Below are 72089 nucleotides of genomic sequence, written 5' to 3'. Positions count from 1 at the left end.
CCAGATCAGTGGACTTTCTTCCGTATGTATTCCAACTTTTCCCTGTGAGTATCAGCTCTGCGTGTTTCATTTGCTTTGTTCAGGAATCTAACAGGAAGTAAATAGTCTGAGGTCAGAGGTCACTGTGTCTACGCAACAGATTAAAAAAATATTCTCGAGTCCCTGTAATGGCGATGCTGTTGGCTATTCACTTATTTACTCATTCTGTAGAGTAAATGGAAGTTTTGTGTGTCTCAGGAACAAGACTACTGCATCATCACTGTACCAACACTGGCCCCTGAGTTTCCACTGCTGAAGAGTTTCTCCAGGGTCCCACCCCGTCCTACCTGCACCCTCCCCCGTGAACTCTACATCTTCCACCGCGCTGGACTCCTCAGGTGACTCCTAAGGGACCTGATTGGCCTGCATCATACCTTCAGCAGCCTCACACTCTGAAATGAAAACATGTCCTTATTCTGGTGGTGCGGCTGTAAACTGAAATGTTGAAGTGTTTTCAAGTCTTTATAGTAACTATCTGAATTTTGTAAAACTTACTGTGAGCATAACTAGTCGCAGATTTAACTTCTTGACTAAGCCGTGAGCCTGGAGCCTCTGTGTTGCCGCTCTAATCCTGTTGTTGTATGTGCAGGAGCGTGGAGGTGAGGTCATCGGCGTCTGCAGACCGACCCGCTATCTGTGAACTGGTGCAGGATCGGAGTCTGCACAAGTCGCTGCTACACGACCTGGATTATTTCTATGATCACTGCAAAGACACGGTCAGTTACACTGTGATCAGCTATTAAACTCTTTTGTTTTCACTCTACTGAGACTAACCTGGCCTTAAAGTTCTGATTTTCTGTTATCCATATTTTTCCAATTTGCCACTGTGTGAATTCAAACTCACACTAATAAAAATTTAAACAAACATAAATTAACTGCCACAGATAAACATCCAGAGTTAACTTTTTTATTGAAAAGATTTTGAGAGTTTTTTTATGAAGATGAAAATTCAATTGTATTAGAAAATTCAATTTGAGATTATTCTCGATTCAATCAAGACTATGGACATTTTTTCTTGATGAAGTGAAAATGCTTGAAAATTCCTCCACACCTAGTTGTTGTGTGTTCCCTCACACTCAAATTGTGTTTCCCCGTTTTCATGGCCTTGTTTTTCTTTGAAGTGTTACTATTGTCATAGTAACACTGATTTTTCCGATGCTGAAATGTGACTTCCTGTCTTTACAATGCAGCTTTTTATGTGGCAAATGAAAAATCCAGTTTAAAGTAAATTTGTAACATTTACTCTTCAGAGGATTAAGTTAAAGCAGCTTACCATTTACATGCGTTCAAGTATTAAAACTCGTCTCTTTCATTTATCAAAATTAACGATCACAGCATATTCATTCTCAATATCTGGAAATGAAAGTGTGACCTGATCTGGTCTGATCAGGATCGTCTTGGAATAAGGAGAAATAATGGCACGTATGCCAAGGAACAGATTGGAGGGAATTCAGTTGAACTGGTTTTTCCTTTCTGACTGACACCCCAGCTGTCACTGCTGCAGCTCCAAAACTGATAATTACTTCTCAAATGAGAATGCAAACCACTTCATGTGTATTCATGGCACCGGCCTCGTCTCGTCTCGTCTTACATCCAACAATCACATTTCATTTTTCATGCTTCTTTTTTTTGTCTTGTCTTGTTTTGTAGGATGGGATACCGCTGCAGGCTTTTGTGTTGGAAGTCCAGAGTCAGGTGGTGGGAATAGTGATCATTCGAGATGAGCAGGTATGTTCACTTTTATGTACTTCCCTTGCCTATATGAACAAAGATATTATGTTTACATTTCTCTTTCTCAAAAATAACATTTGGTCTGTTGCTACAAGGGTTGATTCTGAGTCTTATTTCAATTTCTCTTCCTTTGCTTTCACTGGCCTGGGCTATTTAACCCCATATTATCATTTCTTCTTTCAATACTGAGGCCATGTATCGACTCATCTTATACAAAAATATACAGTATGTTGTGTATCTAGTTGCTTCAGGGTTGACTGAGCTTTATCATCATAGATCATACATTTTCCAGAACACTAGAACACTCAAGAACAGCCACAAGTAGCCAAAATCAAAACAACAATTTTGGACCACAGTTTATTTTGCAATATACAAAAGAGAATTAACACTTGAACTCTCAATGCTGAATGGAACTGTTCATGGATATTAGTTCATTGAAATGATGGAAGTTCAGAAAAACTGACTGCATGCCACTGACTGTGTCTTCCTCAGGACATCGAGTACATCCGTGCCCGCTACAACATTGAAAATTTCATCTACTTCAGCCATCACCGCTATGAGGAGCATGCTCAGATGTGCCACTTTGTCATTGACCAACCCGTCCAATGCTATACCAGACACTTCCTCAAAGAGACGCTACGGCAATCTGATAAATCCTGCATCTACTACCGTATCTACCCACCGTACAACAACCAGAAGGTGGGTGCAGAGGGACCTACAGGCCCTTAGTCTGTGCACTTGTCTTACACATTTTCATTAGTTGGAGAAGATGAATCAGTCAAAAGGACAAGCAGCAAATATGCAGTGCAATCAGAGTGATAGAAGACTGACCAAAATGAAGGATTTCTCTGTAAATATCTTGAAGGTGGACACTTTTTATAGAGTGCAGCCCCCCCCCCAGTAAGCTGCCTGTCTCTGGGGTCAGGGCAGCAGGTGCTGACAGTGCCGACAGCTCCACCTCTCCACACCATTACAAGACATCTCGTCCCTGTGTAGAGGCCTCTGCTTCCTCTGCTAATTACCTCCAACAAACAAGGAGCAGATTGGGAGATGATGATGTACAAATAGAATAATGGGAGAAGCTCAGCAGAGGAGAGACTTGGCTGTATTTGTTCATATTGAAGTGGATGAAGTAATGAATCTGGAGATGTCACAACCAGTTTATGTGACGCATCAGCCAAACCCTTTCCATCCCTGACACACTCACACTTTACGACCTATCCAGGCTCTCTAACACCCTGCCTACTCTCCTCTTCTCCTCTAAGAATTCCTGCGTCCACCTTCTGGCTGATGTCCTCGACTGCATGGTCCCTGTTCGCCCACGACGCCAGATCATCTACCCGCTGGAGGAGCTTGGCATCAACGCCCCATCCAGACAGATCACCAAGGAGCAGGTGGGCTCAGTGGCAGCTGGCTGACAGGGTGCAGCCTGCCAGAGAATGCAGATGAGCTGAAAGCTGCTGGCTGCTCAGAGAGGGTGGGAGGGAACCAAGCAGGAGCATGAATTTGACCACTAGAGGGTGCTGCTTCAAAAGAGAAAGGGTTTGAGTTTCAGGAAAATCCAGCAGAGGAAGCTGTGGAACACAGGCACAGTACTAAATGTTTTTCTGCCATCATATATCTGAAAGGAAATAATATAGATTTAACTACAGCTCTTTCTAGACATTTTAGTTCCTAGGTAGTTGTCATCAAAAACAAAATTGCAGTAGCTCTTTACATAACTGCAATAGTTTAGACGACTCACATGTGTTGTTCATTGCTTGGGCTTCTTCTTCTTGCTTTAGTGCTTCACTCTTTAACAGGAACTCAGAGCGACAGAGGCTGTTGCACAGTGTTGATTACATTCTTCTGTTGCCATTTTGAGGGTCAAGCTACTTTGTCTACAAGAAAGGAAACTTGTTTTAGTAATTTTCGACTCAAGTACTAATGTTGCCCTACCGAACGTTAAGGGACGGCTCTAAACTATATATCATAAAACAGAACTATGAAAACTATATTTCAATTTAGAACAATAAAGGTTAAGTTGGCTTTACTTTGGATACTTGAGTACATTTTACTGATAGCGCTTTAGCCTGGATGACTTGTGTAATGCGGTATATGCTTATTTTCATCGTGCTCGTAGTTATTTTTATGCCAGGTACGTCAAATATTTACCACATGCAAGCAGTGCTCTTTTGACCCGAGGCGTCACCGTGTACACTCGCATGTCCATTTCACTCCATCACATTTAGCCCCGCCCTTTACTCTTTGGTAACACAGCAACCGTGATTTCCCGAGCAGCATGGAGATAAGAGCGCTCCTCTGAGCTTTGTGTCAGCCTTCTGATGGAGGCCTGAGCCTGAGCGCTGGCACATTAATCAAATTTAAAGCACCTGTTCCCTCTCTGTCAATACAGGATCATATTACACCGGGCCATGGCCATTGTGTTTAGGAAAGGTGAGGCATCACCAGGATGATAAGGACCGCCGCACCTGCTCCACACCACACACACACACACACACACACACACTCATCTGTTTAAATTACATATTATTCAGATGCAGGCAAGCTGGCATTTAATGTAGGTTTGATACATTTAAAACAATAACCAGGCTTGTTTTCTTAGAGATAAATGTCAAAATGACAAATAAAGGTTAAAAAACAACATTCAGAAACAACAATTGTTAATGAGTTGATTTGATTATTTTGGAAATATTGTTTAGAAGTGTTTTAATGGATGAGTTTTCTAACGTCATAATCAAACACATTCTATGTAAATACATCTGTTTGCTGCTGTAACCTAGCAGCAGCGGCACATACATTATGTGGTCGAACTGTTCCTAGCAAAATAGCACAAAAATAGATTTCATGTTGATTACTTTAAGCAATTTAAGTTGCAGGGGGAAATCCTTTGGCTAATATAGTTTCTGTTGTTGTTGTTAAAAGTGTGTCAGGTGGTGATCACATACAAAACATTTCTGTAATTAAGAATTTCTGGAATTTCCTTTTCGAGATTTGAGAATTTGATAATATTTCAATGTTTGATTCTTCACTTCATTTATTATTTATTTATCAATTCTAGAATTCAGAATGATGTCCAATCAGCAAAGAAGAAGGAGTAAAAGTAGTAATAATCGTGTGAAAGAATTTTCCAGAATCAAATGAGATTTATTATCTGTGGCTTCAAAAGATAAACACGGAATCAACAACAAGTATAACAAATAAAAAATATGCATTATTTTGTAAATAATTACGGATTGTAGCGGAAGAAAGAGGTAAAAGGTTTGTTGGTTTGTTGCCATGTGAGTGTCTGAGTTATAATGTGTCGGCTCCTTTTCTAATATAATGGAAAACCCTGAGTGGAACGTGGTTGTAGTGTGTGACAGATGTCGGGTATGTAGGCCCTCATGGAAATCATTCGAATATTACACAAAGGTTAATTCCACCCTCGGGTTTCCCCCTTTTTGTGTGATGCAGTTTTCCATCCAACAAGATGCATTGTGGGCCCAATCTACCTAATTATGGATGATGAAGGAGCAATTAGCCGAATGAGATCTCAGAGTGGACCAGAGATGGTAGGCGGTGGAGGGAAATTAGACCGTTGTGCTCTCTTAATTCCTATGGGAATTTCTTTTAATTGTTTTGAAAAGCTGTCCGTTAACTGTCAGGTCACAGGTTCGATTCCCGCCACGGTGGCTGTTACTTCTGCCAATAACGAACAGACAATTTTAACCTCTCTTTGAATCGGTTTTGAGGGAAAGAAATCAAGTAAACACGGTTGTGGTCAGTGTCTTGATCGATGAGCGCCTACTCAGTTGAACAGCCACAGTCTGCATCATCACCATCTGTTCACCAACCATGCACTTACAACTAGAGCCCATACCTCCACCAAGGCCTGTCGGTCCAAATGGTTTTGTAAGTCCAGGCATTTACAAATCTCATGCAAACAAAAGAAAGCAGCAGTTGACCTGATGGCGGTGCTATGACAGCAACACGTCAATAACCTCTGATCTTGCCACAATAAAATAAAAAAGCGGATCTTAGCATCTCTCTGAGCACATTTCCTGTTTCTTCTTCAACTTTGACCTCTTACATTTCCATTATTCCGTCTCTTTCCGTATGTAAAGAGCTGTGTAACTTTGCACTTTTCCCATGCAGCACTAGACAGTGTAACGTTATTATAAGAGCTTCATTCGGTAGTAAGATAAGATTCCAAAAAAAGGCGCTTTCACAATTATTTTTGGCTGAAAGGTTTTTAGTCTGAAAGCTGAGCCGTCTTTTTAGGCCGAGTAAGTGCCTGATTAATGCAGAATCCAAATGTGGACTACATTTAAACTCAAATATATTGCTTTTAGAGGTTTAATGATGAGGGCAATACGCACTTGAGTCAACATGAGGATAAAATTGCAACAGGAAATTGAAGAAAAATGTAAACTTTGAGAGATTTTGCCTTGGTTATAGGAAATACAACACAATAAGTTTGAATTTTTATGTAAGTAAATTAGTGAATGAATCTCTTGCTCTCTCTCTCCCTCCCTCTCTCTCTCTCTCCCTCACAGCCGCCGTTTGCCCTCAGCCTCCTCAGTAGAAAGTTGACCCTGGAGCCAAAGGTCACCGTTAATGCCATGATTGTGGTGGTAGGAGCATCAGACACAGGTTTATCGTTCCTGGAGGTTCTTGCTTTCTGGTGAGTCTGCCTCACATTGTGGTTCTCCAACGTCTTGTGCCTTTTGAATTAAGATACAGTACGATTGTTGGTTGCTGCGTCTCTTTTATTTCTTTATCTTGATTTATTCCAACAATCCAGTCGGTGGAGGCGTCCCTTGACTCCTGTTCGGACATGCTGCGTGTTTGCCTTCATGCTCGCTTTGTGAGATTACAGTAACTACTCCGGCAAATAATAATCAGAAGCGCACGGCTGCTGATCCTGAGCGAACTGATAGCTGCCAGGCAACCAGGGTCATTGTTCACAATTTAAGCAAATACAGAAAAAAAACACATTTCCCATTGACATTTGTAAACAGGACTGACATGATAACAAAGTTCCACTTATCTAAATCAGAGCTGGAGCACAGAAAACTGATTTCAAGACAATAAATCTGGACGACCAAGGAAAATTAACTCGGTCTCTTCTGTGAACCGTTCTGTCAAACCATTAACAGTGAGTGTTAGAAATGTTGCAAGATGTCAGCCGAGCTTTATATGTCGTTTTTTTGTGCAAGTGAATGCACCACAGCTCGCGGGGGCTGGCACATCAGCACTGTGACGGGCACACACAGCTGTCAGAGACCTGGCATTCAGTAGGGCCAGCGCTGGCCCTCTTTAATTAGCCACTCCACTGTTTCCCTCGTCAGGGATCTGCTGCAGCGATCTGTGTTTGCTGTCACTAATGAGTTGACTAATGAGGCAGTTAGTGTCCGCTCAACTAATGGTGAGGCGGCGACGCATTGAGAGGGTGAGTGATGGGTCAGCTTCGGCCTGCTGGGGCCCCCTTATCAGCCCTGCCCAAACGGCCACCCCGTCCCTTCCCACCCCCGACTCAGCCTCCCATGTGCTCACTGACTCCAGCCTAACACCACCACCCCCCCTCCCCCATCCCCCACTCTATTACCGACTGGGATGGGGTCAGCCAGATAAAGAGCTCTGCGGTGGCTCGGCCCTCTCCTTGCCTCGGTCAGGCTGCAGGGTCAGTGTTGGACCGTCTGTCACCGGCTGATAACAGCTTCAAATCCAGGGCCTGGTAATTTAGTCATGTCCAGACACCGATAATGGGCCTTAATGCCTCAGCGCTGTGGCATAAATCCACCTTCTGCTGCGGATTAACAAGGAAAGTTTGACTGAAATGATTGTCTGATGGTTTTTATTGTTGCTGTTTACATGTTCTCTTTAAAGGAAAGGATCAAGTCACTGGCGGCACAAAGCTTACATGCAATCCACATCTAAGAGCCAAACTAGACTTACTGTATTCTCCCTCTCTCCAAAATCTGACACACAGTGGAACCATTCTCAACACAACATCTACTCAAATCTCACATATCGGTTCCATTCTCACCAACTTCACGTCTGCACATTCAGAACCAGAGCTGTGATCAACATTCCCTTCCCCTGATGTGTGATGTCACAAATAGGCCATTTGTGTTGCGTACATTGTGATACTGGCTCTACTGGGGTAAATGATTTGCACGCAATCATGTTGACTACTTGTGTTGCAGTGGGATTCCATAACCATAAAAACGGCGACAGCAGGTCATATTATTGATTTGGTGAATTGCCCTTTCCAAAGGGGGATGAGGATGAGTCCACTTCTCCAATTCATTTAATTCAATAGTGTCTTCTATACTCCTTCTACCGGGATTTAGACAGCTACAGGGAACGTTATACAATGGGAGAGAGGCCAGAATGACTAGAACGAGACATCACATGACTTGGGGACATCACATATTACAAATTCTGTAAAGACATCGATCTGTACAGTTAAAGTCAAACCTCCATTTGAATTGATTCATCTGTGAACTCTTATCTTAGTAAATTTTAATGGATAACAATCTACAGTATCATTTTTGTGAAAAACCTGCTGCCATTGTCTACAATTAACCCTGCGGTGTCTGCGGTCATTGTAATTTAGCTTCACATACAAGAACAAAACTCCTTTATTTAATATCTTTAAAGCCATTAAGATTTTCATTTTCAACATAAGTGTGAAATGTAATGGATTGCACAGATTTATTGGGTTGAAATGAATATATTTGATCCCAAACAGACCAAAGTCAAGCACTAAATGTTGTTCCTACTCCTGTCCATTAATTATTAAAGGTTTAAATAATTTAAGGTTTATTTAGGCAGCCTGTCTGGCAGTCTGCAAATTCATTAGATTCAGAGATTTAAGGGCACACGGGCTGATATTAAAAGGTGTGTGTGTAAGGTTTGCCATTTGTTTACCACCTACAAAATCTTTCCAAACAGAATTCTGGCTGAAGTCAAAATGACGGTTTACAGTTTTCCTTTATTTTGTCAACAATAAAACCTTTATTTCACTCAAATTGGAGACTAAATAGCAGTGGTTGTGGGTAAAGAGTGACATACTTTAAAACGTCAGAATCTGCATGTGTAGCAGGTTTTCTCCTCTTATTTCTCGTCTGAGTGATGAGTCAATCCTAAAAATAAGCTGTCACCGAAAGCAGAGGATCATTTCCCAGCATCTGGTGGTGCAGAATGTGTTTGTATTAGCTGATCTGAGCCGACGGGCGTTCATTCAGTAAGAAGATGAGATAGGAACGGAGCTCTGTGTGATAAGATGCATCCTCCCACTATTCACCAAATATACGAGCTGTGGCTGCCGTTATCACTAATGTAATGTCCTTTAGCGCACAACAAAAGAGGCCATTTGCATCACAAGAGACGTTTTATACTGCTGACAGTAAAACACACACACACAGGGGTGGGAGGGGGGGACCAACAATTACATCAGCATCCACTGCAGGAGATTTCACACCGCTCAGAGGACTGGGTGTTTAGTCTGTGTACTGTTTGGCCTCACACACACGTTTTGTAAGTTGCCTCCCTCACAATTTCTAACTTAGTGGCATGGGAAATTGCAGTAAACCTATTTAATGTGAAAATTGCAATCAAAGTCGTATTTTCAAGTCGTAAACCCAGGATTCTTGAAGCTACACAGGAATCACGATATTCAGTAGCTCCTTGTCTATATTTCTTCATGTATAAACAGTTAACTAGTCAAATATCTTTCAGTTGTGAATGTTGTTTATTCCTTGTTTCACTTTTGGACCATTGTAATTTGTTATAGTTACAAATAAATAAATGAATATATCTTTTGAAATTGTCCAAAAATCCAGAAAGCACTTGAACACACTTAAGTCAAATGTACCACTTCATCATTAGGTACAGTCTATACCAGCTTCAGATGAGCACTTGAATGCAGCATTGTGTTCCAAATTTAAACGTTGCCCCACCACAAACGTAAGCCAAATGTAAGATTCTAACCTGGCCTCACTCTCAAATTGATTGAATGTTTTTCTTTGTTAGCTGTTACCTCAAGAGGTTTCACAGCGTCTAGAATCTATAACAGCAGGCCACGTCCAATTCTGCCCAGATTGTCTTCCACTTTAATGGTCCGGTTACTAAACTATCAGCAATTATTATTAAGGGGCCAAAGGTCAATGTTCAGATATGTTACAAACATTCCTGGTATTAGATTAAGACCCAGGCTGCAAAAAGGAGAGATTTCTGTTCATTCTTTACTTCTTAATAATCTCTTTTGACAGCACCTAGAGCAGCCCGGCTTTCAAATTCTGCTACACAACCTCTGAATGGAGACCATAATTATTGGAGCCATTAAATTTCTTCATCCCTTGAAAAATGTTCCTCTCTTCACCGGGTTTACTCTGTGTTCTGTCGATAAGTATTTGTGCTTTTTCAGCCTTGTTTGTTCTCTCGCAGCCCTCACCTGAGATTCAACAACCTGACCCTCATCTCAACCCATGGTTTCCCAGGCAACTACGATCATGATAACATTGGATTTCTGTCCTCAAAGTGAGCGAATTTAACAAAATGAGACATGAAGGAAGAATAATGTGTTTTGGCATCTTAAAAGGCTTGATTGGTAAGTTCTGAGCCTGGCCAAGGATCTGTTTTCAATTCAACACACTTTATCCCGGCTTCAAAAAGTTCTCTGCATGCTGCTAAGATGTCTTCACCCGAGGCCAAAATGTTCCATTTAAAGTATTGTTGGGAAGTCAGAGAGGCCAAATCAGGTGAGTAAGGGTGCTGAACTAGTTCAAAGCTCACAAATGTCTGCACGTACCTAATAATATTGGTCTGGTTTGTCCATCTTGTACAACTAATCCAGCCTTGAATACCTCTGGAACTGAGCTGAACTTAGAAGTACAGAGCTCAATACAGGGAAAACAATATCATAATTCCACAGACATATTACAGCGCTACCCTCTTCCTGGCAGATCATAACTTATCAATCAAACACTGTAGGTAAAAGTCCTGAGTAAAATACTAGTAAACACTTCCAGCATCTGTTCAGTTTCTACATCTTCGTGTCAAACTGCTCTTTCTTCCTGCAGCTACACGTACAGCAGCAGAGAGCTGGCTCACATCCCTCTGCACTGCTGTGTCAACATGGTCACTGGAAAGATGGTGGCCATCAACAGGGAGGCCAAATACGTGCTGGTGTCTGATGGTAGAAAGGTTTCCTACGATCACCTCATCCTGTGTACAGGCCAGCAGTACCAGGTGAGACAAAGTGCTGATGACTTTGACCCTTTGTGCTTTTTATCAACCACACCACATAGTTTCATATTACAGCTAGAATCCAGAAAGAGAATTGAGACTAAATATTTAACCACTGAATATTTATTGTTTGGTATATTAAATCAAATAATGAGAAATTGCCATTTTAATTTTCCCAGAGCATAAAACAATGAATTAAAGCTACAATTTGTTCAAAAAAAGTGAATTTCCAGTCGTATGTATGACATCATAGATGACTTCAGCAATTGATCTTTGGTCAAAATGCCATCGATTACTTTTTATTGAATGAATGAATATTTCTGAGCAAGTAGAGGTTGAATACATCAGATACAGAGACTAAATGAGGAATTTTAAGAAAAGAAGAAGGATACAATGTTATTAATTTCACTACAATGTTTCTCACTTATATTACTTTGGTGGAATTGGTTTCAATTGAAAACAAACTATTTTTCAGTACATAATGACTTATTAGTGAGGAAATATTTGAGCTGGTTTTGTTTACAGTATTAAATGTTAAGCTTTATTTATCTCTGCTTTTGTTTGTAATCTTTGGTCTCATGCTTATTCTATGTCTTTCTGTAGGTTCCTTGTCCCTCGGGTGTGGATTTGAGCCAGCCTATCACAAACAGCACCCTGCAGCCTGAATCCCAGTCTGGCATATATGATGGCGTTGTACCGTCTAACCTCCTCACCCTCAACGACCCGTATGACTGTGTGGCTGCTCGCCGCTGGCTGAGTGCCAACTTTGTGGAGCTGGAGGGTACGACAACACCTTCCTCATGGACACACATCGCCCCCCAAAATTAATCCATAATCGTATGTCATTATTCAGACTGTCTGCACCGTAGTGCTCCGGTATAATTAGCACCTCATTAGCCACAGAAAAATCTTTCATCTCTGTGAATCGGGTCGGCCCTCTTCCATCCATTTTCTAGGATCGTATCAGTTTCTGAGAGCCGGGCTCTTCAGAACAGAGAAAAAACATACACAGTGTCATTACGCAAAATTAATCTGCTCTCTGAAGGAATTGTGCAGTGATCTAAAGTGAGGCTATTATAAATACTAATTAGCAGATCCCAGTCATAAAAAGAAACCATTAATTCATGCAAATTGCAATGACAGATTAAAGTGGATACCGTGTTTATTCCATATTTCAATAACAACAGAATGGGCCAATGGAAATAGAACGTGAAAGACATTTTTTAACATTACAATCAAGCAGAGCGGTTTAATTCACTGCTATAGGTCTCGTGCTGCATCATTAGAGAGATTCAAAACAAATGAAACGCAAAATACGGTAGTAAATATTTTTTGTACATAGTTCTATGACTAATTAAAAGTGTAAGCCTGAAGAAGTGAGCAGAGGAGGTCATAATTACAGATGACAGCGACGCTTTTTTGTGCTCGTGGCCTTGAAAGACTCACAAACAGCAGCAGCGTTCTCCTCTTTCAGCACCATGGACAGAGACATGCAGCGAGTCCCAGCAAATAGCAGGAAAACTGAATAGCTGTGGGTAGAGAGAGGAGAGAAGGAAAATATACAGTGCAAATCATGCATTTGTGAGCGACATGTCGGGATTTGGTTGATTGTACATGGTGGAGTAAATGTTGGGTCTGGACTTTCCAACCTGTAATCAAATGGCTCTTCACCACTTTTGTCGTGGAGAGTGTGAATGACTCACAGAAGAATTTTCTGAAATCAAGTACATCATTTTCTTTATCTTTTTTTAAATTATCCAAAATTTCCAAATCCAAGCAATCTTTGTTTTTTCTTGTTTTATTTTATATTTTACTTCTATTTCAACCTCTTATAGACATTTCCTGCTTAGCTGTTGAGAGATGTCATTTTTAGAGTTTACTATTTATCAGTATGAGAAGAAGTCATAGTTGGTTTGGGACAACAAAAGCAACATTTCTCTATGTGTTGAAGCTCATTGTCATCACAAAGACCTTTCCTGGCCCTTTGGCAAAGGACAGAATCTCTCAGGAAATCACTCTTTTTGAATTTTGGCCAGTTTCCATCCATATATTGTTTCATTTCCATCCATATGTGGACTGCATAGTTCACGGTTCAGGAATTTGAGGGCTCTTTTGTACAAACAAACACAGGGAGCTTTATCCCATCAATTCCCAAGGCCATTTGGTAAGCTGAGCAGACCGGAATAGCGATGTTCATGTGGAGATGCTTCCATTGAATAGAGAACAGAATTCACAGTAAACCTCTCTTAGGCAATAAAAGAGCTGCCATTTAAAACGATGTAGCATTTTATTTATCATGTAATACTTCAGGGTCTCTATTACTGGAAGCTATACAGCCCTTTGCATTTACACTTTAATTAGATGACCCACTCAAAACTACAGTTATATGAACAGTGATCATGAGGAAACCAATCCTCTCAGCAAAATACTCCCACCAATATTGAAATGTTATCTCAATGCTTTTCAATGCAGAAATGAGAGTGGTCACATAGCTCATACCTCCACCTACCTCCGTACCTGACACCTTTTTTTGCCAATACAACGCAGGACTTGGACTATTAATTCATGGAAATCATTATACTAAACATGTAACTCAGAGAGACACACAGCTTAAGCACACTCCCCTTCCACACCTACTGGCAATTTGTATTTTCTATCTGGGTCTTTATCTTAACTCAAATGTCAACTGTGCAGGTTTAGCTGACCGTGGTGTTTACCGCTTCTTTGTGTGTCTAGATAACGCCGTCATTTATGGGAACAGCATCGATGTGTACACCACCGTGGAGACTTTGCTCGGCCTCGGCATCCGGGGACCTCGTCTCCATCTGGCCCTCCCTCCTTGCGAGCCGGCCTTCTCCTGTTTCAGCGACCCCGCCGTGGAGAAGGCTGTGGTGGAGGCCTTGACCAAAGCCGAAGTCCAGGTTCATCGCAGCTGCTTGCTGGCTCGAATGAACAATGGAGAAGATCCAGATCCACTCACGTCGGTGTCTTTCACGACTGATGGCGAGCCCCTCCATCTGCAGTGTGGTGTAAGTCTGACCTCAAACTCTGCTGCTAGGTTCTGTTGACTTTATGAGTCACTACAGGCTTGGTTATGTGCTTTTACTTTCATTTGAGTGTAAAACAGAGGCATGTTATATTATCCTGTCCCTGCTTAGTGGAGTCCAGTTGTTGGCTCATTTCCTGTTCCTGGGGTTGTACATCTTCACTATTGATAAACACCAAATTCCACATATAAAGTGATCAAGAAATTACAAAAATACTTTGATTTGACTTTCTCTTTCTTTAAGGTATTCATCAACCTCTCCAATAAAGGAATCGACTACGATGCCTTCAGGAGCATTAACACCTCCTTTCTGGTGTTCAGTGGTAATCTAGTGATAGAAAACTTTTTCCAAACCACCGATCCTGCCATTTATGGTGCCGGGCCTCTCACCAAATTCTCTGCTCGCTACCACACTGATGAGTGGACCCACTCTAACTTCAACTCCAGGGAGGTGGGCCAAGGCCTCGCGGCCAGGTTGCTGCCCCTCTTTGACCCCACGCTAGAACTCTGCGTCGAGCCTCCGTCCGACATGGATTGTGTCATCCCAATTTACAAACAAGCCAAGATTCAAGGTTTGATTCCTATTCTTGATTGATAAAAGTAGAAGTCTGGCTAAGGTCAGGTTAAAACGAATTGTCTCCCTCGTGGTTGATGAGGACACAAGAACAATACATTTGTTGTTCCGCTGTTTGTTTTTCAGTCCATCTGCATTTTTTGTTTGTTTCTATCCACGAGAATTTACAGTGCAGACATTTTTTCATGATGCTTTCATGGAATATTTTCCAATCTTTCACTATGCAGCCCCTGCCCATGTTGTTGTGGCTGACACTCATCCCGGCTGTAACAAAGCTGTATTGTGTTCCTGAGTATTCACAGCGTAACCAAGCCCACTCCACGGGTCACATAAACAAAATAACCACTCTCTGCTCCGCTCCTCTCGCACAGGAAATACAACTGAACTTTTCAGAGGGATTTGAATGTTCAGCCTTGTATCTGAGGCCATTGATCAAGCTTTCCTTTGGAACAATGTAAAGCTTATTAGTCTAGAGGCGATTTTGTCCCGCGTTTATTTTCCACTGCACATTTCTGTTGGTATTATTTTGTTTGGAGAGCGGCGTCTTTTGAATTTTAGATTGTCCATGGCAGTGTTAAAGGTGTGTTCACATCAGTAATGCTTGTAAACACAATATGAAAACAGTGTGTTATATATCTGCTATGAGCATCAACACACGAAGGGCAGATTGTCCATCAATAGAAATTCTTCAATCATTTCACAATCATACCTTGTTGCTCACGGATTTCTGTGTGTTATAAAGTGAATCTCTGTACTTGCTGAAGGTCTGTAAGAAGAGTTTGTCATATCCAATCTGACCTTCATGTTGTTTTCCTTCCCTCCTCAGGCGGGAAGCTGCCTGGAGGTTATCAATACCTGCACGTTGCAAAGCCGTCTGCAACGGACCAATCGGCCTCTTCAGTTCAACATGTAAGCTTCACTGTCCAATGTCTTTGTGTCATCGTTTGCTTTGTGCTTCAAGTTTCCAAACGGCACAGAGTTTACCTTCTTGTCTCGTGTCTTTACAATCAGGGCAAAGAGATTGTGACGGGACAAGTGGAGACGGGGAATTACTTCTGGTTACGTCTTGACTGCTACGAGACGGTGGAGACTTTCACCTGCCTCTCACTGAAGCCCATCCCCGTCTCCAATTACCTAAGTCTGTATGGCAAACACCAACAGCTGCTAGGCCAGCTGTCCTGCCAGCACGACCAGGGCCTCATACACAACCTGTACAGGTGGGACACCGTGTCACAGCAACACAAAAGAAATCCACATTCAACAGATTGTGTGTTTTAAGGAGCAATTTGGTTTAAACTCATTTCTGTATAGATTTTGTTTTCAGAAATTTACACTAAACAACGGAAGAGAAAACTTCCTAAGAGCTAACAAAACACAATGAAGATGCACCTCCTATTTTTGCACCCAATTTCCACCAGAATTTTCCCACTATATTACTCAAATTCACAATCTTTTATTTGTCTTTTAAAAAAGAAGAGCAGTGAAGCATCCAGGGTTTTATTTAGTCAACAACAGATGTCATTTTAAGGTATTTTGTTTCGACCTGAGTCATATTTGTGTCGTTTTCACCAAATTTGGAACAAACCATATTTGAATGCCAGAACAGAGGCTTTACAGATGGATGTTCTTTGTAATTTGTCAACATTTTCTCATTCTAATCTTGGCTTCTTAATGACTTGAGTTAATCATACATAATTTGGGAAGATGGATTAAATAACCCTAGTTTTTGCTGACTCATTCTAAACATTCCACTGTAATATTCCCAGACAGGATTCACATTTCCTCCAAATATCACATTTGCAGATTCCCACACGGATTGATCACCACGTGTATCAAAATAACACAGACAGCAGGACTAAACAGGCGAGAAGCATTTAGGCGTGCAAAGTAGCTTTTGTCCACACACTGTCTTGTGTGTTCGCTGGTGTGACTTTGGGGCGTGTGTTTTTTGAAATAGCGGGTGACCTGCTTCTGAGGTTTCAACACAAATGACCCCAGACATGGACGGCTATTGTCCCCCGGCTCCTAATCTGTTTATGCAGCTCCCCAATCTGTCTTTCTGCTCGGGGAGGAGCAGACAAAGGGCGAGCCACCCTGCAGTGGTCACCGGGGTCTGAACAGCACTTATTGAATGTGGATACCTCACCGAGCCCTGTCATGCTGCTGAATGAGCTGACTCTTAAAGTCATTGTTAGAGCTGACTGAGCATCATCAACCGTTAAAATAATTGATTGACCGGGGCTGCGGTTGGGGTTATTCAACGACCACAATTAGTGGAGCTTGTGTGTGTGTGTGTGTGTGTGTGTGTGTGTGTGTGTGTGTGTGTGTTTAGTCTTTCTTGTGTTTGGTTACAGAATTCCTGGGAGGGTTTTCCAATACTGGTCCTTTATTAGTCAATAAGACAGTCCCCTCCATAGACCTCTATAAGGAAATTAATATATGCTTAGAACATGCTTTGACTTTTCTGCTCTGGTATACTTTCTACTTTCCGGTTTGAAAACATTAAAATGGTTAGTGTCAGTCTCTATGTTTACCTGCAAACAATGTAAACACGGATAGCATTAATATGATGTGTTGTAATAAAGAGTATGAGAGTCTGTCAGGTGAGGAAATGCATGCAGTGATTTGCTTACTTTGATTAAAATGCCTCAGTAAAACCATTTACATCCATATAATCGAGATCTGTCGCTAAGATTTATGCTGATTTCAGTCTAATTATGGCTGCAGTCCTGGACCCAGAGGACATCGGCTTAAAGAACCATAATTTCAGAAGCAAATTGGTCCCGTTTCCTTAAACGGCCCTGTGGAGATGATGAAGGACTTTGTGTCTTGCAGCTTCTTCAGACAGAGATGGCTCATGGCCGTTTATCACGACCGCTTCCCTGACTTCCAACAGGAGCTTCAGCAGATCTTCACAGCAACTCAACTACAGGTTTGTTTATTTTCTGAACGTTCATCATTAAACACATCAATCATCCATGTCTTTATTTCTCTTTCCTCCTGCTTTCGTTGAGTCTTGTCTCTTGGTGTCCCTGCAGGATGGTGAGTCCATACAGCAGGTGATCCTTCAGCTCGTGGAGGGGAAGCTGAATGTGAACGATCCAGCCGCCTTCCTGCAGGAGATGTTTGAGCAGAACGGTGGACAGGGGGTGCTGACGAGCAGCACAGTGAACTATCTGACCTACAACAAGAACCTGCTGCCCATGTTCGCCCGTTCGGGGCAGCTGTGATCGACACACCCCCAGGCTCTTTGGTTCTGTCTGTGCAGGTGGGTTGTTTCAATCTAAACTGTGTGAATCAGAAGTGGGCATTTAGAGCAGAAATGTTAATAGAGCCTTTTGGATAAACAGCAGTTTGATTAATTATCATATTTAAATAATTTGAGATGTTTCTAGTTTAAGAAAGTCCCAAAAAAATTTTAAAAAGTTTGTAATAAATTCTTATTTTCTGAATTCTTTAAACCCTCACAGAATAAAAGATTAATAACAGAATGCAGATTTATATTTTACATTAATCTTTGCTGTTCATATAAGCAAGACTTTCAACACATTGCTCTATAGCACCTCTAGCGGCCAGAAACACCACAGGGACCTTAACTAGTGTTTGATGCAAAAACTTTCACATAGCAGAAATCAATTTATTACAATATGTCCCAACCTTTACTTTAAGTGCGTGTTGAGAACTTTTTAATGAGAAATTGCTGCTTCAGCCGATTAACAGGCTGTTCCTGTGTTTATGCTTTAAATACAAACATGTTTTATGATACTTAATGTCAACATCTTAGAGTGCTCCATGTTTTATCTGATTCTATATTTTGTGAACGTTTTTAATGTAGTTGTTAAAGCAAAGTATTACATTACAAAAGCATCATGCATCCTTGAGTTCAGTGTTCTTCTGTTTTCTTCTTCATGACAATGCAACAGTCTGTCTGCTCAACAGTTTTATAAGCACTGCTCCTCAGCTAATGAGCGTCTTGATAACCGTGCTTATAAGTACATATCACAGAAGCAAGGATTTGAAAAATAATGTAATTATAAAAGTTACTTATGTATTACAAAAAAGCACTCAACTGAAAGAGCAAAAAGACAAACATGAACCCTCTGGAGTCTTAAGTATATTTCAAATGTTACTTGTATTTGCTGGAACTAACTGTAAAAAAACAACCTTTACTCGACATAACGGCATGTGTTTGTCATGCAAAGTAAAATTCCCCAAATGACTTCAGAGGGTTAAACTCCAACACACATGTAACAGTTTTACTATCTCCTCCATGTCAGTACAAAATGTGTTGTTTTTTTCTTCTTCTTCTTCTTCTTCACAGCCAACTGTAACCCTGCTGTCTGAGCACAGATACTCACAATAGTGACCAGGCAGCGTGACCAATAGCACGGGCCCATATAGCTGCTTTAGATGAAAGTGGATTTGTGAGCCTTTAGGAGGTGGAGGAGGCAGGGGAGGGGGGGGATGGTGGGTGCAGGCTTATGGTACAGCTGTATGATAATGAAGGCTCAGCACACGCCTCTCAGCCAAATAACCGCACACACACACGCACGCTCACACACACACACACACACACACACACACATATGTCCCAAACCTACAACAACCCAAAGGCATCTGACACAGGCTGCTCTGACACTGGGGGAACATAATAAAGTCAGATTTGTAGATATTAAATATGGTTAAGAAAATATGTCTGTTATCATCAAATTGTGGGTAATTTAAAGTACAATTTCCAGGATGTTTTCCTACATACACCTCCCCATGCAAGACAACCTCATAACAGTCCTGTGCACATGGACAAATGTCTGAGAAATCATGACTGAACCCACCAATAAATCCCTTAAAAGTCCCTTTATAGGCGAGGGCGTTTCCCTTAAATACGTGGCATCTTTCCCTATTTCTCAAACCCTAATGTTAATGTAGCAAAACAGGAATGTGTATCCTCTGATGGGCTATCAACAGGTTCATCAGGTATTGATTAGAATCCGGCGAATTAGATAATTGTACTTGGTAAGGCGTTGTATTCATGGAATTGTTTTATAATTACAAATAAAGCAGAAACATGCAGTTCCCACCAGTGCAGCAGTCATAACGCTGAGCTCAGCAGTATGGATGCAGTTCTTACCTTTGTTCAACAGTGACAGTTATAGATTTACTATATGTAAACTGTAGATGCAGGAGATGTCCGTAGCAATAACAAACACATTTTTACATCTGCCTTTATTTTAGCATTCAATTTGAAATGAGAGGACAGTTGGGCCTTGGCAGAGGTATGAGCTGTACCCGCTCTCTATCCCCAATCTCAGACTTGTGAATTCACTTGAGCTTGAATGCTTCATCTTGCAGCAACTTGATATTTTTCCCAAACCAAAGATTAGAAACAATACAATTAAAAAGTGAGCAGTGGAATCATGGCTTAATTTCCCAGATTCCTACTTTAAGGAATCAGAGTCAGTCGTGTCACAAGCGACAGGAACTCGGAAGACACAGTTGCCTAGCAGAGCCAGTTTGACGAAGGTGTGTGAATGAATTATATGTTCTATCAATATAAAGCATAACTGGAAAGAAGAAATTTGACAAAAGCCCCCATGATTTCAGTAAATTGCCTGTAACATTACGCTGACATTGCATTTTCAGCATAGACCTATCGTGCTTAGAACTCAAACTTGTGGCTTCCCTGACTTAACTTGTTTGTGTTTCTGCTGTTGTTCCTCTGTTGCTTAGACTTAAAAGGCATTTTAGGAACTTGATGGCACTGCCTTTGTTTGTGGTGATTTAATTATCACACTAAATGGTATTTTGTGATCTTCTATTGTGCATATTTGAACTTCTTTGTATTTCATTTAGTATTCCTGAGTTGCTGTTGCAATCTTCAGGCAATAAACATCACTATAAGTCCTTTAAAATTGGTGTTTCAGCTTAATACTTCCACTGAGTTTGAATAAAAACACTGTATTTGTTGAAAAGATGACGCAAGCACAAGCAAACAGCCCTAAAGAGGAATTATAAAGTAATATCTCTCATCTAAAGTCTTTATCAGATGATCTCTTGGCTGAGTTTTGAAAAAGGGAGGAGTTGAAATGAGAGCAAATCAATCAAACTCATCCTTAAGTCAACAGCGAGACGCACAGACCTGCTGCGAAAAACCTGCTGCTTTATTCTTATTAATTCCACAGGCTGACACACACACACGCACACGCACACGCACACGCACGCACACGCACACGCACACGCACACACACTTAAAGCCTTTATTTGACCCACACTGTACCCACACAGCACCGACACAATTAAACGTGGAGACATTTGACAGCTCGTCATCCCCTCGCCGAGGAAGACAACAGACTCATATCCGTGATCCGATCTGACCTGCAGGAATTGGGTTTGATGTGTTTGAACGGAGAGATAATCTTGCTTTGGCCCATTTGGAGATGACTGGTTGGCAAAAAAAAAAAAGAAAAGAAAAAAGAGGCGCGCTGATTACTCACAGCACGCGCCGACGGTATCTGGGGCCCAGATTGCGTTTGGGGGCCCTCGTTTTTTTTCCTACCGTGCAATTTCCTTTTCAATCACAGCCGGGCCTACAGCTTGCACAAGCGCGGCCATTGTGATGCAAAACAGTCAGTCCCTCATCTATTAATTATGTATGCGTAAAAATGAGTGATTCATGTGTCCGGAGTTAACTGTCACGGCGGCGCACATGCCACAGTGCAGCTCTGAAATGTTGCGGTTTGTTTTGCTCTAAATTGGCGATGACGTTAAAGAATGCGTGAATCCCGCGGGTGCCAAATATGGAGTTCCAACCCCCCTTAAAGTCCGCAAATGTCTCTAATTACGCACCAATTCTGCGTTAATTTATACTTTGATTTCATTCTGGTCTTTATCATTTTACTTGTAATTAAAACATTAAACATTTAACTTGTAGAAAACGACATCTGATTGAATGTTACTTCGCAAATGATTTTTGATAATTTTGATGATTCGTTTCTACATAACGCGTCCAGTTTATTTTTTATTCGCTTCTTGGTTCGTTCGTTCTATGATTTGGACTGATGTCTCCTTCTTGGACAAGACAAATCAGAGCCCCTCACCCCACCCAAAGGAGACACATAAAGCTGAGGCACGTGTAGATTTCTATACAAACTCATCAGACCGTAAAAGCAGGAGGCTGCTGGCGTGTGCCCGGGTCGAGACAGGAGGAGGAGAGAGAGAAAGGGTGTGTGAGTGTGTGTGTGTGTGTGTGTAGGGAGGGGAGGGAGAGGAGGGAGAGGAGGGGAGGAGGGAGGGAGGGGGGGTGACAATAAAACCCCCAGGTACATCTGCTTTGCAATCTGCAAAACCTCTCTCTCGCATTATTCCTCCCCTCCATCCTCAGCAGCCTCTCCAGTCCTCCCACTCCCCCAAATCCACAGGGGACATCGGCTTGCGCTGATTGGTCGGATATAAAGCAATAAGGGGGGGACGTGAACAATGTCATCATGCCGCCTTAAAAAGAGTGCAGCTATGTTGTGGTGAAAGCACCTCGGGAGGAGAAGAGAGGATCAATAGGAGGAGAGAGAAAACAACCCAAAAGCGCATCAGATGTGTTTAGCCTGCGCGCCTGTGAAAGTGGATTTCTGTTCGGTCCAAGTGCCTTCTGCTCTCTTCTCCAACCAGCGCCAACATGCCGAGGGGATTCTTAGTGAAACGGAACAAGAAGCCCAACCCTGTATCTTACCGGGTCCGGTGTGATGAAGAGGAGACGGACCATACACCGGCTGATGTGCCCCGGCCGCTACCGCCGCCACCGCCACCCTCCTTCGCCCCGGTGCGCGTAATGACGCCTGTTCCTACCTGCGGGGCGGTGGCCTCGGCACCGGAGCAGGACACAAAGCCGCTCCAGTTTGGGAATCCGGAGGCGGTGTACCAGGCGCTCTACAGCCCCACCCGGCCGGTCAGCCAGGACCACGATCGCTCTTATATGGAGAGACGCTTCAACCTCGGTTCTCCGATATCCGCCGAGTCTTTCCCCACACCAGCAGTTCTCACCGCTTTGGATCATCTCTTCGTCCCGGTGGATCTGAAAATAGGCACCAGCAAAAGCAACGGCAACGGCAACAGCAACACCAGCCGAACCGACACCAGCAACAACAATGGCAACAGTACCAGCAGCAACGGGACGCACATCAGCGCCAGAGCCAAGCGGCCATCCAGCGACACTGAGCGTAAAAGCAAACCACCGTCCAAAAAAACCAAAGCTATCCGGAAACTGCACTTTGAGGATGACGTCACCACATCTCCGGTTCTGGGATTGAAAATTAAAGAAGCCCCGGTGGACCTGAAACGACCGGGAGGTGAACACCCGCTCGGAGAGTTTGTGTGCCAGCTGTGCAGAGAGGCGTACGCAGACCCGTTCGCCTTGGCCCAGCACAAGTGCTCCAGAATAGTTCGGGTCGAGTACCGGTGTCCCGAGTGTGACAAGGTGTTCAGCTGCCCGGCGAACCTCGCCTCGCACAGGCGGTGGCACAAACCGAAGGCGCAGACGGGAGCTTCCGGTGCGCCCAACGCCAGTATGGAGACCGACAACAAGACGGATGAAGCGAAGGATTGTAGTGACAGGGACACCCCCAGTCCGGGACCCTCCGAGTCCGGATCAGAGGAAGGGTTGTATGATTGTAACCACTGTGGGAAAAAGTTTAAGCGTCAGGCGTATTTGCGGAAACACGTCGCGTCCCAGCACGGCGCGCCGAAAACGGCCGAGGAAGCGGAAGCACCGCCCCCGCAGGAGCCCCCGCAGCAGTGCAGCGAGCAAAACCAAAGCGCGGCACCGCTGAACCTGAGCGCCTCCACCTGCCACCTGTGCCCGGTGTGCGGGGAGAACTTCTCCAACCGGGGCAGCCAGGAGAGACACATCCGTCTGCTGCACTCGTCGCACGTCTACCCGTGCAAGTACTGCCCCGCCATCTTCTACAGCTCCCCGGGACTCACCAGGCACATCAACAAATGCCACCCGTCCGAGAACAGGCAGGTCATCCTGCTGCAGATGCCGCTCCGCCCCGCCTGCTGATCCGCAGAGACACCCCACTCACCCTAACCCTGACCTCCGGCCAGGCTCCCAAACAAGCGCCGCGCCCCTTCAATTTTAAAAGCCACAATTTGAGCTCTTTTCATGGTTTCCGCCTCAATTCCCACAAAAAATTGCTGCAAGTGAGCAAAAGTATCTTATTTGCCTATGTTTGAAGAAATCAAAGCCTAGGTGTAATTTCACAGGTGTCATTTTGTCTTATTTTAAGGTTTTTATTCGGGAAAACGACTTGAGAATTCTATCACAAACTTTGAACTTCACAAAGTCTTATTATTGTTTGAATGGAATAATGTGCTGTTAATGCCTTAAATCGGGATTTTTATTTATTTAATGTATTTGATTATAATATTTTCTTAACGTTAACTTAATTCTATTTATTCAAGAAACTACTGACGCAAATGTTAGTTAAAAAAAGATATGGATTGAAATCATAAATGACTTATGAAGGTGTATATTTTTGCAGCGTGATCCCTTTACAGACACTAGGAAATGTCTATAACGTAATAACGATGATGTCACACTCAAAATGAGTTTAAATATGCCCGACCCCCTCCTCCATAGGGAGCACAGAGGTCATACATCACCCTCAGCTGGCTCAGTGCCTTGCTCAAGGGCACTTCAGCAGGTGTTGGGTGTCAGTTTTTTGAAGAGGAAATCCTGCTAAAGGGTTGGAGGACGACCTGAAGAAGGTCACCGTTTGATCCCTTCACACTTATTAAAGCGTTTTAGACTGTTAAATTATTTTTCTAGCATCTCTGCACAAGTGCTTTTAGCTTCTAGACCTAAGAGAGTTTGGGACGTCCCGTAGCTGAAAACAAGACTCGCCTTGACTTCACAGGCCGGAAACCTTTTCTCATCACTCTGATTAGCTTTAAAATAGCTTGTGGATCTGTGGACAGTATGTTTAGCTGTTGCCTGAGGATGAAAAAAAAATAAAAAAGAGTAAAAACTAGCGTAGCCGGTAATGCCTTTTCGGATTTTAGAACCTCCTGCTGTAAAACTGCCTTAAACTGAACTCTCACATTTTACACTGATTGTTTTTTTTCTCGATCACTTATTTATCACTTGCTGGGTATCATATTCTTATTTTTTACAAAGTGTGTATTGCCACTATATGGACGCTTTTCTATTTATTTATGTATTTATTAAATTATTTGTGTAAATTATTGCTCTGTGTGATGAAGCTCGTGCTGTGTTTTTCATGCTGTAGGCAAACTGGATAATTCTGTTTATTTCTGTAACTTATATCAAACAGACGTGACATAGCAATCAACCACCTGGAGTTTTATAATAATGAAAAAAAAAAAGAAGAAAACGCTCTCCAATAATAACGGAATGCAATCATAACTTTATGTTTTGTTTTTGGGTTTCTTTGTAACTTTTAGCTCTTAATGCTTTTGGATGTTTCTGCAGTATTTTTTGCTAAATGTCCAAAAATAATAAAAACCAAACTGAGAAATTGAGTTTTTGTGTCTGTGTAATTTTGATTTAAGACTTTTTTCTACAAACTGGAACAATGATAAGGTCAGTTGGAGGTTTGGTGGCCGTGATCCATGTGTGTTTGGCCTCAGACTGGAGGAGTCTGTGGAGGAATTGAAATACATTCATTCTCATAGTGAAAGACTCATTTGGTGTTTTTTTGGGTGTGGTGTTTTCACTCAGTTGACCTCCTGTTAGTGTATTCATCTTTATGCACTGTAGCCACACACTCTCCACCAAGGCCCATTTCTTTTGATCTCTTTTTACACCAATATTTTTCGATTTTTCTTTCATTTCCAGCATAGTTTCCTATTTAATGTAGTCGTAGTTTCATCTTTAAAAATAAATGAAGAAACCCCCCAAAAAGGTGAATAGAGGAAAATCATTGAAAATCTTCCGTCCTTCTTTTCTGTGTAATCAAATCTAATCGACAATCAAATCAAACCTTAGCCCAAAGTGATAAATAAAGACGTTCATCTAGCGGAGGGACCTGATTGGCTGACTCATATGTCAATCAACACGTTCCTGACCTGCACAGGAGCAGCAGCTGTCTAATGACATCATACGCACCTTTTTCAACTGAGATGCTTCAGGTTTCAAACATGAATCTATGGGATCTTGATTTGAAAGTCAGGATCAAGTATTTTGAACCCGGAAGTGAAAATTCAGTGAAGTCTCTTATTTTGATTTTGGTTCGTTTCTGTGCTTCGTGACGTTTCATCTTATTTCCTCTCATCTGTCCCGTCCCTTGTTCCTTCTGAAATCTACTATGTACAGGCGGCGTTACACTGATGAAGTGTGACAGAGGTGAACCGGAGTGAGTGAGAGCTGCTCGCCTTGATTTAAGGTCATGGGTCAAAGGTCGCCAACCCCTCAGGTCACCCGCAGGCCAACAACCACAAAAGATTTCCGCATTTGAAAGAGATTACTCCAGATCCACTCCTCCTCCAAACACACACTCTCTGTTTCCCTTCACCCTCTCCTTGTCTTGCTCTCTCCATCTTAACAAGTTCTTTCTCTCCCTCTCTCCTTCTTTCTCTTTTCTCCTATTGACATCTTTCTGACTTTGCTGTTTTCCTCTCTGGTCTCTCTCTCTCTCTCTCTCTCGCTCTCTCTCTCTCTCTTTCTCTCCAGCTCCTTCTCTGTCGTTTTTATTCTCACATCTTGCTCTCTCTCTCTCTCTCTCTCTCTCTCTCTCTCTCTCTCTCTCTCTCTCTCTCTCTCTCTCTCTCTCTCTCTCTCTCTCTCTCTCTACTCTCCTACTTTCTATTTTTTTGCCATTACCAATAACTCACCTTACTCTCTCCCCCCCTCTCTCTCTTTCTCTCGCAAAGTAAAGTACTTTCTTTCCACCTCTGCATCACGGACACACACACACGCACTCCCACCCACCCTCAGACACACGTGCATGCACACACACGCACACACGCACACACAGACACACACAGACACACAGTCAGGCCATCAGTCTGCGTCTCCCTTGTTGTGTGTGGCTGACAGGTGTAAGCCAGCTGGGGAGCAGGCTGCCGATAAGAGCAGCAGATAACACACAAGCACACACACACACACATGCACACACACGCGCACACACACACTTCTGCTTCGGTACTAAGCAGAAGAAGGAGCAGAGCGGCTGGACAGAAAGCAGCTCTGTGTTGTCACATCTCTGGATTCTTGCTCTGCGTCTGAAATTTAACAGAATGTTTCACAGCTGGAGAACGTCGACATCATTTACAGTGACAGTACAGCTTCTTCTTCTTCTTCTTCCATGTTTTTTCACGTAGCCTTTATGTTCTATATAATTCCTCTTAAAGCTCAGTCATTTAAAATGTAGGTATATTATGATATAAACTGGAAAATAATAGCTTCTTGTCTCTGCAGCGCCTCCTGCTGATGGAATCTGATATGTGACACAGCAGGTTTCGTGAACAAACCCTGAACTAACAAGGTGTTGCAAACCCTGCAGGCACACACTTCAAATGGAAATTATTGCAAAAGATCAACTACACACTCCACTCATATTGGAACATGGAATCACAAGTTACTTCTCCACATCGATCGTTTAAGTTCCTAATCTAGTTTTTTCTGTCCAAAATTCTATATAAATATAAGAGGAGAGCGGCTCCATGTGTATGTAACACGACCCCAGAAGTGTGTGCGTGTTCCTTTAAGCCCCCGGTGCTTCTGTCCGTGTGTGATGCTGTACGTGTGTAATGTGCTGCTCCTGTGTGTAAGACATGAAAGCAACATGGTGTGATGCAATTGTCAGCTTTAATCAGACATTCACTGCTTCTGTAATGCTGTTAGCCAGGCCAGGGTAGTAATGTTATACCGTGTGTGTGTGTGTGTGTGTGTGTGTGTGTGTGTGTGTGTGTGTGTGTGTGTGTGTGTGTGCGTGTGCGTGTGCGTGTGTGTGTGCGTGTGTAGAACAACTTCACTTTACCTTATTCTGACACAAAAGATGTAATAGTTCAAAAGATATCCCGTGACACTGAAATACTTTATTTCTTTCTCATCTTTTTGCGATTATGGACGTAAAGTTGTAAGTTCAGGCTTCATAACTCAAACTCAAACCCAAACCAGAACCTAGGATTACTTAATTTCAAGTTTACGACTAAAAAGTAATTCACTCTTCTGCCTGCAGAGGGTGCCGATGTTAATGCGTGATGAGTTGAATGATAAAATGGTAATAGGTTATGAAGATTTGTCTGTAAATTTACACGACAACAGCGGTGAGTCATGCGTTAAATAATTCTTATTTAATTCGGACTGCAGACCTGATTTCCTGACGTGCTGCTAAATCAAAGCCTGAGGATGTGAATGAGATCGAAGGCGGATGATAGCTGAGTCTTGCAATGCCACATATTGACAGCCGGGGGGCAGTAATGTGCACCAACAGACAATTTTGACTTCCGTCGCATTGTTACGTTACAATTCCGCAATAGTAGGCAGCTCCCCATATTCAGTCAATAGTTGGTTACCACTTGTTACCAGTCCAGAGATCCTTATTCTCTGGAAAGTTCCGTTAGATGTTAAGAAGGCAAACTAAGTGTAGCGATAAATGTTGAACTGAACTTAACCGTGTTTGGAGTTTTGACTGAATTTTACTTTTGCAGTTAAGGTAATGACTGAAGTTCTGCTTTAGCTGTGGGGTATGTGTGTGTGTGTGTGTGTGTGTGTGTGTGTGTGTGTGTGTGTGTGTGTGTGTGTGTGTGTGTGTGTGTGTGTGTGTGTGTGTTACGTCACATCGTCTCCCTCACATTTTCCACCCGTCTCTTCCACCAGCTTGCATCTTTCCACCTCCTCCGCGCTCCCTTGATCCTCCATGATGGCGGCCGTCCCTCAGCTGCCGCCCAGCACGCGCCTCCTCTTATCTCCACCACTCTCAAACAAAAGGAGAAAGAAGCAGGAGCAGACAGAGTAAACACTGTGGCTGCCTCCCAGCGTGGGCTGAGGGAAGTCAAACAAACCTCGGGGGCTTTTCTTTTTTTTTTCCAGGCCGGCAGGTGTTGGTGTCAGAGGCAGGCGAGCGTGGCTCAGAGAGTCAACACATAGTGTGCAAACACAAGAACACTCTGTTTTAAGTGCAGCTTAAGCTTCTGTTTTGGAACCTCAAGTGCTTCTCACACTGCAGGAACCTTTAAAAGAACTTTTCTCCGTTCCTCAACAAGGATCCGGACACATTTTGGTGCAGCAGCTACACCATGTTTGTGTAGGAAACTCTGCAATGATGCTGAGTGGAGCTCTCGAGACTGAACATTGCTTTGTTTGTATGTTTCTTATTCACGCTCTGTACTTTTAAGTTAATAATAATAATCTTACCATTCTCGTGCCTGCTGGTCTGGACTTTGCCAATCAGTCCAAACATCAAACAAAACCTTTACGTCTCTTTCTATCATTTTGTTTCACTTGAAAATTTAGTTTGAATCTTTTTCTCCAATATTAGAATATCCACAAAACCACAAAACAGAAGAAAGAAATCAATATGCATCACAATGTGCATTATTCCACACAAAGGTCAGAGGTCAATCATTCCAATAGAGGGCGAACAGAAGCGGGCATGTGCCCCAGTTGGAGTCCAGCCCTATACAAATTGTGGTTACATATGCGATTAAAATGTAGTCTCACTTATGTTGCTTACAAACCATTACAAACATATGTTCACATCCCATGATCCAGACCAGGAGGACCATACAGAGGTGAGCATACATTAATCATGTGACTTTACTCCAGCCCTAACAAAGTGCTCTGACTTGAAGCAGGCTTTACTTGCTGTCTGGTATATAATATGTTCAATGTGACTGTTTTGTCTCATATTTTGTCACATATTCCAGATTAGTTTACAATTTCCAAGTGGAATTAGGTCTAAAGCTCATCCTGTGTATTTTTACTTGTTGTTTACTTGTTTTACTTACAGTTTTTACACAGAATGAAGGACTTCTACTTCTCCAATGTGACATTTGTACAAACTAGAACACATTCACCATCATACAGGATATTCCACACGTTTCCGTGGGTTTCTGAGTGTGTGTGTCTGACCGCTGATCGGCTTTACGGGCCAGGATACAGGTGGCTGTGATACTCATCTACCCACACATAAAGCAGGGCTCAAGTAAAAGCGTAATCACTTTGTTGATGTGAGCGGCCTTTAAAGTGGAAAAGCTAATTAATTGTACCGAGCAGACCTGAGACCTGAGGTTCTTTTAAAGCCATATTCTTCTTCCTCTTCTTCAATTAAGTGTTGAATTTGTTTGAACTTTGAGTACAGCAGCAGATTGTTATATTTAAAAGTTCCCCAGAAGAAGAAATAATCCACTAAATAGAGAATTTCAGACAGAAAACACCTCTTTTGTGGGTTTGCCCCGCCCACTTCCAGACCCGAAACGTAAATTCCGACACCAATAAAAGCTGTACTTTATAATTCTTTAATATATTTCCTGTAGATGAAAACGTCTGTTCTGTAATTCCTTAAAATCCTGCAAAACATCAGAGCGTTTCAGCGAGCAGACAGCTTTTGTTCAGAGGGTTGAGGCGAGGGTTGGGTCGGGAGGAGTGTGTGTGCATGTGTGAGTGTGCGTTTGTGTGTTGATGGGGTGGGGGGTGTGTGTGTGTGGGGGGGTAGCTGCAGCTGATTTCGGGGCCCCGGCCAACACAAAGGGGCCAGGACCTCCTCCACACATGCCCCACACAATGCCCTGGCCCTAATGCTTGTAAATCTATTCACACATCCAGAGGCCAAGATAATAACAAGCTGTTCAGAATGAATTTCTAATGAGCAACACTGAAGCCTCTCGCCATTGGAAACCCCGATTATTGTGAGCAGAAATCCAGCTTTACAGTCAGACGTGAAACAAATGCCCCTGTTTAGCATCAAAGCAAGAGATGTGTACGTTCTCCCCTGGCTAACCAATAGGAGTTTGGGGTTAAAATAATAGGGGAGAATGGATGTCGTCATGACAACCCTGCATACAAAGGAATCTGAACAGAAACAAAAATCCTTTAAAGTCCCGGCAGCTTTAGAAAATCACATTGTATTTATTTGGTTTGCGTATTTTGCAGTTCTTTGTCCAAAAACTTGAGCCGAGGATTGAAAATTAATAAATCGTAACCACGGCAAAGACTAATAATACAAATCCCCTGATTGGTAGATAGATGGATAGAGGATTCAGAGAGTTTGAATCAATGGTTCTGGCCAAAACTGAAAGGCCGAGAGTGTCTGAAATGATGGACCTTGAAGCAAAAAGACCGCAATTTTAATTTAGATTTTAATCAGATCAACTGTCCATCACTAATAGATGACAGGAGAGATGTTTGGCGGTAAAATGTTCTTTTTTTTGTTGCCTCACAGCAGCTTGGAGCTCCAGCTGATGAAAGGTCATCAGAGGTCACAGCAGCTCCTCTCCTCTCCGCTGCAGGAAGCGAGAGCATAATTATGGAAATGAGGCTGGAACCCTCTGCTGCTCCACAGTCTGCCGGGCCTGGACGCACAGCAGCTTCCCTTCCACTTCTCACTTCTGCTGCAGGACGGCGCATCTTCGTCATCGTCGCACGTCGCTCACGCATCTAGATACAGTAAGTGCACGTTCTGATGTTTTGAAAGGTATAAAGTTGAGCACTAGGGGGCAAAAACACAAAACACAACCTCCCCCAAAGGCACACACACACACACACACACACACACACACACACACTCAGCAACATGTGCACCATTATTCTTCGTCTCTATTTTGCTACATGTTTGACTTTCTTCACCATTCATTGTGTACGCTTTATTTCTTTAATTACGAGGAACATCCACAGTTTTCAGTTTGAAAATATCACAGAATGCAGATATATATTCAACCGTTTGTCCGTGTCACAATCCAGCTGAATCTAAACAAGAAACAGCTTGTGTGGGTAAAGATGATACAAGAAATACAACAAACGTGACTCACTGGACACCTCAGTACTCTGTGTGTGTGTGTGTGTGTGTGTGTGTGTGTGTACTTGTCTCATTCAGTAACCTTCTGATGAGTGCAGCTAATGAAAAGCCTGCACAGTGACACGACAGGGAGAGGGGGGAGGGGAAGGGTCCTCGCTGCCTATTCTTGTCCCTGATCAAGGCGGGGCTGCTGACCGGGGCCAAAAGTGACTGTGCGGGCCCCTGGGTGGCAGGCTGTGGGGCCGAACAGCCGTCTGGCAGGACGGGCCCCCGACTCGCTAAGCTGGCAGCACGTGCCGGAGCAGCAGCCGGGCCGAGGCATGACGAATTTTTGAAAGGAACCTCGGCGAGACCCGACAGAGTTGCACCTGAGCCGCCGAGCGAGGGGGAGGAGGGAGGGGAGGGAGGGGTCAGGGACGGAGGGGGACACGGGGGGACACAGGGGGACAGACTTTATAGGAGGGGATACATCCCAGAACATCATGTCAGTGTAAAATGGAACACTGTACAAACTTATTTGTACTCATATCAATGCAGGATCAATACAAGTACTTATCAATACAAGTTAAATTTGATTGCCCAATAACACAAATTATGTCCCAAACTGCCTAAATATCTCTAAGAAGACAAGAAAAAAGAAAAATTGCAAAGCCTAAAAATGTTTTGCAGCATAATCTGTCATTTTGGGTTGCATCGGATTGAATTTGAGCCCTAAAACAATACGTTTAGTTGGCATGACAACAATGCCCATGAGCCCTCCATGATGTACAGTATCACAACATTTGTTCATAATTACATAAAAAGCCTAAACGAGGCCTTTACACTCTGTGACGGCGCCATTTCAGGAAATTGCCGCCCACTCCTGACAAAGGAACGATGTGATGGATTATGTGATGAGTCACGCTAAGAGCTTTTAGCCTCAAAAACACGCCAAACATTGGTGTTTTTAAGGGAATACACAGTGGAAATGTAGATTATTATCCCAAAGCGAGACTTTATCGCTGCAGTTATTAATTAAAAAAATATGATGTCGCCACAGGAACTAAACTCTGCACATCCACAGAGCTGAGAGCAAAGCGCCGGTGCTGGTGGGAATTCGGAGGCACTGTACTGTTAGTTTGTGTACAAATATTGTCCTTTGTACTGCGCTACAGTTATGTGATTGCTTTACCCGTATGAGAGCAGATTCAAGGTTGGTGCTGGGAAACCAAGACAAAACCTCATCAGGTTTCATCCGTTTCTGAGACCATGAACTGATGATACACTGGAGTATCTTCTTTCTCTGGATAAATATGGAGCCTTGAGTTTTCCCTGCAGTCTTCCCTCTGTAAAAGGAAAAAGAAATGATCCCAAACACAGTGAAGCTTCTTCCAGGGGCGCATTGAAAGTGTTTGTGAAGGGTCAAGTGTGTTTAAGGAGACTGTCTCAGCGTGGAGAAGCAAATGTCCTTGAATTGACAGAAAGGAGAGATTCCTCTGATGGGTGAAGTAGTGGGTGACTCATGCTGCCTCTTGAGCGTCTCTTACTTAATTCGCCCCAGCAGCGGCTTTGACCTTCCTGGCACTTTGGAGAGGCCGGCGGTCACACCAAACTTCGACTCACAGAAGAGATGACTGGTCTGCGATCGTACTCGTTTACAATGGACAAAAGTATGTGGACACAGAATGAATCTTACACCCATAATAGATTGTTGAAAGTCCCAGAAAAGGAGTGAGATCAGCCACAGATGTTCGTTCGTTGGATGGGTTGAGGTTCTTGAGGTTGAAACAGGAACAGGAACTTTCCCAAACTGTCGCCACAGAGATAGAAGCGCATTATTGTCTCAAATTTCACTGCACACTATTCACCACAACAACAAGTCCAATTATTCCTCCTTTATAAATTATGAACGACAAGTCATGACAGATATCCGGAGCTGCATATCTGTCCCATATCTGATTACTGTAGTTACATCTCCAGGTTATAACATTTTAGAATATTGCAAAATTAAGAAAAGCTTAGACAAATTGGACAAATCGGTTTGTGTTTGTTTGCCACAGGTGTTGGTTGAAGTACATTTCCGGCCTGCGCTCTGCACAGAAATGTCTGATCTGATGTATGAAGGAATGTTGGCAGTTCATGCTGCAAGAGAACATAGATGGAATTCTACTGACGTCTCAATTTTGTTAGAGATTTGCAGCATTTCATAGAGGAGTGTCACAGTTTATGATGTTACAGTGATCATGATGAGACAGTAGAAAGGCAAAGGTAATTAGATTGTGTGTTGGCAAATATCTGATACATGTCGTTGTTGTTTCCATAGATTAAAGTGGCTTAAAGGAATCAGAGTAACTTAAATGGTTATATGTAAACAATTCATATCTGATTTGTGTGTTTTATGTTTTGTTAGAGAGTGTGAACTGAATTTTAAGATGAAATTTTGTTGAACTCTGTTGTGGATATGTCAGATGTGCAGTTAACATTTGACTGATTACATTTATAAAATCAGTGTTAAATAGTAAACCTGGCTTCACAAAGATGAAAGTTTATAGTTGATGATAACATAACATTTCCTCCTCACTAAATATTTGTATTCATTGGTAAAGATTCAGATTCACATTGATGCTCACTAAGCCGCTCAGTCTTCGAAGCTTCTATGGCGAAAAAACACTGAAGTGCTGAAAGTTACACGCAGCTTTCATCAGTTTGAGTCCCAGATGGCTCCGGGGCGAAGATATGGAATAATCGAATTTCCATCTCCATTAACCAAATACGTGAGCAGATTAAATTTTCATCTGCATCTTGGGTTTAGCAAATTAAGGAGGCGCCGTAACAGAGATGAGGCCTGATTGCTGCTAAATGTGATTGTCAGTGCTGCGTTTCTCATGGATGATATTATTCACTCACAATGAAAAATCAGGATTTGGATTCAGCCACAAAGGACTTCATTATCCATATTCACCCACTGAGATGAAACCAGCATTGGTGGCTGCGAATGAGAAACTAAGACCTGAAGCAGGGGCAATGATGGATGTTTGTTTTGTTACATCTCGCCCCTTCATCCTCTTCCTCCTTTTCCCCTCTTGTCAACATTTTACCTATTTCAAAACGGAACAAGCGCTGTATTAAACGTCATGTAGCGTGAAGTTTCTTCAGGATGATACAGTACAAGTTCATTTTTACACCGTACCCCAAAATGACTTTGTGTGCGCTGACAAGTTGCAACAACCAATTCAAAATAACTTCCTCGTGTCATGTGATGGATCTGATTGCGTTTTACATTTACATCGAGTGTAAATGTGGCCCGTAATATCAGGTGCTGATTCAATTAACGGGCCTAGTCAGTAATGGACACATCCACAGGGGTTGATTGACAAGTTGTGAGCCCGAGCTGGTGGCAGTAATGTCATTGTGGAGATGTTTGCTTATTGATTCTGACTTGCATGTTGTTAAGATGCTTTTATGGCTCTGTGAGTTCTACAAGAGAGACAAACCGGAAATGTGAGCTGTAAAATTGATTGATTATAATAATTGATAATTGATTGATTGAAGAGCCTGTTTAAAATGCTGCTTTCAAACATGATGCCAGTAGGTTCAATTACCTAAACATTATATAAGCGTGCTACAACTCAACACCAGACTAAAAACAAGAATATTTTACAGCAGGTGAAGCCGAAGCCAAAATCAGCGACTCCTGATCAGCCGCCGCCCTGTCTGGACATGCCAACACCCGGGCGTCTAGTTAACTGCTCTGGTGTGAACAGCAGGAACACTGAGCACCGAGCCGGCAGGAAAGACGCAGAGGTGGCTGACGTGACCCTCCCTGCTGTATTAACAAACCACATAACAGCACACGGCAGCGCCTCCGAGTTCTCAGAAAGCTTTTTCATGTGATCATTAGAGACCTGAGGGGAGAGAAAGGCTTCTCCCTGAGGTTCCACACAATGCAGCAACCACAGCGAGGTCTTAGAAGGAGTGTCTGCTCCAGCAGGCAGCTAATGAAGGCTGAGAGGACCTGTGGAGGCTCAGTAATTGAACCTTGGGGACATTTTCTCACTCTACATCAGCATTCTGCTTTCAGAGGCGGCTGCTGCTGCTGCTGCTGCTGCATCTTTAATGCGCTGGATTAAAGGACGTTTATTGTTTTTTCGGGAGGAGAATGTTTCGATTTTCTAGACATGAATGAAGTTTATCCGGCGTAGTGGTCTGGTGATAGGAGGGGAATGTTGTGATAGAATGTCAGCGAGTTAACTTTACATGGCCCACATTGAAGACACAATCTGTGATTCATAAACCAAAGCGTCACAAGGAGTTGTTTTTCTATTGTTGAGTCTTTGATGTTGTCAGGAATAAGCTTGTCGGAATCATGGAATAAGACAGAATGAATTGAGAAAAGGACTCTTGGAAGTGGATGTGTAGAAGAGACTGTGTGATATAATGTCACTGCATCGGCATGTTTCCTTTAGCTATAATTAGATAGATACATTTTCTATAATCAACAGTTTCATGGTTGTGGTGCAGGGATTTCCCCCTTTGTCTTGTTTCTAAATTCTTCACACAGGTTGATTTGTCATGTTTGAAATTCTGAACAGACTTTAGCAGAACGAGACTTGAAATGTTAATATTAAGGTTAATTAAGTTTTTTTTTGCTATTTATGAGTCCAGTCATGGTGTGGAGAAGAAAAGCAACATCAGTGCCATCACATCTTGGCACCGTCTGAAGACAAAAACAGACAAGTGGGGGGACGTCTACCATGTCCGTCCCACAGATGGCCCCGTCCCGCTCTCCCTCTGTTCCACTGGCTGGACCGGCACTGCCCGGCTCTCCGCTGGGTGCCTTTCCATGCCAGTCGTCCCCAAAAACCTAGCCTCCAGTCAGCCCCTCCTGCTCCTGGCACCTCTCACATCTCATCTGACTGCTTCTGTAAATAAATAACAACAACAAAATAGCAACAAGACGGTGACACCCGGCGGAACCCGTTCGGCCATATGGGACCTGCTACTTATCGGCGTTTGGAGGCGAGGGGGGGGTGGGGGGTCACAGATGGCTGCTCAACCCCCAAACCGCCACACATTTTTCCAGGCTGCTGTGCTTTCAGGATGTCGCCTATATCCTAAAAAATGCAAAGTTTGTAGGGTCAAGCCTTTTCAAAGCTCTGACCAGGAATTAATCACCCCCAACAGAGCCATTCCGATGAAAAATACAGATGAAATAGACACAGCCGAACACAGGAAAGTGTAACTTTAAGATGCAACCAGATTCCCAGATTTCCCTCAAATCCTGAATTTCCTCATAGCATCGGAAAACCCAAAATTTCATGTAGCTGCGTGAAATTCCAACACATTTCGCTTGGCTCTTGAGGCTGACAGGCCCTAAACAGCTACGTAAGATTTTACCTTATGAGTCATTGGTTTGGTTGTGGAACTTTCTTTCAATTTTGATTCATTCTAAAAAAAAAGGCTCAGATGGTTAAAATACAAAAGCAAATAATTAACCAAAGGGGCTGAATTAAAGGGGGGGGGGGATGTATAACGAGACAGGCGGCGGATGACTCACTTTGCATTAAGCTTTGAAGACGATCCCTGGCGGCCTGCGTCGGGCGCTCCAGCATTAAAAGCCTGCACGTCTTGGCACCTTGCTCAACAGAAAAGCAGGCGGTTCATCTGCGCTGCATTAGCGCTGAGCCTTTGTTCTCCCGAAGGGCCGTCAAATGGATGGACAGCTCTCTGAGACGTTTTATAGATACATTCTCCTCAAAGGGCAGCTGAGCACCGAGCTCTGAGAGTATTAGGAATGCATCCATCCATTTGTAAACATATGATCTGACATAAAACTTGAAGGTGGCATGAGAGAGTCTGAAGTTCTGTTTCTCCTCCTTTGTTGTCAGGTTTTGTCATTTCCTCCTCTCCTGGGTTTGTTCTTTGATTAAATGCCTCCATGTGTGTCGTACAAGGAAATGAATTCATTATTTCATCAAGTGTAACATCACAGAAGTGCTTTGGTGCTTTTCAGTTTCAGCAGATTGGAGTTTGGAGTAATGGAAACATTTCCACAGCACCTCAGCTAAACTCATCTCAGTGGGATATGATAAAGGTACAGAGGGAATTTGTAGTTTAAAATAGAAAGCACACAGAGGCTGCACAATCTATGTCATTAATAAGTCAAATGTGAAACTTTTAATCTGAATGTGAGCCAGCATCAGAAGGTACAAAGTGATTTCCTTTCCTTTCCTTTTTGTTTCTTTCTTATCATTTTACATACCAGGAGTCTGAAGTGGAGTGCGTTGACACTGTTGACTGCTGGGTGTAAAGGGAGCGCTCGTTTCTAGGGGCACAGACGTGCCATTCTGGGGGGGGGTTTCCTCCTCATCGTCGCTGTATAAGCTGATTAATATGCTGTACTGGAATGTTTAAGTTCGGCCGGGTTTTGTAAATATTGCATTTGTTCCTCTAAACTAGCTTATGTCAACATTAGATGATGATTAGAATGTGGATGAAATTGTCGATCTATGCATTTTATTTGGGATGTAGACCTTTTAAAACTTGTGTAGAAGTTGTTTAGACATCACAATCCAGTATAAATGCTTTGGTGTGACCCAAAGAGGGCTGCACCCGTAAATACAGGCAGGCAAATATGATCAGATACAGAGAATTTGATGTTGATTATGGTTGCTAAGGAGGGAGATGTGTGCCATTATATCAGGACTTGCATGTTTGCTTTTGTAACTTGAATTAGGATCAGACCACTTGTCCAGTAAACATCGCAGTATTCCAAGAAATCTAAAATGTTTCCCTGACTTCATCTTGTCACTCTAAATCGGACACATGTGCTTTAATTCTTTCTTTTTCTAGAAGTGGATTACAGGAGATATAAGACACATCGTTAATTCTTTCATATTCTGAACCAACCAAGTGACAGAAGTGCTCTTGGCTGCAGTCCCGGGTGGAGACATGACTGCTGTCTGCCTTTCTCTGCCTCCGTGTCCCAGTGGAGATGAGGCGGTCAGGCCCTGTGGATGGTTACCTGGCAGCCGGTGCAGCGGGGAGGCTGAGGAAAAGGTCCCCGAACACAACACTCAGCCTCTTAGCACTGATCCTCCTCACTCCCACTCTGTGCCACAGCTCCATCTGTGGCCATAATCACACTCAATCAACAGACACAGGAAGATTATATTACAGCCACTGTGTCAGCGCCGAGACTTTGACCCCCAGGCGGAGAGAAAGGACTCTAAATCTGCACGCAAACACAATGCCGTGTTGTTGAGCAGGTGGCCGTTTCAGTCATTTCTGATAAACCCCGTCACTCCACACTGCAAAACTCTCTAATCTTTTTCTTCCTTTTAATTTATCTGTTCATTTTATCTGTTATTGTGTTCTAAAAGCCTTATTTTCTTCAAATAAGTGAAAAAGTTAACGCACATCTGGCTTTTGGAGAAATCTCCATCTCAACTCAGAGTGAAGAAAATAACGTAACAATACATTTTTTTTGAATGACTTAAAGCAACAGTCTGTAAGATTGTGGAGTGAATGAAGAAGATTTTAACAACTCTCTCCTCCTCCTCCTCCTCCTCTTCCTCCTTCTCCTCCCCGTCTCCTCCTCCTCCCAAGCAAGAACATGAGGCCAACTGAGGTTACGGCAAACCTGTGGGTAAACAGTGGTACTTTATGGGCTGAAAGGTCGTTCCCCAATCAGATTCCATCATTAGGTGGCGCTATAGAGACATGATATTTTCACACAGGCAGCTGAATTTATCAATTCATCCAAAGATATTCTAAAAATGTGGTTGAAATGAAATTGTGGCTGCACGTTACATGCAGGAACTTCATTCATAATATATTTTGTTATTGTGTGAATCTTGATTCAGATTCTACTTTTACAAACACTTTCTAGTGTGACACACATGGTGGAGGGCTGTGGAGGTCCGAGCTCTGTCAGTCTGTGTTCACACCTTGTATTGACTCATTATCATTACTATATTAGACACCGAGGTCCGATCACAGGCTTTGCATCAACAAGTGACCTCATTATCCCGCTAACATATCCGGATAACAAAGATGGACGTTGCCCTGCGAGGTTGGCGTAAATGAGGCAAGACAAGTGACTTCTGCTGCACACGTGATCAGTGTAATAAAAGGAAGATGCGCTGCTTTGTTCAAACGCCTTGCAGGTTTTATTTGTCAAGCCGAGCCCAGATGGAGACGTATCCAAACCCCCGGACACGGTGGCCGTCCACCTCCAGCAACATGAGCAAATAACAACAGCTCTCCTAGCGCCCTTTAATCCCCCCTTCCTCATTCTCTTTTTTCTCTCACTACAACTGAAGGAGTGTGTGCTTTCTCTGTGTGTGTGTGTGTGTGTGTGTGTGTGTGTGTGCATTGGTGGGGGCAAGAAAATGGACTTCTGCGTGCTCGCTAGCAGCAACAGCTTTTTTTAATCCTAGCCCCAAGCCGCACTGTGCACTGAAGCAAGCTATTACATGGCAACAATTAAGAGGCTGGAGCGCAGCACCTGGTCCTCCCATTCGCTGGCCTTCAGTGGCAGCTGACTGTACGGTCCCCCCTGCCAGGTGGTTCCACTTCAATCACATTAGCTAGTCACTGTAGGGTTAATAAAGAGCCCCATAGACCCAGCCTCCACCCATAGTGCTTCTTTCTGCAGGGAATCTGAAGACAGGGCATTTTGAAACTCGTTAACATTAAGATCCCTCTGCCAGCGCTGCATAATTAACCCAGAAGGAGAAGGACAGGCTCCTTGGAATCTAATGTTTCAGGAGGAGGGGGTCTCTATCCGCTTATAGTCCATTTGTACAAAGAGCAGAGGATCAGAATAGACCTTTTCATGGATAGACAAAACAGATGGAGGCCAATTGAAATGAGACAGGCAGGGAGACTGTACATATCTGCCCGGATACTGGCGATGTGGAGGGATTCACAAAAACAAGTGGGCGAGCCAGCGGCCGCGCTTGTGTTCGGCTTTTGTTTGTGTGCGAATGTGTTATCAGACAAAAAACAGCTTGAGAAGCAAAAACCTGTAAATAAAAGGAGTTCAGGAGCAACGTGTCAGGCTGGTAATCAATGTGTAACCACCAAGTGCATGAATGAGAGAGATACAGTGAGCAGAATGTGGTGACATTTAAAGCAGCTCTGCCTCTATCAGCGCTGAAACGTCTCCATCACTGAGAGTCGCTCCAAACAAGTGACACATCTGCCAGATTCAACCTGATTCCAGTACACAACAGCACATGTTGAAAAGGTTTCCAAAAATGTAGGTTACTGCTGTGCAATCCAAAAATGATGTGGTTCAGGAAAGAAGTTGTAAGGAAAATACATATATAATAAGAAATAAACTGTCTGGAGTCTGAAGTCATTCATCGACTTTACCTTCTTTGTTTTATTTCCTTTACTTGAGAGGACAATACATCTTGAGTTGCAAAAATATGGACATTTCTGCAAACCGTTAAACAAAAAAATGAAGCCTAAATTGAATCCCCGTGTAGATTTTTTCCAATTTTCCCAAAAAATTCGCTGTTGTCTTTGAGACTAATTTTCCAGAACTTTTTGGAATTTTCTGTATTTTCTCCCACTATGGATTATTTCATAGATGTCTCTCTTGAATCAATAGTTTGCAATAATTAGACAATTTATTTATTTTTGGTGCAGCTTTGTAAGTGGCAAATGAAAAGAAACGTGGAAAAAAAAGGGGGCAGGGGGTCAAAGGTCAAACCAGCTCGCCTTACATTCACATCAAACCAGTGGATGTGCACGATATGTAACATGACTATACGTTCATCTGCCTTTTTCACAAGCATCACAAGACACATCAAAGGCCTCAGGCTGAGCTACAGCGTGAAGGAAAGAGGAGAGAGGGGAGGAGGAAGAGGAGGAGGAGGAGGAGGAGGGTGGCGTGCAGGATGCCCACACTTTAATCTTCTTTATTCGCCGATGTGAGGACAGACTGTCCCCAAATTCCATTTCTAAGAGAAATACTGATGCAAAAAGGCTGAGCGTGTCTTTATAGCAGAGTGAACAAATTGGGATGCAAATGTGCAGCCTTTGAACTGTGTAAAGTGCCATAATGGGATGATCCATAAATTATTAATCAGTGTTGGTTTAGAGAAGAACCCAGAGGATGGATGACATCATCACCACGCCCCCCACATCTACAAATCCTTATTCTTTTCTTTATCTTTATGTTAGTCTGATATGAAAGAGATTGCAAGTTTCCTATTTGTAATGATTTGAAATGTGACTTTATATGTTTTTAAATCCAATTCAGTTTTAACGTAGTTTGGTTTACATGGTATCAAAAAAATGGACAAAAAAATGATCATAGGGTAATTAAGATGGACAGTTAAATACATTTCTGTCTCTTAATAAGATATAAAATGTCTTGCAGTGTGGTAAGATAAGCAGTTTAGCATTAGTGAGGATCAATGCCACACAAAGAAGGACTCAAACGTTTTGGGGGTTTTAGTCACCAGAATTACTGCTCAGCCTTTTCTAAACATTTGGTCTCAGCATGAACAAACAGTGAACAACTCAACATAAATTCTAAAATGTGTGTAAATATGTTTGTTTATGGTCAAAACAAGGTGGAATATCTGTTTCTGCAGAGTGACGTTTGCTTTTGTACACAAAGAAACGTCTCCAAATGGCATCTATCTGTCTTACCTGCCGTCACAGGCTTTATCTGTCTTTTCTCCTCCCAGCAGGGAGTCTGTCTGATTGTTTGGGAAGCTGGATTAGCGACGCTCTGACTGACTCTGCATTATTGTGTTGCGTTGTGGAACTCAAACGCAGCCTTTCCACACGGATCCACGCCACATGCTGTCCAGACCAGCAGATAGCAGGCAGCAGACGCAATGTCAAGGCTGGTAGACCTCAGAGCCAGAGCACACTGTAAGAAGTGACACTCCTGGATTCAGTCTGAGACAAAAGCACAACTACAATTAATCAATTAATCAATCAGATGTTCTTTATATAGTACTTTACACAATAAAACATCCACACACAAAGCAATAAATGATTTTGTAATGAATCAAACACTCAATGAAATTCATCATAATGCTCATAAATCTTCATTCAATTTTCAATTCAATAGGAAAACAATCCAGAAAATGATAAATAAAACATTATAAAAAAATAAATACCAAGGATAACAACTGACAAATAAAAAAAATCTACTAAAAGCCAGAATATAAAGCATCAATAAAAGACATTCTCTGCTTGTTCTGACTTCTTCTGGATTATTAAAGGGCCTCTACTAGAAGACCTGAGGGCTCTGGAGGGTTCATAAACTAAACGCACATCTGTTAAATAGACCATTAAGAGCTTTATAAAGCAATAAAAGCATCCTGAACTCAAGTCTGATTCAAACATGTAGCCAATGCAGAAACTGGATTAGTATATGTGGATTACCAAAGTTATCAAAGTCTCACCGGAGTTCCAATCAGTAGTTCAGGATAGTCTGGGATGTCAGCGAAGAGTTGGATACAAATCTGAAAGTAGGGAAGAAGTTTGGAACCAGTTGTTAAGAATAAAGAACAAACTGAACATTTTAAGGAATCCTAAAGAAAAATTTGGATTATGGATCAATACTGAAAGTTTGGGGACATCAAGGACAAAGTCTGAAAAGTCAAGAATGCTGGTGGAAAAATAATGTCAGCAGCATTTTCCACTGGTGACTACAAATCTGAAATAGATGTTCTGACTGTTTCGCACTGAGGGAAGATGATTCTGCCACAGAGGCTCTTAGAGGGAAAATGTTTGGCTTGTTTTGGGGGGGATACTTTTTGCAGTGTAGGCGTGGTGTCCAGACTCGGGAGCAGCTGGTCAGTTAGCAGGCCACATCAGCGTCAGGCCGCCTCAGTGATAATGGGATTAGTTTAAGCCAGGCAGTAGGGAAAGCAGAGTAGGAGAGGGGAGGAGGAGGAGGCAGGGGGAGCAGAGGATAAGGAGGCAGTGAGGAGCAGCGAGGGGGGACAATCAGCACTCAACACCCGCGAAACCCTCAAAACCCATAACTGCACACCGCAGGGCCTGGATACTGCAGGTATGCCAGAGTTGTGCTTGTCTGTCTTCCAAATATGTTTCATTTCTAACAGGAAACTAAACATCCATCCATCCATTCATCCATTCATCCATTCATCCATCCATCCATCCATCCATCCATTCATCCATTCATCCATCCATCCATCCATCCATCCATCCCTGTTCAGCAGCAGTGCATGAGCCACCAAAACCACGTTGCACTGCTTTGTTATACTGACAAAAATAACAACGATAAAACTGAAAATGAAGAGTAGGAGGGGCTTAAGAAAGGGTATGTATGTATAAAACATTTGAACATTTTGCTAACAAAAACCAAGAACATCCCAAAGCAATGGTTCGAGGATAAGCTCAGAATTTATCAATCAAAGTGCTAGATGTTTGAAATGTTTGAATAAGCATGAAAGATATGAAAGTGGTTTGAGGAACTGATAATGTACTAAAAACAATACATGAATCTAAATGTACGAGAATTTAAGAGGTTTGATAAAGGAATGGATTTGAAAAAACTACACATCTGCAAGTGTATTCAAAAGGTCTGTAAACACCAATGACAAGCGTTCAATTCCAGGCTCAGGACTTGTCAATCCACCTTGGTACACACTCCCCCGTAGAACACCTGCAGAAACATATAATGGCCTCCTAGCAGCAGATGCAGCTCTATTACCATAGCCGATCTGACTTGCCAGCAGCCTCATCATCCTCGGGCTTTGATGGTTGGAGTCTTCGCACTAATAGTGGCATCAATACGAAGTGGAATTTTGGAAGGAGGAGAAAGCCCCTGAAGTCTATATGTGATTTCCTCTCCACCACCTCATAATTTGAGCCTAAAAGCCCCCCGAGCGCTCCTGCTGAGGACTGAAGAGGATTGTGGGGGATTGATCTGTGAGAGTAGATGGATGTGCGAAAGCCTCTAGAGCCGTCTATTGATCCCAGACGGCACGGAGGACCAATTCGTGATAACAAAAGGTCACCGGTCCTTAATCCTGCCCTTTAATCACAACGCAGGCTGCACGACCGGCGTCTGTCACTTTTCAAGAAAACACCAGAAATATGAGAATAACTTTCTTTTCATGGGAAGAATTTGTGTCTGTGGCTGATAATAGGAGAGCGCAAACCTCCGCCGAGCACACAAACACACACACCACACTCTAAATCTGTCATTTCAATAAAAGGTGACAGTGAGGCCAGTCTTTACATCTTCATCCACACGTATCTGACACACATGTTCACACCTGTAGCCGCCCACTTGTGGAAATGAGGGCTTAGTTACAGAACAATGACCTAAGAAACGAAGATTGATCCAAGCTGTGATCATCAGTAGTCACACCATACAGTCGAATCCATTCGCACCGACATGCTCAGATCCCTCCTACCCCTCTACTCTCTGCACGTATCAGAAAGCAAATTGCTGTGAAAACTATAAGTAATGGACCAATTTATGCGTTTATATGTCCGGGTTTTGTCCCGATTTATACAGAGTAAGCTTAGCCTGATTTATGCCTTTGTCAGACCATGGTGTGCGTTTACACCATCATATGTGGCTCAGGCCAATGGTCTTACACTAATATTGGAGCAGTAGTTATTGGTGGTAAAAGGCTCCGCCCAGAAGATAAGCAAACAGTATGTTTACTAACTTCTGCTTTAGAACATCATTGAGAATGTAATGCAGCTACATCTAGTTGTCACTAGACTGCAGACGTTCTTCTACTCTCCACAGGAATCACAAATTATTTTCTTTCATGTAAGAGCACAACTTCACTGGAAATGTTCAAAAGTCACATTGTTTGGAAATATTTCAAGAATTCTGAATTTGCAACAAAAAAACATCTTGTCCATCACATTTGGCAGAAATCTGTCATTGGTGTATAATGGGGATTTTCTTTCTTTCTTTATTTCCATTGCCTTTGTCTTTCACTTTCCACATGAAATAATTTAAAAATCCCCAAAATGTGCTGCGAAAATGTGAATGTTTCTGACAGATCTGAAAACGGCACATAAGGACGCCACGCCTGTCATGTGATCTATTTTTGTCTGAGTCCTTCACACTAACTCTGTAAACAACAAAAACAATGGAAAGCACACACACACACACACACACACACACACACAGTCCTCATTACTTTGTACATATACCAAAGGCACTCTCTTTGTCTCTCTCTCTCTCTCTCTCTCTCTCTCTCTCTCTCTCTCTCTCTCTCTCTCTCTCTCTCTCTCTCACACACACACACACACACACACACACACACACACACACACACAGTGAATTTCCCATGAGGCAGCTGACACATGCAGCTGCCTGTGGCTCTGACATGTTCATACATGTCATTCCAACATGCTGCTGACACATCCAGCACTCCTAATACATACACACACACACACACACACGTGCGCACCCACACGCTGAGCTGCATGTCAGAAGTGAGCAGAGGAACTTAAAGAAGCAGAGCTGATGGGTTTTAGAAGCAGAGGGAATCTGCACTTTTGAAATGATCTTAAGTGAAATGTTAGAGTGTCGCTTCAACTGGAGGGAAATATGTCATATAAATTAATAAATGAAATATATAATTATTTAACTAATTGGACCAAGTTTCGCTTAAAAACACATCTTTGACTTGGATGCAACACCTTTTCTGACAGAAATAGACGGCGTAAAGGTATAATATTATACAGTCAACAGCGCCCTCTCGTGGAGAACAAGAACCATGAACCATCATTTTCACCCACACGAAGTTGCCTGCTTGTGTTTCTTCATAACGAACCGACACACGCACACGCACGCACGCACGCACGAACACACACACACAAACACACACACACACACACACACACACACACGCACTCGTACGCACACACTATAATTTGAAGTTCAACATACTCATTAGTGTCTCTGGCTCTTTATGCTCTGGCTCAGATCCTCAGTTATGCTTTTTTGACAAATGTGAAATTAACTGTAAATGACCTCATTAAATAAAGCAGTTGGTTGATATTCAAAGGTCGGTGTCACATGGGGTCAGATCACCATCGGACCATCTGACACACACTGATAGTTTCTCATGTTACTGCTCATGTTTGACATTTTTAAATAGAAACAACATCTGATGGAGCTAAAGGAGCCAGTGAACTGCATCAAGTGTTAATCTAAAGAGCGTCTTTGTCTACGCCTAACACATTTATGGTCCATGATTTTTGTTTTAATCACTGATAAATAATCTCTTAAAATAAAAATAAAAAATAAAAATAAAATAAGGAGCACACTTTGCTCAAGTAAACTGAATGAACTTTGACCTTTTGTCCCCATCACATTCTGCTCCACAAAGACTACTCTGCTCAATTTAACGGAAACAGTGTCCTCGTGGAGAAAATAGATAGTGCATATGCAACTGAAGGACGAGTTAAATCAGTTTTCTAGTCATGTAAACAGTCTTCAAATGTGCTTTTTATGTTTTAACAATAAGATCAATGAATTTTTTGTGTGTTTTCTGTTTTCTAGTGTTGTGAAAACGGGCGATGCAGCCAAATATGGTGCTTCTGTCTGTAATTCAGTTCAGTATTCTTTGTCATTATGAGAATCCTCAGTGTAAGGCGATCTGGCCTCATTGAGCAGGTGACCTGAAGAGGATCAGGGTGTGGTCGCTTGTTACGGGTATGAAGCTGGGACGATCTGCAATGATTCCAACACAGGCTGAAGCTGACCGTCGGGGAGCAGACAGTTCAGATGGAGCAGCTCAAGGTGTGGGTATTCCTCAGCCTGCTGGTTCTCACCTCAGCCAAGAAAAACAATGCAAGGTACATTTCACATGGATAGATTGGAAGGGGAAAAGAAAATGGTGTGGAGATCTGATAATGTACTCCTAAAGATATGTGATGACATTGTTTTTTGTTCATTTTTCAGCTTGACCCATCAGCCCTCCTACCTGCTTGTGACGCCGAAATATTTTCATCCCAAAGTCCCAATATCAGTGCTCTTCACTGCACTCCGCCACTCAGATGTCACAGTGGAGATTGAGCTCAAATACAATGAGGACGTTCTCGCCAGCACTTCAGCTGAAGTCAAAAAAGGTTTGTAGATCTGAAACCACAGGAGATGTTTTTGAAAACGTTTGCAACACTTTTTATCATTAAATGTTCCTTTACCTGTTCAGTTTTAAATGTCACTGTCCCTTTAAATTCACGTCTGTTTCTCTCTAAAGGTTTGACCGAGTCACTGATCTTCGAACCTGTAAGTACGACGCAAATCACTTTATAGTTTTGTTGTATTTGAAAGACTACAGCACTCAAGAAAGTTCTCACACAGAATAATGAATAAAATCCCTCTGCATGTGCATCAACTTTGCATTTTCAACTTCACGCAATGAATTTGTCTTTGATTTGCCACCTAATAAGCTGCAAAGAAGCATGGTTTGGTCTATTGATCAAGGAATTCACTGACAAAAATGGAAGAATGAGCCAAATCGACCATGAAGATCGGTAAAAAAAGGATTTACAACATTGAAATTCCAAATGAAATGTTTCTCATGGCTGATGTAGGTCACACTGGATAACCCCAACCTCAAGCCAGACATGGAGGAGCCGTTCACGCTGATGGTCAGTGGCCGAGTGGGGGAAAAGGTGGTGTTCTCCGACAAAACAGAGCTGCACCTCAAACACAAGGTCCTCTTCACATTCATTCAAACGGACAAGGCCAAGTATCTGCCCGGGCAGGGGGTGAAGATCCGGGCTGTGACCATTTGCCCGGATGGGAAACCCTACACGAGCCCAGTCGACATCATCATTAAGGTGAGTGCGTCAACATCAATCATCATCTCTTTGGGATGATGAATATAATGAATTCTATGTTGTGCTTTTGGATGATTGGTTACTTTCTTTATCGTTCAATGCTTGGTATGAGCAGGATCCGCGGGGGAACCGGATCAGACAGTGGCTCGCTCTGGATAGTGACCTTGGCGTCGTGTCGAAAGAGTTTCAGCTCTCTGATAACCCACCTTTGGGCCACTGGACCATTTGCACTTCAGTCAAGGTGAGTCTGTAATCCATTAATTGGCAATTACACACTGAAAGTTCAGGAAAGAAAGCTACTATAACCAGAGCTACGGTTCCTACATGGAGTACTTTGTTTGCATTTGTGCCACATTTCAATGACAGACCCATACAAACACACAACTTACATTCTGTGACAAATCCCATCAATCCTAAACTCATCCTCCAATTCAGTGACAGACTGTGTTGATGTTTCTTTGTAAAATATCAGATTCAATTCTTTAAAATCATGTGTGTGTGTTTCCTTTTCAGGGTGTTCTCACTGAGAAGCAGTTCATAGTGGCCTTTTACGGTTTGTATGCTTTGACTATACTGCCTGTACTGAGTGGGGTAACATTGTTACACTTGATTCATTCCTTCATTTATACTCCATTCCTTCCTACTTACCCTTTTCTGATGATGAATATCATCAGTGTGGGTTAGGGTTTGGGTTAGAAACAGCTGCAGAAACATTCTCCCACTCAGTCATTAATAATTTTTCTATTTATTTTATTATTCCAACAAAATCAGAAGCGTTCTCCTCATTTACACCTTGCACACGTCATTACGCATTGCCTAATTTGCATTGACCATATATGGCTGTAATCAAGAGGAAATTGCCTTCAGGTGTGCGCGCGCGCGACTTTTTTAGGCTTTGGCGTTCACGACACTTCTCTGTTTTCAGCGTACGCAATGTTTAGGGGGGATTCTACGCAATGTTTTAATCAAATACATTAAGACATGTGTTTTAAGAAATGTGACTTGGGTGCACCTAGAGGGATTCGCTTTCTCCCTCCATCTGATACAGGAATGGAGGGTTTGTGCTATGGAATGATACAGGTGTGCTATTGAACGCAGCAGAGGTGTTATGGTGGCACGATTGTTTTTGTTTTTTTATGAATAACCTCCATGTTTTGTGTGTTTGGTTGCAGTGCTGCCAAAGTTTGAGGTGGTGATAGACGTGCCGTCTGCCATTTATCGTGAGACTCTTTACGGATCAGTCACGGTTAAGTGAGTACATAATCTTTTAAAAACAAACAAAACAGACATTGTCCTGTGATTTGGTTGTTATATTCCTAGTGCCATAACATCAAACATGGATGACACATCTCTGCTAGTCCCTGTAAAGAGTGATGGCATGTGGTGCTACAACATAATGAATATCCCTGAGTTAGTGTTCATCCTCAGTCTGACTCTTACAGTTCATCCTTGTACACATCCCTATGAGTCAGACACCATTTAGGTGTTCTAAAACATCAGGCGACCAATGGAACTACAATATTGCTCCTATGACTTATTAGAGCTCCGAATTTATATATATTGCTATATATATTTGCTATAATAATGATCATATTTATACATTACTTGAAGACTATTTGCGATCGCTGTATTCTGTATTTCATCCCAAGGCATCAGTATGGGAAGCCAGTCAAAGGACACATGGCTATAAAGTTTACCCATTATGTTAATGGAATGGCCGAACATCATAAAGAGACTAAGCAGGTATGTAATTCTGTTCAGTGTCTCGGGTGTGATCTGGAATTGAACTGTTACATTCCATTTATTTTCTGTAACATTTAATTGTAATTGAGATATGATAATGAACAAAACTTGTTCTAGATTGATGGAACCGCAGACTTCATGTACGAAGTTCCTGACTATCAATACGATGAAGCCAGACCCGGGGATTATGAAGAACACTCTGAAGGCGCTTACGAGGAGAAGAATATAAAAATTGAGGTTTACGTTACTGAAGACCAAACAGGTAATGAGGATTTTTGTTTTTATGTATTTCACAATATCGGCACTAAGGTCTACACACTTCTATTTAAATTGCTGAAAAAAATTCAATTGCTGATTGAATATCATTTCCAGTTTGTAAACCTCTGCAGTGTAAAGTCATTTTAACTTTTCATTTAATTTAGTCCTCTATTTGTTTGATTTCATCTTGTATGTTTATGGTCAGGGTGAATACTTGCTCATTTTTCAGGTCTGACATACAACAGTACAGCATGTGTAGCAGTGGCAAAACAAGCTTTGGACTTGAGCTTTATAGATCATGACAACACGTTTATACCCTCGCTCAACTTCACTGCTAAGGTAAGAAAAGCAACGTTTCAGACTGACTGTTTGGTATTTACATTTACAATAGTCCTTAAGAACTGCGTGATGTGTTTTGTTGTAGATCTATGTCCATGGCATTTTAAAATTAGATTCAACTCTTCTGATTAGCTGCTGTTTTTTTGCATCCGATGAAGTGCACACAGTGAAGCATTACGTTACCAAATACAGTATGATGACACATCTGTTTGACCTAGAGATGGAGGATGATGATGTCAAAGCCCAGAGACATCCAACAGCAACAATGGTTGCCAGACAGGGAAACTAGAAGCTTTGATATCACATGGAAGTATTTGTTGTTGTGATTTAGTTTCTCTTGACCAACAGCGACCATCCAAAGTTGTGAAAAGCTGAATTTTCTTTTCTTTTTTCTTTCCTTGCTTGGCATAGAACAACTATCGGCAAGTTATATATATTTATACTTGACCTGCAGGGCCTTAATTTAAGTTACTACTAATAGTAATAGTAAAGGCATTTTTGTATCTGTGCACACATTTGAGTCTGATTTGTTAAAGCATCTTTTTCTATAAATTTACACAAAGCTATGTAAACCATTGAAACAAAGATATTAATAATAATGATTAACAGTGTTTTTCAAATATTGCAGCTGAAAATATCCACGTATAATGACATGCGGCTGTCATTGGAGGATCAAGGAAAGACCGTTGTGGTGTCGGTGATGCAGGAAAATAATAATAATAGGCTGTGGGAGCCTTACCAAGAAATGGAGTTTCTTGTCCCCGCAGATGGAGTCATACCATTGAATATCTGGACGACGAATGAAACTCGTGCAATCACGATTGACGTAAGTAAAGCTGTGAAGGATCTTGGATTGTTGACAGATCGTGATTGATTCCTGGATCTGTGCTGAATAGCGTTTGGTTGGTTGTCTATCATAGGATACACAAGAAAAATGTCATTAGATTAGTAAAGGTAGGAAATGAGGAAATACTCAAGTACTCTCAGTGTCCTAGATCTATACTGAAGTCCGGTAGGCAACGGCAGAATAAAGTTTCATCTGCAGGGGTTGGAAAGTTCAAAAAGAGGGTTTAACATTCGTCCAAAGGACATCAAAGAAAATGTATTAAGGTGCCTTCACAGATTTATTGTTTTTTTTGTTTTTTTTAGGTTTCGGTTGGCGACAGCATGCAGTCTCTGTGGGTCTATAGAAACCGCCGATCCCACAGTAACTCCTTCCTGCAGATCCAAAAGCTCCCCTGCGCTCAGGTAAACATGAATTGTAAAGAGGAAGGTCCAATGCTGACATCATCTCTGGTGATCAATTGTAAGAAAATAAGTGACACAAGACAGCTACAACCAGGCACTTTGCTCTCCTGCAGCTATGTTCAATCAGTATTAATATTTAAGAAATGATAAAACCCTATCCTATTATGATGAAGTTGTGTGACTGGATCCCGGTCACATTGTTGGAGTTCTAGTGTCCGTTTTTAATTTGTTCTTGCACTAGTGTGATTAAAGGCCGGACAGACAAAAAACCAGGACAGGGTGCACACCCCACCCAAGTCGTATTCGGCTGCAGCATTCCGACCAGCAAGGTGCTTGTTTGTGATGAGCAGGATTATATTTCAACCCGCTGAGAATAGTACCTCCACCTACAAATAGTGTCACATGACCCAAAATACAAGACAATAATCAGTTTCTATTGTGCAGTCGCTTAAACCGGCCTGTCTCACGGGAACAGACAGAGTACAACAGAAATGGTGAAGATGGGTCGGATGATTTAAAGAAAAGAATGTTGAACTTAATTGAACTTAATTTCATGTATTCTTCTGATTCTGCAGGTTGGTTCACCCGTTACACTGTCTATCGAGACCACCTTCACGGCCAACAAGTTTGACTTCATCGTAAGTAACTCATTTGGAAACTCAAAGCTGTTGTGATACATTTTGCATTTCAGAGCTATTTGTTTTTAAATTTGAATTTTTTGATACAGTCTCTGTCTGAAACCTAATGAACTGAGACGTAATCATTCCTGAGGTGTTTGTGTTCATCGAGCTGCATTCAAATGTTACCCAAGACTCTCTTGTACCGTAGAAATTGGTTCTGCTCCAGCCTGAGCCCACTGATCAAGAGCTTGTATCAAATCTGCCTCTTTGAAAAATAGCTGATGTTTGTTCTTTGTGTTTTTTTTTGTTGTCAAGGTGATGTCTAGAGGCAAAATTGTGGCACATGGTCAAACTTCCCAGAGCTCTATAACTCTACAGACAAATGAGGACTGGGCTCCTCTGGCCTGCATCGTTGTCTACTGCGTACAGCCAGATGGCGAAATCATCAGTGATAATCTGCGTCTGCCCATGAAGAACATCTTAAGAAACAATGTAGTTGTTTCAAACACTCACTCTCTTAACGCTGCAGTATCCATTTTAAAACATCCAAATATACCCACAGGCAACAGTCGTGATGCTCTGATATGATGGTGTATAACAGTATATGACTGACTGGCCTGTGTTTGGCAGGTGTCTCTGAGCTGGAGCGAGCCCATGGCCAAGCCAGGTGAGATGCTCTCTCTGATGGTCTCGGTGGAGAAGGCTGGATCTCTAGTTGGAATCCTTGCAGTTGACAAGGCCACACTTTCAAAACACTCGAGCAACGACATCGATGAGGACATGGTGAGAGCAACTTCCCTGCCCTATACACATGCACTATACATGCTTATATGAAGGGTTTTAGGCCCACACGCCTTACGTTTTCACTAGTTTCCTGTCATAATATACTCTAGGTACACCTATGAAACCCAACCTGCTGCTCCCACACCAGTATCAGTGCAGACACTATTTTGTCTGCTCATTCAAACAGGTTTTCAAACAATATGTGCCCTATTTTGCCTTTCTTCATCTTTGTGAGCCGTATCAGTGGCACTCTCTGAGGATGTCATTGTGTGTTGACAGATGCTAAAGGAGATGCTAAACTATGGGAATCTCATGGAAGACATGATGGGAAATAAAAACTCCATTTTCAAGGTAAGCCTTTTCCCCTTGCAGTAGGTGTCAGAACTGTGAAGCTCCTCTTGTACCCAACACTCCTGAAAGATGGGAAAACATAGCAAAGATATACTGTGAAAAAGAAAAATACAGTATCATCAATTACTGCTAGAAACCTGAATCATTGAGTCATTTCTTCTGAAACTTGTGTTCTTACGTCTTCCATGTTTCTGCTCAGGCGTGTTGTCTTGTGGTGTTGACTGATGCTAAATTACCCATGACCGACACATATTGTAAGTTCTAAATTCAACTCCGATCCAGACCTTGTCTTTCATAATCACCCTCTGAGGTGCTCACTTAACTGCTGCTGATCTTCCCATAGCCGAAATCGTTCACTATGCTGAAGATGGGTCACCAGAGGCGGAGCCACATGTGCGCAAGAACTTCCCAGAGACCTGGCTGTGGATGGATTACCACACAGGGTGAAGGATCAGCAAATCGCTGCAGAGATTTTATGTTTTGTTTTTGTTTTTTTGCAATTTGAAATGGTTAAATCCACAGCAGAGCTCCAAAAATAGCAAAAAATCTGTCACCATCTTCTGAGTTACAGACCCAAGAACTGGCTGTTACGCTGGGAAGACAACTGTGAAGCTTAGGTGATCGTTCCTGTAGTTAGTAGAACCTGTATAGATCACAATGAAGTTGATGTACTTTGAATCTTCTCAGATCAGATTGAAAAGTGAATACTAGAAAACTACATAAACTAACCAAGTAAAGTCTTGAAACATGATCTGTCATTAATTTAAGAGAAAAGAACATCTGAACTGATTGACCAAATCGGAGATCTTGTTTCTACTCTATTAAACTATGAAATTTTGAACGTGTATCATTGAATTTATTGCAACTATTTAACTATTCTCATTTAAAGAATAGTGCAATAGGGCAGTTTTTGTCACATGTCCGAATATAAGAAGTCTAATTATGCCAGTAACCCGCTTCACTCTCCACATAGTTTTTGTATCTTGCATAGTGTTTGACATTAAAATACAATTCCTTTGATACTCTCCACAGTAATTCGACCACAGCAGAGCTGACTGTGGTCGCTCCAGACAGCTTAACGACTTGGGTGGCCACCGCCTTTGTCATGTCTGAGAAACTCGGCCTTGGCATTGTGAAGATGCCTGCAGAGGTAAGTTTACCACGACACACCGAGCACAGATCCTCCCCCAAACTGATCTTGCCTTAATTTTGCTTTAATTTTGCATTCAATTTTTCTGTAGGCTCTGTGTTTCCTCTGCAGACAGCAGTATATGTTCTGCTGCAGACTGCAAACTGAAAGTTTCCATGTGACTGTGTTTCCAGCTCACAGTGTTCCAGGATGTTTTCCTGTCCTTGAATCTTCCAGCCTTCATCATCCGAGGAGAGGAGCTGGTTATGCAGATTGTTATGTACAACTACCTCCCATATGGCCTGGAGGTCAGCCACACACACACACACACACAAACTGAGTATCTAGAAGCTGGTGGTTTGAATTCACCAAAAGGTTCTACCGATGAGTGAAGTCCCTCTTTGAACCAGTGGTAATGCATGATATTAGGAACATTGGCCAATTCAACCATTGTTCTATTTTACAAACTTCTCCCTGCTCCAGCCCTCAGGGGTCGGGCGAGCGTTCTCATATGACTTGTTTATATATAGTTTGTGTCTTTGAAACTTTTATGGGTGAAACCTAACCCAACAGCACTTTTGAAAATGACCTAAGGCTCCTCCTCTGAATTGTGTATTGCGCGATTTCCTTTATTTTTGACACAAACAGTAAGGTTGTGTCGGGTACAGAAACAATACACTGGCTTGGTGTTGTCCTGTCCCTTTAAATGGATGACACAGCTCATTGTGAACACACAAAGTTAGGCGAAATTGATCTGGGACCCTTCTGAATACCAGATATGCCTGTTTTAAATCAGTCTGAGTTTGAGGGTGTGATATGTCACAACAGAATGCATCAGATCTCAGGGGACAGCTGTACAATACACAATTTTGTGGTCATGGGGTTTATTTGGGCATTAAGTTACACTACGCTCATGTGGCGTCTGGGTTTGAGTATCTTTTTTTTATGTCTGCTCCCATCTAAAGACACAAAAGCTACCAAAGCTCTTGCTATCTTAAATATGCTTTCATCGCATGCCTCATTAATGTTTATTGAAAGATCTCGGGAGGCTTTGAAACATTTTGTACGTTATCTGGAAACTGCATACACCCTTGTCTTATTTCAGCTCTTCTTTGCCCTTTTAAAGATGTCATGTGATCTGGGTGTGTGTCCCCTCCTCTCTTTGTTGTCAGGTCATGCTGATTATCGCTGAGAGTGACACCTTTGAGTTTGTCTTCCCTGACAATGAGGACCTATCTATGGCCAGTGCGCGTGAATTGTTTGTAGAGAGCCAGAGCAGTGCCTCCGTCCTGATTCCCATCAGACCCCTGATCCTCGGAGAGATTCACTTATCTGTGAAAGCCATCTCTTCTGCGGCGACTGACACAGTCATCGGGACCGTTCTCGTCAAGGTGCATCAATATGGATTTCAGTCAGGTTTACATGAAAATACCTTCGAAGCGGGAAACACTCCAATTTCCAACTCTTTCTGACATTTTGCCTCGTTTCTTCTCAAATAGCCGTTTTCAACATCTTGTCTGTTTACAGAATGGTTTTATTTTCTTCCCGAGTTTCCTGTATCTGCATTACTTAGCATTAAGTTGAAAATACGTAAGTTAAATGAATTTGGTTCAATTTTGTTTGTCTTGAAATACTTTCCTGTAGAAAAACCAATATTTATGTTAATTACATAGCATGCACAACAGCATAACATGACAATGCAGTGCAGTGCATGTTTTGAGGATAAAGTGAAAATTCAGCAGTGAAATTGCAAGAACAAATTCAGACGTGAGATTTATTATGACGAGAACTCGGTTTCATCAAATCTTGAGCGTTCAGCTCAACATCTCAAATGATGAAACAAACATCTATGCAAAGCTTTTGTATAGATAACCTGTAAACTGTTGTAACCAAAGAAATCATGCTCTTGTTTTCCAGCTCTGCCTTTCCCAGAAATATTACTCACCACTTCTGTTTGTGTGTCCATTTTTCATGGTTGATTGTGTAGCCTGAAGGACTGGAGCAAATATTCTCCCAAACAAAGCTCTTGGAGATTTCTACCTCTGGGTCAAGCATTTCCCGCCAGATGTCGTTCACCTTCCCAGCAGATGTTGTTGAAGGCAGCAAGCGTGTTGAAGTAACTGTAGTCGGTATGTAAACACATTGACAACAACCTTGAGTCAGAGAAACATGTTTGATTCCTGGGAACTCAGGCGGTTTGTACAGAACAGCAGAGGATTAAAAGTCTCACGCCTGACGCCATATTAGCAGTTTAACAAGTAGACTTAGGTTATGTTTCTGAGGTGGAAAGATGCTGTCTTATTCATCTTGTTTATGCAGGATTCACAACTCAACTCTGAGTCTAAAATTACACCTTAACTTTATTTACAATTAAGTCTAATGACCCACATTTTCTAACCTATCAGAAAGTACATCTCATTTGATTTTGGAGCCAAGACAGCTTCCTTGTTCAGCACCTAAAAGAGATGTCGTATTTCCTTGAGATAAGATTTTCAAGACTAATATAAAATTCTCTCTCTGACTGTGTGCTCTTAATTGATTCAGAACATCCATTACTGACACGTGCGTGCACAAATGGGTAGAAATGAGGCCCTAAGGCTCTGGAGTGTAAGAACTATTTCCGTGTAGTTCCAGGTCCAGACGCTGAACATGGACCACATATGTGCCAAAAGCATGGAGGATAATATTTGATATGGTACTTTTCCATGTAACAATCTCCAGACATTCAACAATGAACACGTGCAACACAACATGCAGTGCAGGGGCTCATACTTTCCACGCAGCATGGAACTACTCCGCTGCATTGAATTTGTCTTTTGGTTCCCCTCTGAGAAATCACCCTGTAAAAAGAGAACTGTGCTTAGTTTATGTGCAAATGTTTGTTTTTGTTCTTGGGATGTTCATGCTTTTTCTGCTTTGTCTGCTTTTCCACGGCGATAAAGGCGACATCCTCGGTTCTTCCATCAAGGGCCTGAATTCTCTCATCCGGATGCCGTTTGGCTGCGGGGAGCAAAACATGATCCACTTTGCGCCAAACATCTACATCCTGATGTACCTCCGTGCTACGGGACAGGCTGACCGGGAAACCACAGAGAAAGCCACAGCTTACATGATATCAGGTGTGTGTGTGTGTGTGTGTGTGTGTGTGTGTGTGTGTGTGTGTGTGTGTGTGTGTGTGTGTGTGTGTGTGTGTGTGTGTGTGTGTGTGTGTGTGTGTGTGTGTGTGTGTGTGTGTGTGTGTGTGTGTGTGTGTGTGTGTGTGTGTGTGTGTGTGTGTGTGTGTGTGTGTGTGTGTGTGTGTGTGTGTGTGTGTGTGTCCGTCCACCCACCCACCCAGATTAATGTAATTTCCTCTACTCAGGCTATGAGCGAGAGCTGTCCTACCAGAGAGAAGACGGTTCCTTCAGTGCGTTCGGAGACAGTGACAGTTCTGGGAGCACATGGTATGTCATCCCATTGTAATAACTCCAATGCATGAAGCATAATGGGAACAATCTGACTTCTCCTACTGCCCTGTAAAGTGCGACCTAGTTCAGATGTGTGTCTGTCTGTCCTTTGTGCAGGCTCTCTGCCTTTGTACTGCGGTGTTTCCTGCAGGCCCGCTCATTCATCCCCATCGACGACTCAGTATTGAGCAAAGTTGGAGACTGGCTAGTACAACAGCAGGAGGTTGGTGGGAATGCCATGGAGCCTGGCAGAGTCATCCACACGGAGCTTCAAGGAGGCCTGGACACACCTGTCTCCCTCACTGCCTACATGCTCATGGCTCTGCTGGAAGATGACGACATAAGGGTGAGCGTGTTATTCAGATCCACCTTATGATGCTTTAACATTGTTCAGAAGTCTAACTTATCTGTTTTTAGATGTCGATACCATGAGTCCATCTCCAAATGACCTCCATGACAAACCATTTCATAATATACAACTTTGGTTATTGAATGACTGACAGACTGAATTATGCTGGTGTTGCCTGTCTGACAGATCCGCTATAACAGCGAGGTGTCTGCAGCTGTGGGGTTTCTGGAGACCAAGCTGGCGCTGGGCATCGATAGCAGCTACAGCCTCAGTCTGCTCACCTACGCGCTCGCTCTTGCCGGTAGCTCCAGTGCCAACTCGGCACTGACCGAGCTGATGGGACGAGCACAAATGACAGGTACCGCGGTGCAGGAAATCATTTTGTGATGTGATGGAATGAATTCAGTTGGAATTAACCGTACCGCAACAGGAAAGAAGTCATGTCATTGCTTTGCTTGCAGATGGTGTGCCGATGTGGACTTCCTCAGACGCAGGTCTGTCACAGTCATGGCAACCTCGCTCGGCAGACATCGAGATGGTGTCTTATGTGCTGCTGTCCATGTACAAACTGCAAATCATGGCGCAGGGCCTGGGCCTCCTGAAATGGCTCAGCCAACAACGGAGCCACCTAGGGGGGTTCGGAAGCACACAGGTTAGACCTTAAAGCAGGTATCGTTGTCAGATTGAGGAGAACGCATTACTGTGGCCTCTGCCTCCATTCAGATACTCTCAAATCCTCTGCGACTTTGTGAGACGTCAGTATAGTCACAGGAACATCTGTGGTCGGCCATTAGGTTTGGTAGATTTCCATTGACGGTGGAGATGCACGTGTCACACAGATTGGAGGGATATAAATGTTACCAGCAAATACTGTCCAGGTCTCCATATCCATGTCATCCACCTTAGCTGAACTGAAGTGGATGTTATCAACATTCCATAGCTTTCTAAGTAATCATCAGTAATTTCAAGTATTTCAAGGGTAGGTTTTAGTTTCAAAGTACATGTTATTGATTTAATTCACATGAAGTCATCTCCCATATGTCAAATTTGGTAGCTATACCCAATATGATATGAAGCCGCATGCTTACAGTCGGACGGGTCTTTGTTGAGACCATAAACCACTCAGGTTCAGGTTTCAAGCTGTTTGGACCAAATGGATTTTGAGTGTTGGATCAAACCGTTGGGTCATTGAGTTTAACTCCACCTATAATGTTCAGGAAAACCTTCAAAATTACGGTTTTGACATCAACTCAACCAGCATATAATTTTAAAGGATTTAAAGCTCCATCCTGAGGAAATCCAAACATCTTCATGTCACACAGTCGGGCTGGAGAGAAACACTTCAGTGCCATATCCGTTTTCTCTGTCATATTTGAAAAGGAAAATGTGGTGTGTGGCTCATCAGAGGGGGACTGTGGCTTTGACTACACACACACACACAAACACACAAATGCACACACATACAGTATATGCTGTATAAGCACATACAAAGATTTGGATCCCAGAAAGTCCAAAGACTCACAAACTGAAGATCCATCCATTCATAAACCTCAAATCGAGAATCATCAGATCAGATCCCATCTCGCTCTCTCTCCCTTCCTTCCTTCCTTTCTCCCTTCCTTTCTTTAGGACACAATAGTGGCTCTGCAGGCTTTGTCCATATATGCCTCACATGGTGGAAGTCAGGACCTGGACCTCGTCATTACAGTGAACACCGACCCCACAAACACTGTGGCAACTTTCTACATCGACGAAAACAACTACCTGCTTTACCAGATGGAGGAGGTACACTGATGACGACACACACACTGCAAAAGTACATTTGCTCTTCTGTAACTGCACACAAAAGAAAAAATAATAAAAGTGGCAGTTGCATGCATTTGGACAGAAGAAACCCTGAATGTCAGTTTGAAGTAACTGTTGTTGTTTTCCCTCGCAGATCGAGCCAGAGGATGAGATTACCCTTTCCATCAATGCAGTGGGAAAAGGGTTTGCCCTCTTTCAGGTACCTGGTCTCAAATGTTGTCAAAGTTGGTCCTAAAGCATGTATGCTGGAAAAATGGCTCCTCCTACTGGCGTGTCTCTAATTATGCAGCTTCATTGATGAGTGTTTTGATTGAATGTATATTTTTGGTAACTTCCTCTAGTGGCCTGAAACCCTTTTGGTGAAATTATGCCTCCACCAATGAGTTTAGGTTTGTTTGTTTTTCAGCCAGATATGTGATAATAAAGACTTTGAGCATCCAGACTGGGATATTGGTGTGTGACCTCTGAGTGCCCTCTTATTCCCTTAGTGTTCCAGCATAGGAAATGTAAGTCTGCAGGAGGAATGGCCCTGTGATTGATGTACAAACATCAAGATTTCGAAGCATTGATTTTCAGAGTTGGATTGAGAGATTTCCCCTTTCCTCAGATGAACGTGTTCTACAACATCGAGAGCGGAGGGCTGCAGAGGAGGAAAAGAGACGCACACATGGACGAAGCCTTCGTTTTGGAGATCACGGTGTATGATGACGGGATGAACTCAGCAGATCTATTCATCTGCACCAGGTGAGCCGGTCTGTCTTATTATTATTTTACCTGTTGAATAATGCAGGATTTTGTCAATTTGTTAACCCGTTGCGGTGCCTCCTTGCAGGCTGGAGGAGGGTCTGGGCCTGAACGCCACAGGCATGGTCGTCATGGAGGTGTATCTGCTGAGCGGCTTCAGTCTGGCTGCGCAGGGACTCCAGACCAACGACGTGTTAAAGAAAGTGGAGTGTGAACCGGGGAAAGTCATCCTGTACTTGGACTCTGTAAGCTCTAGTCTGACTGCGTGTGTATGAAACCTTACGGTATAGAAAGGCAGGAAGGCCTCACTGACCTCGCACATTCACCTCTGGAGTTGAATAACTGTGAGCTGTGTTTGTGTTGCAGGTGACCACAGGTAACGTGTGCTTCGATATCCCTATGGTCCTGGAGTATCTGGTGGCCAATGTCCAGGATGGGATTTGTGTCATTTACGATTACTATGAACCACGTAAGAATAAGTCTCTTATTTATAATGCATTCATGCTATAATGAAGAACATGTATACGTCTTGTAAAGTCAAATAGAATTGTTCAACAGCTACGGGTGTATAATTGATGGATGCATTACAAGCTTAAATGATGATACTGCTACTATATATAGCTAGTATTGCTACTACCAGTGTCAGAACATCTATTATCACTACTGCAAAGCTGCTGCGGCGGCGACTATTGCTGCTACACAGAGCCTCTTTGTGTACAGATGGGTAAAGAAAAGGCAAAGAATTGTTTGTTTGTGATGCTCAATCTTTAACCCCTGACCTTTGCATCCCCCTGCGCTCCCAGGTCGAAGGACAGAGATGACGTACACATCAGAGACGAGGAAGCAAATGTCCCCCTGCGCCTTCTGTGGCGAGGACTGCCAGGGCTGCAAAGCGGGAGAGAAGCCCATGGCAAGTGGTGCAACTCAAACCAGCAGCTGCCCCCTGCTGGGCCTTTCACTGTTCCTTCTGCTCCTCCGCCTCCTCATTTAAAAAACAGCTAGTTCAGCTTTGTTGATGTAAACCTTTGGAAGGTGAAACATTGTAAGCAAGGTCTGTGCTGTTACGTCTGTGTTAGTGTTTGTAACTCAATAACAAGAATTGTACTGATTTTATGTCTCTTAACGTTGTCTAATCTGTCTTTAGACTCCAAAGGGTTACATATGATTATTTTTTTAATCAAGTGATTGTCACGTATATTCTAGCCAGAGGCTTCCCTTGCAGAATGTGGGAATGTGTGTATTCAAGTAGACTCCACCACATTAATCACCTTGAACAAAGTAAATGTATAAATATGTGATTTACTGGTTTTTCTATTCAAGTCACCTTGCATTGTGTAACAACAGATAATAAAAAAGCAATACATTTTTGTTGGTTTCAAGTGCACAACAGTTGAGGGGAAAGATTTTAAAACTATGCAAAGTACATGCACCCAAAAAGATCTGGGATTAGAATGGAATCCGGTGCAGGTGCCTGATCAGAGTGGCTGAAGACTTTGCTACTTAGCGGTCTGAAAGGGCGTTCTGTTGCACATTACAGTATAGGAAAGGTTTAGAAGTCGCCCCTTAAGTCAAAGTAATCTGTGAGATTTGATGCGACAGTAAATCTAACTAGAGGTTTTACTGTGTGGTTGTACTCAGACTGTGACCGTGACAAACAGAACATTGAAGAACCAGCAGGGAACACGAGCGGCGCTTAACATGCCTCCATAAATCTGCATCGGTGTTAAACTAACGACCTTGTGTGATCATAGCATCGCTGTAAATCTGAGAAGCAACTGAGGCGACACTTACAGTATGTAAACCTTTACAAGGGGAAACGCCCGAACTTCAAAAAGCTCCCGTGATGATGGGCGGCCTGAGCCCTCCGCAAACTGACACCCACAATATTTGCCCCACATGTGGAGCAGAGACCAAGGTCCTGAATTCTTCTCAGACAGAGGAAAGTAAAGAACGATGCAAATGGTCCCTATAAACAAAAAGTACATAAAGACATAAGCATACCTAGCATTTCTTCCCTCCTTTGGACTTCCTTTCTTTTGTTTGGTCTGTTCTTGCTTGCTGTTCTTCCACATTCCCTCTTTCGTATTTATCCTTTTCTCTTTATTTTCCTTGCTTTTTGTTTAGTTTCCTTTCTTTTGTTCCCTCCGCAGCATCTATACACAACCTGAGAAAGCTTTTTGTTATTTGTTCTTTCTTTCCTTCCTGCTTTCTTTTTCTTTCTGCACGAGTTTATTTGTTCATTTCTTTCTCCCTTATCTCTTTTATTCAACAATGACTTTTTATGTTTCGGTCCTTTTACCTTATCTAAAATTCCTCTTCATTCTTCCTTTCCTTCCTTGTTCATTCCTATGTAAAAAATACACGGAGCAACAGGATTTTTACTTGAATATTAACTTGAAATAATACAGAATATCCCCTTTTCCCCTGTCCTTTCACAGCAGTAAAAGCTGTGAGTACTTGTTCCACAGGTGTATGGCTATTTAGGAGTCCTCTGAGGGTTTCTCGCCCAGACGTTCTTCATCATTAAGCCTGACCTCTGCGAGCATGCAACTGCGATCAAGCCAAGCGTGAGTCAGCGTGAGTCACATAAGTCTGCGCTTCTATCAGCTCTGGATCTGTGAACAGTTTAATTTGTAACATAAAGATGTACCTCAACTCAAAACAAACAGGCGGTTTCATCTTTCAAGTCCCAACACTTGAAGTGAAAAAAATGAAGCTTTGTCACTGTTGCTTCAGCTGATAACACTTTGGCCCATAAAACAGGTTTCTGGAGGTATTTACAGATGAAGGGACATCAAGGCATCGATTAAAGCTGCGATCGCTTTGTAGTTCAACTCATTTGTGCGTTATTTGGTGAAACACGTGTGCTGTCATGTTTCATGTTCTGCACTTTGAAGCACTGATTCTCTTTAACTTATCATAGTTTTTGGCCCTTTGTTATCTCCAGCATCAAATAACAGATCTTAGTTTGGGCATATTAATGTTATGTTTATTCTTATCTACAAAGAAATCCTGTGTAATATCCGTTAATTCATTTCCAGTATCCAGAAGATGTTTTCTCTCTGCTCGACCTTTGACTTTATAGAGTCGGCCACTCAGAAAATCCCTTAGAAATGAACAAGGTTTGACGTTAGACGTTAAGATGTTTACAGTTTGGCTTTGGGCTTTTTGGACTATAAACACATTTGACTTGTAGGGATTTGCTGTTGCTGGGACTCTGGAATAACACAACCATGTCTAGACATTTGCTGTTACCCAGGGAGGATGACCTGAGACCAAAGCAGCACATGATATTCTCTCATTGCTCAGTACTGAAAAAATGTCTATCCAGATCTTGTCAGAATATAAACAAGACAGCAGAGGCAAAAAATATTTCCTGTAAAGAGCTCCTAACTCCAAGCAAACACAGGCCCTTCAATACATCATCTGCCAGTAAGCGGAGCAGCTCCAACTGTATGATGCATCCAATCAACACGTGCACCGCAGACCACACCGCTCACCCTCATCCACATCAAACAATACCAGAGAGTCACAATTACACAACGTCTACGCTACCATATTTCAAGAGAGGGATCTGTACGAAGGAGATGAGTCATTAGATCGTTCATCCGCTTCCACCTGGCTCCAATTATCCAACAAGGCCTCACCAGCATGAGGATTGTTGCTATTGGATAAAAATCGAACAATACACTCAAAAGCAGGAAAAGAAATTCCCCTCCTATATGTGAGAAGGTTTTAGTCTCCAGTTCAAGTGAGAATTTGCATTGATTTGAGATTTGAGGAGGTCAAATTTGAGAAGGTGGTCAAGAACAACAAGACCAGACAGGACCGGGAAATGATATGCACCACCTTAAATGTGCCAAAAGTGGCAAGAGGTCAAAAGGTCGCCTTCTTTGTCTTCTGCTTTGAATACCATCCCAAGATTCAGGAGATCAACCCTGGTTTCTCTATTGGGGATGTTGCTAAGAAGCTGCTGCCCTCACACACAGAGCGCCAAAGACAAATGGAAAGATTTTAGAAATGATGGGCACAGTTATAAACTGAAGGCACAGATTGGAGCTAAATCCTCATACATTATATGACAGAAAAACAGACTGTGCTTATTAAATTCGTTACAGTCGCTCCACCCGATCAAATGGAAAATGTTCGATGTCCTGTAACATTTTAAACACATTTCCTCAAATTCAACCTGACATGTATACAGTATATATATAACGGCTTTGGAAACTTTAGGATCTCCATGCGAATGTAAAATCCAGTTCAGTGGGTTCAAAGCCAGCCGTAAAACTAGAAGTGATATTTCCTGTGTTTCCAGCTGGAGAGTTGCTTTGCAAAATTAAATATTCATGCATATTCCACAGATCAGGAAGTTTTCTTGTTATGCCAATGGTCGTTTTTGACTGTAAGTGTACTTTTTTCAAGTGTTTTGCAGAATCGTGTCCCTTTTTTGATTCTAGTGCAGAGATCAGATGTTGTTTGAAGTGGTGACAAAAGACTGGGGACAATGAGAAATGTCTCTGGTTAGTTACTCCATTATTCAAATGGGGAGAATATATTATAACCACGTGCTCTTTATTATTCCGAGCCTCGCTGACAATCTGTCATCGCCCCTCTGATGTGAACAGAAATAAACTCCTCAACCGTACTCAGGTCTACCAGCAGGTGTCAGGCTTGTTTAAGGAAAAAAGTTCTGGTTTGAAACTTCATCAGGACAAGTTTCCATGACACAAAGGTAACAACGGGAAACTTTTTATAGAGGCGTTCACATGGGGCTGAGCCGAGTGTGAGTCGAGCCTCTCTGGCTGCCTGTTAATGGGATTCAGATGGAGCTGGCTCTCACGCTGCAAACTAATGAGGGAAATATGGAATCAGTGGAGTTTTCACACAGCCATACAAACTTCAGGCTCATTGTATATTAACCTGTCAGTGGCCAGCTCTCCTTTCTTATGTGCACACAGGGGGGCGTCGTGCTGATTCACCTGAATGCAGCTTTACATCGATTTGTTCTGAGCGTGACACAGAAAGTTTTGAACACACATCAACTGTACAAAAATGCTATGCATCGACTGAGATGACTTCTTATTACTTCACAGGACCTTTAAAGTAATATTTCCCCTAATTGCCCCTTATTGCCCTTAACCTTTACAACAGTTCACTTCATAGTATGAGGTCATCCAGTTCATTGAGGATTTACAAAACACCTCTCAAGACTCCTTTTCATTTGGTTGTTTTGGTGGAATAATATTTGTATTCGCTTTTTTCCAAGGGCGGACTGATACGTGGAGATTATATCGTAGAAAGTGCTCACATGTGTCCGCCTGGGGGCCCAGCGACACAAATCTGGAGGTTTTCGGTTTTCGTCAACACCTGTGGTTAGTCTGTGGCTATTCTGACACACACTGACAAAGGTGGTGGGCAGTGTGGCTTAACTTTACCTGGTTGATAGACAAATTTTTAGGACGGTCTTTGGCTCCCAACTGGGGTCCGAACCATAAGAGGAAACTTCTTCTTCTGATATACAACATGCTAACTGTTTGATTGATGAGTAGTGAGCGGAGCAGACGAAGCTCTCACTAAAGAGGTGTTGTAGTTTATTTTCCAAAGTAATCTCCTTCCAACATGACACACTTCTACCAAGTATGCCGGAGGGATTCCAGCTTCATAGAGGTCCAAAAAAAAAGTCCTCCATAGCTGGTTTGACATCATAATCTGTGGTTAAACACATTCCAGCTAGAGCCTTTTCCATGTTTGGGAGAGAGGTGAAAGTGTGTGGGGTCAAATCAGGTGAGTGAGGTGGCTGCCATGATTGTGGAAAGCAGACAGAAAGAAGTCTGTTCCTCTTATACAACTCACAGAGCCTTGGGATCCTGTGGACTCACAGAACTCCACACCAGTGTCTCCAAAAAAAAATAGACCTTTATTAATGATGTTTTGAGGTTTAATAATGTATGTAGATGTATTTTATGTATGTAACTTGATTTATTTACATTTGAAATGTACCAATCAACCCAAGTATGCTGCTCCAGGATCAATTCTGCCTTCTTTTGTGCCTGTTAAGTCCTTTTTGCAGCACTTAAATGGTTTAACGTGTGAAGCTGGTTCTAACCTTTCTCTTGAATGTTCCATAAAAAAAAAGTCTTCACACTCTTTTGTAAAAACCACAGGAGATTAAACAAACTCAAATTTCAATAAATTCGCTCATTCTCAGAGTAAAGCTTCCCTGACAGACTGTGACCTTTTGAAGGTTGTTTCAGTCGCTCCCTTTTCAGTTCTTTGTTGCTATTTACAGAATCTGAAAAATGATGGGAAGAAATGACGCGGTGCAAAGAGTTTGTTTCTAAGTCGTAAAAAAAAGCAAAACAAAGAAAAAGCTTTAAAATGTCTTAATTATCTTATATGAATCTCATTTTCATGCCTCAAATTCCCTTTAATTAAACCCTTAAATTGAGCCAGGTTCAAAATGAGCTTATAGTAAACAAGCCTTTTCTGTAAGTGTTTCCTGAATAGAAAACAATTAAGAAGATGTAACATTGATTCATTTTTATTGCTCTTTAGGGAGAATTGTGCAGTAATAGGGGCCCATGTTGATGTTCTCTACTTTTATTTACAACCTACTTTGCAGTTTCAATGTCAATTAAACCAAACTGCAGCGAAAAGCTCCATTAAGTGGCCCCTGGAGGTGACGAGGTCAAAGCACGGCTACACCGCAACTGTGATGAGGTCATGCATGAGGTTGTCATAGCTTTAGGTTCAGAAGAGACCAGAATCTCACCGCAAAATATCCTTTTTCGTTATTATTCATATTTATGTCAAATAATAGGAATGTATCTCAGACTAACTCATCTTCATGCAACTTAAAGCGGAGGAGTTCAATCATTCTCCCCTCCATCCATCTCCTCCAGCCTACGCCCCCTGCTTTCTTTACCTCTGATGTCACCGTTCCTTTCTTCCATTTCTGACCACCGAACCATAATGCCAACTAAACACCAGCGCCGAATCCAGCTGACAGCAATGAGGCCGATCTGGTGTGTGTGTGTGTGTGCGCCCAGGTTTTGGCATCATTAGAAGCTGAATCATGACCTCACACAGCCCAGTGTGGCTTTCTGCTTTCAGTGGTCGGTTCCAACTCTGAACTCTAGCAGCCAAGCAGCAACTCTCCACAGTCCTCTGTGGTGTCAACTCTCAAACGTGGATCATAAGAAGTCTTCTTAAACTGTCTTCCTGGGGATCGAATCAGCCGTGGATCAGATAGCACTCAGAGACGTCTCAGGACGCCATCACACCTACAGTTTGTTTTCTTTGGTTTGTAGCAAAGTGGGAAAGTTCACTTTTGTCAGGTTTTTATGTTTGGGTCGTTTCGGTTCACACTGACCGCTTACGAGAGAACCGGGGCTTGTAAACGAATGTCACCACGACTCCGAAACAGCTAATTATTATTATTTACTAGCACAGATTTTGGTGATGTGCAATCCTGCCAGTTTAGACATTTCGGTGGCAGCAGGAGAAGTCAAAGCTGTCTCCTTCCCTGCTATAATTTATAGTTTTGCGGTTGAAGAAATAGCTTAATACTTGCATCAGCACTTTTTGCTCTTCACACTGGAGATATTTTTTCTGGACCTTTCTTATGTTTGGAGAGCTGTGAAAACTTCATTCGAACTTGGGTGTGTTGTACAGTAGTGGCCTGTGTTCCACATGAAAACAATGGACTGAGGTTCCTGCATCCCAAAGAGTCCAACACTGTCAAAGTGTCCAAACTAGACATGCATCCAGAAAAGACCAACCTATTGGTCCAGAACCGTCCTAAAAGCTTTGTGCTGATTGGTTCTTACTTTCATGTCTCCTCCTACATAGAGAGAGCGTGAGTCAGCGGAGGGGGACCAGTGTGTTCTTGGCAAATCAAAACATTTTCAAAATAGAAATATGAATAATATCTCTTCTTTTATGAAGGAAGCATTTGTTCCGATGATGTTAAAGGAGTAATTTCAGAGCTTGTCAGTATTTTCTGCTTGTTTTTTACACTTATAACTTATAAATACATCACAGCAAAGCTCACTATTGTTGACGACCCCTTAACAATAAGATTCCATGTGTTGAATTACAAAATGATCATTATAAATGATAATACAGGTGAAGACCCACACGTTTTTCAATAATCAAACATTAGATTGTTGTATTTTTATATCAATAACTTTCTACAGGAGTCACATTTTCACCCTATAAACAATGCATCTGTGCTCCAAATGCCTAAATTGGTACCAAATCTGAGCAATGTAGGCTAATGGGAAGCTACATTAGATATTGTTCTAATACAGTGTGGTGAGAGTTTTTGGTCTGGTATTTCTGCCTTGAATTCTCTCAGAGGTTGATGGAGGAAACAGAGACATTGTTGATTCGGATGGCAGTAAAATCAGCCTCAACCACCTGTAAGTGGAGCAGTTACCTCATGTCCCCCACATAATTCATTTACTGACCCAACAGGGCTCAAATCTGAGCTCATGGTCAGAGAAAATGTTTTTCATGGGCTCAGTGTTGATATAATTATAAAGGCTGTTTCAGGTTACATCACGCTTGTAAGTTGTCTATGTTAATACAACATGTAGTTTTAATGAAACGATATGTTTGGTCAAAGATTGGTTCCAGTCACGGCCGTAATTCCCATACAGCACAATGAACTGAGCTTTTGTGATTTTTATGGCAGCGATCGAGGAACTAAAGAGCTAAAAGTTCTTACACGCAAACCAATTTGTAACGAGGACAGACACCACATTTTTTTATATGAGACAAAAGAAAAACATGGCCGACCCTTGCCCTCATTGCCTCATTCTATAAACATAGCAAATTGAGCTATTAGGTAGATGGCTTTTGCCTCTTTATGCATTTAACATTTATGATGTTGGAGTGACTTTCACTCCTGGTGTTGTTCGTAAAGATGCTCTTTCATGTTTCCTCACAACATTTCATCACAGAGCTCAGTTAATCTAAGTAGCAGAAGAGATGGGAGTTTGTTTACGCAACACGTTCTTCAAGATCTCATCCAAAGGAAAGTTTGGAGAAAGAAAGCTCTAAGATGGAGAACACATAAACATCAGAGACGTGATGAAATCAGACATGGGCTCGCAAAGTAACAGCTGGATGGACACTGACTAGTGATTAAAACACAGTTACTGCATTACGATCACATTAAGTTACATAGTACGACAAGAATGAAGATCAATTTTGACCTTAGGCCACAGCAGTTGGTCCATAAGTGTCTTGTGCTAAAAATTATAAGCCACTTCTCCTCAAATAGGTTCAGGAAATTATCTTTCCCCCCCCCCCCCACAAACCTCTCAATGTGTTTCATTCATGTTCACATAAGTAAGAATGAAACTAATTCACAAACAACATATTGATGCCTGACTCAAGTCTCAATGTCCTTACAACTCCAGCATTCCTCTTTATGGCACAACACACAGATTTGAATAGTGGATTATAGTGGTTATTAAGTGAAACAAAACAGATGTTCTGTCATAGTTTTGTTCACTTTGGTCAAAATGATGATTATGATCAGGATTTTGATATTCTCCCATCCACATTTCTGACCAATGAGCAGAGAAAATATCCTCACATGGCTCTTTGTTGCTACCGGGAAGTCATTAAAGTGATACAAATCTAGAAAACCTTTCCGGAAACCTCAGATGGAAAGGCCTTTAGTTTAGCCAGAGACCAGAAGCTGTATCACCACAAACCAGCGTGAGTGGAAGCTGGACGGTACGGACGGAGCGCCAGTCCAGCAGTCAGCACTCTGTTCCGTTAAGAGGAAGTAATGGAAAGTCTGCCTGGTCGTCCTCCCTGCGTTAATCTAGCTTACTCATAATAACGCAGTCTGGAGTTCCACTCACAATCACTATTGTCTGTTTCCACTACACAAACCCCCCCACACACACATACACAGACAACAAGCCTATAAATGCTACACAATGCTTTTCCACTGATTGTTCTCCAGTCAGTTTGCTCTTTCTAGATGATACCATTCCCGTCAATGAAAACCAAATGACTCATTGAACTTTCCTCAAACAGTTTTACCCACATTTTAAGGATGACAGTCTCTCTGATGTCACCACAGTGTGCATTACAGTAAATAGTGGAGGCTTAACCCTCTGAGTCACAGTTTTCAGTAACAGCTAAGTCTTATTCTCTTATGCATGACTCTTCAGGCAGAATATAAATAACATATTTACAAAACCAGAAATATGTACACCACAAAGTGCCACAAATTCTAATTATGACGTAATATATTCAAGTCTGAACATCAAGTAGAAACAAAGCTGAGAACTCCACAAGAAAGGTTGCAGATTAAACATTTTAGGAGTTGAATAAATGTCAAAGTCGCAGACAGACAGACAGACATCATTTGTACAAAGAATATAAAACTCCATAATCCCATAATATGTATAGACGACCACAAATGGACGCCCAGGCTTGCATAACTGTGCCTAGGGACAAGCTACTGAATTTAACTTGAACAAACTTGGAAACTTAAACGTCTGAAAGTAAAGCTGCTACAGTAGAAAATAAACAACTGAGTGCTTGATTGATAATGAGATGCAGCTGCCACTGTTGGCACACTCAAACAAAATGCTAAAGTCACACTCCTATCACACATTGACATACACAAACCCACTCATCTCTGCATTGCATTGCTCTGCACTACCCATTGTGACTACAGTACAGCCTACAACATTAAGCCTTAACAACCTTGAAACCTGCTGCAGATGGTTCTTTATTAACTCAACCGAGTTTGTGTTTTGACTCATGCCTGTTGGTCTTTTTCTTTGCTTATTCTTCAGTAGGATTATTAAAAGTGTTCTGAACTGATCCACTAAACCTGGTG

General features: G+C 42.3%; 3 protein-coding genes across 3 annotated transcripts in view; all 3 read left to right on the top strand.

Moving 5' to 3' along the window:
* The window catches only part of cfap61 (cilia and flagella associated protein 61), a 24195-nt gene extending 5886 nt beyond the window's left edge, over nt 1–18309 (top strand). The window contains exons 10-25 of the mRNA XM_076155084.1: nt 5–44; nt 238–377; nt 632–755; nt 1690–1767; nt 2263–2469; nt 3036–3164; nt 6309–6436; nt 10207–10299; nt 10842–11010; nt 11611–11788; nt 13744–14036; nt 14298–14625; nt 15454–15548; nt 15639–15844; nt 17463–17559; nt 17666–18309. Of these exons, the coding sequence (XP_076011199.1) occupies nt 5–44; nt 238–377; nt 632–755; nt 1690–1767; nt 2263–2469; nt 3036–3164; nt 6309–6436; nt 10207–10299; nt 10842–11010; nt 11611–11788; nt 13744–14036; nt 14298–14625; nt 15454–15548; nt 15639–15844; nt 17463–17559; nt 17666–17857 (2497 nt within the window). The 3' untranslated portion in view covers nt 17858–18309. The remainder of the gene's footprint in view (nt 1–4; nt 45–237; nt 378–631; nt 756–1689; nt 1768–2262; nt 2470–3035; nt 3165–6308; nt 6437–10206; nt 10300–10841; nt 11011–11610; nt 11789–13743; nt 14037–14297; nt 14626–15453; nt 15549–15638; nt 15845–17462; nt 17560–17665) is intronic.
* Nucleotides 18310–22005: 3696 nt separating this feature from the next.
* Nucleotides 22006–25078, top strand: insm1a (insulinoma-associated 1a). Its single transcript, XM_076155063.1, has one exon. The coding sequence runs from the start codon at nt 22294–22296 to the stop codon at nt 23674–23676; it is 1383 nt and encodes a 460-aa protein (XP_076011178.1). The 5' UTR covers nt 22006–22293; the 3' UTR covers nt 23677–25078.
* Nucleotides 25079–36327: 11249 nt separating this feature from the next.
* cd109 (CD109 molecule) lies at nt 36328–62207 on the top strand. Its single transcript, XM_076154910.1, has 35 exons — nt 36328–36406; nt 38563–38632; nt 47306–47410; nt 47517–47683; nt 47815–47843; nt 48152–48400; nt 48516–48641; nt 48914–48953; nt 49573–49651; nt 50050–50143; nt 50261–50405; nt 50631–50740; nt 51369–51566; nt 51890–51988; nt 52564–52626; nt 52924–53100; nt 53239–53391; nt 53671–53742; nt 53942–53996; nt 54086–54185; nt 54775–54892; nt 55066–55179; nt 56044–56262; nt 56859–57000; nt 57814–57990; nt 58233–58314; nt 58435–58663; nt 58853–59024; nt 59128–59318; nt 60296–60451; nt 60606–60671; nt 61080–61216; nt 61305–61461; nt 61583–61685; nt 62020–62207. Exons 1-35 carry the CDS (start codon nt 36328–36330, stop codon nt 62205–62207), a joined length of 4461 nt encoding a protein of 1486 aa, XP_076011025.1.
* Nucleotides 62208–72089: the final 9882 nt, after the last annotated feature.

Source organism: Genypterus blacodes, unplaced genomic scaffold (assembly GCF_046128005.1).
Source record: "Genypterus blacodes isolate CSIRO-AG114 ecotype Tasmania unplaced genomic scaffold, CSIRO-AGI_Gbla_v1 ptg000064l_1, whole genome shotgun sequence".
In the NCBI taxonomy this organism is placed as follows: domain Eukaryota; kingdom Metazoa; phylum Chordata; class Actinopteri; order Ophidiiformes; family Ophidiidae; genus Genypterus; species Genypterus blacodes.
This window is presented reverse-complemented; position numbering and strand designations above follow the sequence as displayed.

Excerpts from the sequence above, each read along its gene's own strand:
- insm1a (XM_076155063.1), top strand. The coding sequence starts at position 22,294 with ATGCCGAGGGGATTCTTAGTGAAACGGAACAAGAAGCCCAACCCTGTA.
- cd109 (XM_076154910.1), top strand. The coding sequence starts at position 36,328 with ATGTCCGTCCCACAGATGGCCCCGTCCCGCTCTCCCTCTGTTCCACTG. Across the intron at positions 47,684-47,814 it reads TTCAGCTGAAGTCAAAAAAG|GTTTGACCGAGTCACTGATC; the intron begins GTTTGTAGATCT and ends TTCTCTCTAAAG. Across the intron at positions 58,315-58,434 it reads GACAGTTCTGGGAGCACATG|GCTCTCTGCCTTTGTACTGC; the intron begins GTATGTCATCCC and ends TCCTTTGTGCAG.